At 38.1% G+C, this 72,089-nt stretch overlaps 1 protein-coding gene across 1 annotated transcript; it reads right to left on the reverse strand.

Moving 5' to 3' along the window:
* Window positions 1-260: 260 nt before the first annotated feature.
* Reg-5 (Rhythmically expressed gene 5) lies at window positions 261-50,380 on the reverse strand. The gene is made up of 5 exons (XM_083134321.1): window positions 49,947-50,380; window positions 24,364-24,430; window positions 10,188-10,292; window positions 3,851-3,946; window positions 261-2,408 (listed from the first exon to the last, which is right to left on the reverse strand). The coding sequence occupies exons 1-5, from the start codon at window positions 50,046-50,048 to the stop codon at window positions 2,080-2,082; spliced, it is 699 nt and encodes a 232-aa protein (XP_082990447.1). The 5' UTR covers window positions 50,049-50,380; the 3' UTR covers window positions 261-2,079.
* Between the last annotated feature and the right edge of the window lie 21,709 nt (window positions 50,381-72,089).

A 72,089-nucleotide genomic window follows, 5' to 3' on the forward strand; every position in this document is an offset into this window, starting at 1 on the left:
CTGACTGCGGGGTTATTTCCCTAAGGATATATTACATTTTAATTAAAACCACAGGTTTTGCGAGGGGCTGGATGAGCCCTAGAGATCAACTATTCCAGGAATAGAACCCAGGACTGCTATGTGGCAGCCAGACACCCTACCGATTGAGGTTGAGACAAGTTGTAATTTTCCAATAAAACTTTTATTTATTCAAGATCATTTCGTATTCTTTTTCAATTCTAAGTTTCCCATAACTCATTTCTTGAAGAAAACACACTGAGTGAATTTATTAAAATATTTTTATTACAAGACTTAACACATATCAATTTTATCTATGTACAATATAAATACAACAGCATGTAAAAACACGAGAAAAATATTTCTAAAAACACATAAAAGAATAAGAAAATACGCATTCACTCATGTTTTTCTGTATCATTTTTACGCACTTTTACACAAATATACTCAAGTTTTGCTCCAAAATATGTCAATCATTCAGCCACTAATCGTATACCAATCGAATAACATAGTTGGGTTATTTTGTCTAGCAATTAAACATTATGGCGTTTACGAGATTATTGATAACTTTGTAAAATCTTTAGTTCTAGAAATATGTACCATTTTAATCCAACTTCATACATTTAAAAATATTGTTTCAATATACTTGTGACACAACTAAACAAATTGCAGCAAATCAAACATTCATTCATTCCATGATATTTTCTAGTATTATCACGACCACATACGTCTAATGCACATGAGCTAGGATATGGTCATACTTGAAGCCAAGAATAACTAGTGGAGAGCGAAAGATGGTAGAAACTATTGGTTGAAACCACAGATTACGTCTCTGGTCTTCGTACCTAATATTGTGGCTTCAAGATGCCAGGAAGAAAGCATAGACTTTCCACTCTCATACTAGATGTCTGTGATCATGGCAGAAAAATATGTTGATAATGTAACATTATGAAAAGAAAAAGACAAGGGCTTTATAGTTTCATCTTCATTACTCTGTATCAATCTACATATTCTGTATCATAAATATTGTCCGCAGGAATGACACTTAACATGCGCACAGACACAAATCCTTATGTTGAAAAAATACGATCTAGGCAGAGAAAACTCAGAAAAGAGTACTGGATGTTTTTGTGGTGTCCAAGTTATTTTTTCCTCCTCCCCTAAAAAAGATTTTCTAAGAAATCAATTTAAAAAAAATCAAAGAAAGTGTACAATAGGTTAATTTAATCTGTAGAGCTCTCAATGGCCTGTAGACAAGTCAATTTTATGGCAAGTTTGTGCATCAGCTATTTTTGTGTTTTTTTTTCAAGTTTTTATTTCATTTGCATTATTTAAACATAATTCAATTAATTTTTTTTAAGGTTGTCAATTTTCTCCTTATATGGATTCGATAATTAAATCAACTGGAGCAGTTGTCGATCAAACATACTTGTACTACTAAAATTTTGTGACAATTTCCCCCTAATATACATAATACAGCTATGGGTTTACATTCTCGCCCTTTGTACAGATACAACTTTAATAAATATAAATGAACTTTACGTACACGAACCTTTCCAAACAATCAAATAAACGAAAGCTCGGTAACTATCAACTAAAGTGTAGCATTATAGTGGCGCAATACAAAAATAAACGGAAGCAAAGTTTGAAAGCTGTACATTGTTAATATAAATATACTTGTACTTTTGAGATTTGCGGCTTTAAGTCACGTAAGCTTTCAAAACATATTCATCTTCCTTGTAAAATATCGCACATTCTTCGATTAAGAAACAATTAAAAAAATCGATGCTTATTAGGGAAAACATACTTCACTACTACAGTTATTTTAAAAGCCAAGTATGAAATACATTTACGAATGTATATAGACAATAAATATGGCAGTAAAACTTGTGTCGATTTCGAAAATTCTTTGATCATTGGTTTCAAGTTCGATGAAGACAATCTGTTAAGGATTAAGAGATATTTTGAAGAATCAATCGTAACATAATCGTTCGCGATATCTTTGATGCTTTCACGTTTTTTATTGCCATTTCTCTATTAAACACGTGGAGTTAATGTACTTTTCACCTTGTACTCTCTTGTTTACAATATTCTAAATACGCTGGTCGGTACGTAGGTGCCGTGTCTCCTATTTCTCGCCGCCTGGTTGCTCGCCTGCCGAGCTGGTTGCTGCGGCTGCCGGTAGGTGGCAGGAGGCGCCGCGTACGTCACTGCTGGTTGGCTGCTGCGAAGGAGCCTGTACTCTTCGGCGTCCTCGTCTCTGGGCAGGGGGCGCTGCCTGTCCTCGGGTACAGGGCTGCCGTCGGGCATCACCCTCACGACCATCGGCCCGAATACGTAGCTGTTGGGGCTGACGTAGTCGTTCACGTTGCTAGTGGCTTCCTCTCTGGAGCCTAGCTGGTTTCCAGTTTCTGCAAGGAGAAAAGTAAATTGTTAAAATTCTACAATAGTTTAGCATTTAAACCGCATGAATATGTTAGTTCTGTTACTTCACGTCACTTTTCTGCCGATTTGGATAATCGCAACGATGAGGATGAATGTGATTAGAGGAAACTGATGGAGACACAAAGACACATCATGCCCACGCCAGGAACTGTCAACCTCCGTGGCGGAGGTGTCAGCAGGGCATACTACGACGCCAGGGGTCCGGGTTCAAATCACGGTCTGGATGTTCTATGTGAGGAGTGGCGTGCCTAGGATTTTGAAAAAAGTGGATGGGGTTACATGTACTTTTTCTAGTAGTCAGCCCTCATTTTGCTATCTTTTCCTGCCTTTAAGGTTTTTTTTAGGAATGCTGGGACAAAGGGGGGAGACTTTTAAGATTCCCACAACCGCTCCTTGGGCACGCCCCTGTTTGTGAGTGTCCCTTCATAATTATTTTCATATTATCACTCATCCTCATCGTCTCTAGTAGTCAAAAGTGGCAGAAAAGCGACACCACATAATAAATATCAAATCAATTCCAACCTGGAAACGTCAGTGAGCCGATCGTGATGCAGCAATCAACGCGCTAAGCCACTCAGGCGAAATGTACATAGGTTCTCAAAAAAGGCACAACCATAGACGCACAGAAAGGGTGGTTATGGGGTCAGAACCAACCCTCGTTGGATTTGAATACTGATAGAGTACCATTTAAACCCACAATGTCATTCGAAAGGTATTTCTCAGCAGCTAAAACACCATCCCTTAAAACTGTCTGTGTAAGGATACATTATTATTGTTTGGGGGAAAGTATTGTTTTGCTCTTTGGACATTTTACACGGATTTTCTATTCCTTTCCGTTAATGCAGTGATGTGCCTGGGTGGGAATTCTAAAGTGGCCTATGAAGCTTAATGTTAGTAATCAGCGCTCTATTTTAAAAATCTATTCGCATATCTCAGGTTCTTGTCCCCTTCTGGACATGATACTAATCGTAACGATGATAAATTATAGAGATGAAACACCCATGCCTTCAGAATAGAAGTATCCACTTTAAGTGTAGATAAGTTAATAGAAACTAGATCTACAGTTTATAGTGGAAACCAGCAGGAACACTGGACTCTGATTGCAATGTCATCTCATAGATGACTTAATTTTACTTTCAACTTAATGGTCTGTTCCATTATTTATTGCTTACAGAATATGGTTGGACGGTGAAAACAGAGCTAAATAAGGAACGACAAACAAAAGACAAAGCAATGCACTCTCAATAGAAGATGAGATGAAGGTGAAATGCTGAGAGCAGGAATACTGGAAGAGTAGTAGGTATAGAGTCGTCATCAGAAGATTTGAACCGGAATGAAAGGAGTGCAGGGATAAAAAAAAAATTCTAAACCAAATTTATTGTATTATGTAGAACGGATTACAACTCACCTCCGGAGTCTCCACCTGCAACAAAGTAGTCTTCCTCCTCCTTCTTCTCTCCCGTCGTGGGGGGCTTGAAGCTTCCCTTCATCATGGAGTCCCAGACTGCAAGAGAAACAATGTGGCATTAGTCCATGAATAGCTATACTGACTACATGTAGAATGTGATACATAAGTATTACCAAGCAAATTGTCCATCACTATATTCATTCTCTTCAAGAAATGAAACAAAATGCCAAACAAGCATACTTAAAACCTATTTCTTAAAAACACATAGGATGCAAGATCAAAAATGAAAATAGTCAATCAGTACTTGTGCAATCCATCGTAAGAGGCAGTTTTAAAGCAAGTATTGTAGCGTTGTCAAGCAGACGTTTACAAATTATATTTACGACAGATAGGCTAGAAATACTGTTTGAATAATATCCACAGATATTCTTATAGGATATCTGTTCAATTTAAACTGCATAAATCGTGATCTCCCTCCTTACATGAACGTCACCCAACATGAAATACTGTTCATGAACAGACTGAGAACAGGAAATTTCCGTACAAACATCCTTTATGGAAATTGTAATCGGGACAAGAACGTCGTCATTACACCTAGCAGAGAAAGAAATGTTTATACAAAATATTAAATAAATTGAATGTACAATTTCTGTTGATTTTACTGATATGCAATTTGCCTACTATCATCTTAGCAGTTGACTGTACACTCAGGAGGAAAAGTGCTACTTGTCGGTAACTTTCTGAAAATCTTGATGAAATTCCTGTAGCGTACATGGACGTCCGGAAGGGGGGAGGGCAAGGGGGTGCCACGCCCCCTGGAAAATGAATGTCCTTCTTAAAATGACACAATTTCATTTCAGTCACAGCAATTTACGTTAATTAAAGTACGTTGAAGGAACTTGATAATTCCAGATTGAAACAGTGTTTTTTAGAGGACCTCACCATTATGGACAAAAATATTCCTCCTTTGCCCCCTCCCCCTTGCTTACCCCTCCCTGTAAAAAATCCTGCGGACGTCCATAGTAGCGTACAAATTTACATCTCAACTTTGCATTGTGTATTGTCTCTTAATTCTGATCATTGCCTGGCTTGTCTATGAAAAACGAATATCAATTATAATAATTTTAGGGAGCTTTCAGACCGAAGCGACACGTGTCGCTTGTCGCTCGGACTGGACCGTTTTTTATGGCGTGCATCGTGTCGCCTCGGTCTGTTTGTTCGCGCATGCGCGGTGGATGTTTTGCTTTAGATTGAAGGGGACCGTGTCAATTGTTGCTTCGGTGTGAAATCTAAGTGCATTTCGCCTGGCGCTTGTCCCTTCGGCCTGAAAATTCCTTTAGACTGCGTGTTCTAGTGATTCATTCCATTCCACAGTTTCCTTCTGACCGTCCGTACATAAGGAACGCAGACTTCAGTTAGAAAAATCAGAGAGTTCTAACCACGATATGTGTTGTCCTTGTTTACACAATTCCCATGAGAACGAAAATTTTAAAATGGATTTTACTTGAGTTTCAGAAATAACGTTTGGCCCATGCAGACACACCTGGCGGAAGCACACTTCCTTCCCTCTTTCTTTTATCAAATAGTCTATTTTATACACCAAGTTCACACTAATTTTCCTTTCCTTTCTTTTGTGAGTCATGAGTAGCCTGTGCAGCCTCCCTTAAGATCTTTGATTTGTCGGGATTCATTCTAGAGCGTACACTCGTGTGTGTGGTCGCCTTGCATGTCGTAATCCTTCGCGAAATGATTTCTGGGTAATTTCCTGCGGTTCGCGAGTTCAACTGGGCCAAGGCAACCAAGGTGAGCCTTTGAAGCACACCTGTTATTACAGTCGGCCATTATACGAGCTCAGCCTATTATCTATAAATAGCAGTTCATGTGTTTTTCCTTCGTTATCTAATTACACGCATGATTTATAATGCAATGATGAATGCCAAATGCTCCAACTTGATTGGTTTGTTTATGAGAATATGGAGAGAAAATTTCCACGCCATCGTGTAATTAGTTTTATTGATTTAAGTACCTTTTCTATACATAAATAGGAAACCACTGTACTGAACATAGCAAGATGGCCATTGGTTAACTGCTGCTACAGTCGAGGTCAAATAATACCACAAAACCAACTTTTTCATTTATTTTTATACATTTAGGTTTCATAAGTAATTTTACATTTAGTAATTGCTCGTCATATATTATGCAAACTATTAAAACAAACTTCTAAAACAGAATTTAAGTAAATTATTTAAGTAACTTAAAGACTGATCTATGTACGCCACTGTTGTTCTCCATCGCACCCTTCTGACGACAGTTTCCTCTATGATTGCATGCGCGGAGGGCGAGGGAGCCGAAGCGAGTCTGCGGGCGTCAGTTTCACCGCTCCAAACAGCGTTGGCAGCAGAACACTGCTTTTTCTTTCCTGCTTTCCGTACCGCGCTTGGCAGAGGCAGTAATAAAGGAGATTTTATGAAAAATATAGAACATGCCGGAAAATTTGAAGTTGTCAGACTTCTGTTTTGGCTTTATTTGCATGCCAGCATGGTGTTTTATTTCTATTCCATATAATCAATCTAGAGGTGGTGTACGTACAATGACTATATACAAGAAATAAGAATTGTTGTGATAAACCAAATCAAATTTTCAGAATACGCCACTGTCAAATACGTACACCAAAATTGTCCATCTTATTCATATTGTTTTGGGCAATATGGGCTCTACAGTCAGTTCAGTTGAGGGTAGGGCGAGACTACTTATTTGTAAAAAAATCGACACCAGAACGAAACAGGCCTTTCTAAAATCGAGACGAGTCCGAGACTTGAGTGTCTAAGACTTTGGTATGATACTGGCAGAGGCGGCTCTTGATTCTGGCCATTGCCTGGTTTGTCTTTTTAAACGAATATAATTTATAAGAATTTTCGAGTGCGTGTTTTAATGATTCAAACCACAACAGCAGCAGTTTCCTTCTGACTGTAGCGTGGGATGCATAAGTATTACTAAGCAAATTGTCCATCACCAGGTTTATTCTATTTATTTCACGCAATTAGAGCTTCAAGAACTGGAAAAAAAAAAACGCTAAACAAGTTGCTGACAACCTCTGCATCAGAATACTTAAAGTTATTAAAAACACGTAGTATGCAAGAGAAAATTTAGTGAAAATAGTCATGAACAATTTGCCGAGCAATACTTTTGTATCTCACTGTACTTCTACGTGGGAAATGAGGGCATTCTGGGAACAATGCCTATCTCAAAATTGGCTCGAATTTGCCACCAGATGGCACGTGCGTACGTGCTCGTAGAACGGACCGGGAAATTCCAAATCGTTCCATCCTCGTGGATACCGTGACCTCGAAGCCATATCAGAAACTACCATCAAGTGAACAAAAACTATCACGTTAGTTAAAATTGCTTTTATGATGGTAATTAAGAACAAGATATATTTGTAGATTATTTCTGAGTAAAAATAGCGACCACATCAACTCCAAAATATGTTTCATAACAATGCATAGGACGAAAACAGGCATTAGATTTCGTTACACGAACCCAACAAATGCTGTTTTCAAATAATGCTTACGGGTTCGATACCCGGTGGAGGCACAAGTGGTTCCGATCCCACTTTAAACTGTAGGTCCAGTCCCGATTAGCCTTACTGTGCATAAAGTGGACTTAAAACCCTAAATCAATCCAATCCAATCCAAATAATGCTTATGAATTTCTCTCGCTTTCGTCCATTTCTGCACATATCAATAACATATACAAACAAGGAGACAGGTCGCTCTGCTTGAAGCGAGCATCCTCCGATTGATTGATTTAGTGTTTTAAGTCCACTTTATGCACAGTAAGGCTAATCGGGACTGGACCTACAGTTTAAAGTGAGATCCAAACTATTATATGTGCCCCCCACCGGGTACCGAACCCGGGACCCCTTGATTACAAGGCGACGATGCTACCACTGCACTATCGGGGAGGCCCGAGCATCCTCCGAATATGGTCTTGAAGTCGTTGACTGGAAGTGAAAGTCTTTCGAATTGCACTTCGACTGCAGCGCCAAATACGATTAGTAGATAAAACTGAGGACACGATGTTTTCCCGCGTTTTAAACACTTGTTTTGCACCATAGAAATCACATAGCATTTTCAAATGTTCGTATAGATACATTTCCACACAGAAGAACACCAACCAACAACTTGTTGGCCTAAACCTGTGTTGCTGGCTTTCTACCTCCGTCATTTTAAACAAATGAACAACGAGTGCGAAAATCACGTGACCAAGTCTGCAACGATCCTTGCGTACTTGGCGCTTTCGAACTGTACAAGGTGACGTCACTTCCGTGAAGACCATACTTCAAGTCTGTACTTCGTACCTTTCGGACACAGTCTTAGCCTCAATTCGCAAAAGGTATAAAACCTGGATTCATGGCTGAATTCTACAACTATTTTATCTTTCACTTGGCTTAGCAATATTGCAGAAATTCAGCAGTCACAATGAGTATGCCGGGTGTAATTGCTAAAATTCGTGCAGTTTACAATTTTCGTTCTTCTCCAATCTTGTGTCCAGAGTAGAAGTAGCTTAACAAAACTAATGCGTTATAGACATTACAAGGGTAATTGCAACGGTACTTCCTTACTTTGAGTTACCTTGATGAATTCTGAAGAGGAGTATTTATTTGCCAGACGATACATGATTTGGTGTGTACCTGTGCATGTAAAGTTACACTGGGAAAATATGGAGTACAGATAATACACGTCATACCTGTGTAGTAAACAGTTAAATGTCCTTTTTGTATGACAAACTAACCGTAAAAGCTTTATTTTTCTTAAATAACTTACCCAACTGTACTTATATCCGACGTGGTTTTAAGGAACGAACACTGCCAAGGTTGTCAACTGTTGTTGCTGCTGTTTCAATACTTGAACATCGCATTAAGTAAAACAACGTGAATGAACATCCAGACTGGAAACAACGGAAGGGCGAGCAAAGCGATGGTGATCCAAAGATGGCGGCAGTGAAAATAGCGAATGAATAGAAATCATTGAGGGATTCACTGTAAACCACAGTTTACTTGGAAGAAACTTATTGCCGATTGATGAACTCTTTAACCATGTTAGCCTGAAAATTTTGACTTTAAGTTGCCCCATGGTGGAAAGATAGCAGTTTTTAGTCCGCCACTTGAGGTACGATATCCCAATTCAACCTGTCTGCCCTACATAACCTCACCCTCTTTGTCTATTGTGATTCTGTGATATGTTGATACTTGGCAGAAGCAAAACATACGGTGGAAATTTATTAACTTTGATCACGAAGTCACTGAATGATAGAATTTCACACGATTTCCTCATGCTAACAGCAATCCACCCACGTAAAGACCTATTATGTCCTTGCCTCACCTTTCAAGTGGGGAACTAAAAGTTGAAATGAGTCATTTAGATAATGATACTTGGCTCTTGTACTTGCACATTCTTGACTGTGAACTCAGACACTGCAATGGCTTGAGGGGCGAATCTTGGCGTGCAGACAGATCGTGTCCAGATCCAGACAGCCCCAGCTTCTTCTCTGGAGGTCTTGTTCCCCCGAGACGTTAGTTACCGTCCACCCACGCCAACCTACCCGCTCTTGACGTATTCCTTGTCACACAAAGGGAGGAACCTAGTTTAATAACGTTCATCACAATTTTGTTTTCAAATGTTTTGGTTTGGTATAGAACATTTACAACTACACTCCATTTTCGGTATAATTACAGAATACCGGAAGTATCTCTGATTGCTCTCAAATTTGGTATATTCACTAATTTTGACCTCGAAATCACGAATCTGCAGTTACAAATTGGCGGTCACGTCTACAAAATGCGAAATACCGTGCATACATTACCGCTATTACCGCTATGATTGTCGTTACACTAATATGGTCGCCATGTTTGATGATGTGAACAAGTGAAGTTCGCTATCCGTTCCATGGAGCGTTGCTTTACATGTGACAATATGGCGTCTTCAGTAAATGTGGAAAACATACTTGCCCCACGAATCATTCACGTAAGGTTAGGTTAGGCAAGCATAGTTAAAATTCAGGGTATTCATAAACATAGTTTTTTTTTAACGCTAATCATTGCAAAAAAATGTTCTTTCCTTCATAAATCACCTGTGTTTAGTTCGTTCACAGACCCCCTTATTTCTACTTATTTCGCATTTTCTAGACGTGACCGCCAATTTTTAACTGCAGAGTCGTGATTAGGACGCCAAAATTAGTGAGTATGCCGAATTTGAAAGCAATCGGAGATACTTCCGGTATTCTGTAATTGCTCCCCATTTTCTACAAAATACTCTGGTAGAATAAAAATACTTACTTATATTTCTAGCGTCCCTCTGGTAAGGGTCCATCATGTCCAAGCTGTCGTCTTCCATCTTGGCTAGATTAGTAAGTCCATATACTAGAAGAACTTTGTTGCAGTCTGAAAAGAAACAAGAGAAAAATCTTGATTAAGTCAAAATAAGTGGGGTCAACTATCGTTACAAATTAAAACAATAGTATGTATATGTTACATTAAGCCCGCGATTTCGAGAAGCTCTGCCCAGGGGTCTTCCCAGTTGGTTAATGCCATACTAAGGAATGAATGAACCAATCAAAATTGTTGGGTGCTTCGTCACATATGGCCATTTTGCACCCTTCAATGCATACGAGGAAATATTTAAAATTCTTAGCTCAGAGTTAAAAAGGGAGGGTAAAAAGCCCTCTGGAAAAAGTTAAAAGTGGAAGGATGTAAAGGAACCTGCACAGGACAAACAAAACACAATAAAAAGGTAAGAATACACTAAAAACGTCCTCGCAGACAGTGGAAGAAACCAGGTCTTCTAGGAAAGCTAAAAGCATTTGTTAAAATTCCCCCAACAGGAATGATAAACAACTGGGAATATTAATAGACTGCAAAAGCAAAATCGGCACATTCAAGCAGAATATGCCGAACATTTCAAATGACATGATGCATTGGAGGGTCCAGCCTTGCAACAATTATCCACGTGCGTGTGTCCAATATGCAGCCGAGTTAGACAAGTACGTATCTAGAAATATGTTTGGGGGGGGTCTGAACCAAGTGTCTCAAAATAATAATAATAATAATTAAAAAATATTATAAATTAATTAAATATTCAAATTCATTGATATTATATTTTTATTACATGAAAAGATAAAAGGACGGTATAAGAATAGTGATATAACAGCACATATTCATTATCTAGCTTACGTGTAATTAAGATCGGCAAAATTTGTACAAAAAAACTGCCCTGGAAACAAAAATTAATGTCAAATAGATAATGAATTGAATATTTATTAAATATAAAAAAAGGTTGTTAGATCCAGTTGACGAAAAGTAAAGTTCCTGGTGACATTTATGAATGTTACGTTATAAGTAGTAATAAATCTTGCATAAATCTACTTTGCCACTGTAATTTAAAGTATCATGATTACAATGGTTGATTGGTTGATTTGGTGTTTTAAGTTCACTTTATGCACAGTGAGGCTAATCGGGACTGGATCTACAGTTTAAAGTGGGATTCGAACCACTATGTGCCTTCACCGGGTATCGAACCCGGGACCCCTTGATTACAAGGCGACAACGTTACCACTACGTAATCGGGGAGGTCCTAGTATCATTGCAATATAATTCTTTCCTTCCAATAAATTTCGATTAAAAAACAAGTATATTTTCATTATTTAATTTCAGTTATTATATTATTTCATTATTTAATTTTTGTAATTAGTAAGTTTTTCGGGGGGTTTGGACCCCCTGGACCCTCCCATAAATACGTCCTTGGAGTTAGAATAATTTCTTCTCGACGGGAGGGACTGTACGACGAACGACATGCACCAATGGTTTACTTAATTGACACTTGTATCGGAACCCTCATCCACACGAAATGTATTTGCCGGCCTCCATGGATCAGTGGTTAGCACAGCGTGCTAGGACGTCAGGGATCCGGGTTTCGAATCCCGGCCTGGAAATGGATGTTCTTTGTGAGTGTCCTTTCATCGATTTCATCATTATCATCACTCATCCTCATCTTCGCGATCAGACCAAAGTGGCAGAAAAGCGAAGTAAAATAAAACAAATTAATCAATCAATCAACGAAATATAAGCGTATTTCCAAATACATGCCTTCCTGCCTGTTTGCGATTAGCCTGACGAGGGAAAAAGTGAACTAAAATATGAAAATTACAAAGCATAAATTAACAAAGATGACCACATGTGGCTCCTGGGTCGCGAGTTTCACATGCTTGCTCTGGAGTGACCCGAAAGATTTCTAGAATATTCATGAGATAATACAGCCTCAGCGCCTCCATGAAGAACGAGCTATAATGGTGTCACGTATTGCACTCGTGAGAAATCTGAAAATGCGTTTGTCTTTGGATATCCCTCCCAACATGTCCGGGGGAAAATTGGGCATCGTTATCCGTTTTAACCTAGATCTTTCCACAGTTTTTTTCCCTGCAGTAAAAATACTTTATTTCTCACAACTTTGTCACGAAGCGGATTCGAGGAATGTAAACGTTAATTGGCAGACTGTTGCGAAACAGTTTAAGATGATACTTGTGTCGCTGCTTTGTTCATGTTTGCATGGATCCAGTAGTGCCTTGTTAGGTGATAGACGAGTCTTCCTGTTTCAGAAGATGGGAACAAATTGAAAAGTCTTGTACGTCTGCGATTAGGAATTAGGTAAGCTACTGTCAGTAGTTCTCCAACTGAATTTATGTAATCCTTTTCCCTGTGAAATTACTTCAAGGTATGGTTTCCTATTTTCTTACACTTCTTAAACACATAATCCAAATTTCTGATTGATCTACGACGTCAGGGGTTCCGGGTTTGTTCTTGTGCAGGTTCGTTCATCAATTTTATCATATCATCACTCATATTCGCGATTAGCCAAAAGTGGCAGAAAAGCAAAGTAAAATAAACCAAATCAATCAAATTTCTGATTGGACGGAAACTGAACTGACAGCATACATTTACAAGATAGCGTTATCATTACAATAACCAGACCCATGGCATTTACGTATTGAATTATGCAAAAATCTCACAAGTCAAAAATCGCTGCCTTCGTTTCTTCTTCCTTCTTTATGGATTGCAAATCTCGATTAATACACTGAACATACGAAGATACGAGGAAACAATAAAAAATACTAAATTTCAATATTAATATAATTACATCCAATATCCTTCATTTATCACAAACATTGCTAAATTCTCGAAATCTTATGTATAAATTTTCCCTATTAACGTCGACTGTTTCCTGCTTAGAAATTCGTATTGGTGCATTATGTCTTATCTCACACTGCAGCGTTTTCTTGAAAAGTTTTGATGCAAATTTATACGAACTAATATAAACCAGCATGTTTATTTCAGCAGCGAGATTGAAAAAGAACAAAATTCACTTTAATTTACAAACTATATCATTTAATGCAGTGGTAACTAATCAAGGACAGTTTGCAAAATCTTACTCCAAAATTGCATGTTACAAATATTGCGCCACCGTGTCCCCCACCTCCTAAAAAAGTGTTAAAAACGCCAGCAAAAGAGTTCACAAAAGGTTCTGACAGATGTCGCCTCGAGCGTAACGCAGACCAAGCCATCCTCCGATACGAAGCTTAATTCATTCCCAGCATTAAGCGATGACGCAATCAGTTTTCCTCATTAGCAGATTGTAGGTGGATTGCCACACGTTCCTGTTCCCGCTCCCGACAGTATCAGGTTTGGGCCGTTCCATCTGTCGTCATCTCACTCAAAAGATTCTTGGACGGCCTTTGCTCAGATGCCACAGGTCGGTAATCATGTAACGAAAATTCTACATCTGTCACGAGAGGTTTTGTAGCCACGACTCTCTTCCTCCTTCTCGGTGTTTCGGCAACAATAATTATAGTTCTTAATTATGAATGACGTCACTATTGTGTCACGGTGCGTATCGTTCCTAGAGTGACCTCTAGACATGAAAACTCCACGTGGAGAACGAATTCTTCTTCTTTTCTTCCACATCAATTATTTCCGGAACTAAAATTCTCACATAAGAGCTTAAACAACACGAAAGTCTCCGCAGATTATAACAGCTGGAGTGGTTTGCGTTCGTTCCGCGTTGGTTTCTATGAATGAACAGATGTGCTGCCATCTGCTGGCTGAGTCTAAAGCACGTTTTCTAACATTACAATAAGTAACGTCCACAAGTACTGTGCACTACTCGCATTTAGGAACTACATAATCTACTTCTTGCGTAAAACACAGCCTGGTCCCATATTACCGAATTTTAATCATATCACTTGGTGGATATTAAAATTACCTCATTATCCTACATGTTAGCTTTTTCGCCTTCTTACGAGTTTTTAAAGTAAGATGCATAAGTGCATAAGTATTACCAGACGAAGTGTCACTCATTCATCTCTTATTCTGCTGATGCTAGTGCAGAGATTGTCATCTGTCTTATTGCCGTTTGGTTTCAATTCTTGAACTTTGTACTGTTCAAAACAAAGTGAGTGAACAATTTGTCTCGTAACTATTTTCTCTTCTAAACGAAAACTTGGCAATCAATCACATATGACCAGTCGCCCGCGATATATTGTATCGCGCTGGTTTTCTTCTTGGACGGAGCCAAGGCCTTGTAGGTGACATATTGAAGGATGGTTCCTGTTTCTTCACCCACGAACGAAACTCCTCCATTTCCTCACGGCCAACTTGTTGCTCGAGGAAGAACACGCAACGCTACTAAAACATTTTGCAACCGTAAAATGAAAAAGCCTTCTATGTCTAATAAATAGCAAATTCGTGTTCCAAGTCACCTTCAACGTTCCGCCATGTTATTGAAATCTTGTCCTCGTTTGGGGATTCAATGACAGAGCGATGGGGAGTGGAAGAACGTTTTATTTACTGCGTTCGTTGATAACAGACATTACGTAAGGATGAACAATACTCTCTCGTGCTAATAGCCTTAGTTTTGGAACAAGTAAGGCTTTTAGACAGTTTAGTACTCAGTTATCCATGAATTGCAGGGTTAAATGCACAAGACTCGTGCAATTTGTGTTATCATGAGCAAAGTTTGCACTAAGTTGTATCTTGTTCCTCAGTAGACTTCTCGGCAAAACTAATTTTTGGAACTCACACAGCTAGATCTCATTAAACTGAATTCCACAAATCTGGAGGACGTTAAAAATTAATGCGGCGTAACGTTGGCACAGCAAAGATTAACCAATGTCTCAGTGATATAAAGCAATAGCCCATCTCAATGTATTCCACCTTGCTGCAACAGCGAAATAAATGGACAGGGCGTTTAGAAATAACAGATGTATAATTAAGGTAACAGGCATATTTAATTTCCAAAATAACAGTCCCACAATTGATAAATTTTCAAGGACGAACGCTTATGTTCGTAACATCCACCTTCATGTCATTTGACTCTGATATGTCTGGTGAAAGGTAGCAGTCGCTGCTGTTCACAGGAACAAGAAAAAACACGAAAGCAAATACATGTAAGATCTCATTATCAACTTTTTTCTTCTTTTCATTAAAGCGTGTTGCAAGGACAACGATGCACTTTGCAGAAAACCGGATTTGGACGAATCTTTCCTACGAGAAATTCCATCCTTGACAGATGAGTTCCCTGTGGAAATGCTATATTCATCCTTCCGTCTTGGTTGCTTTTGTGAAGTTTCCTAACCATGCTTCTTCTACTTGGGTTGGGGAAGTGGAAGATTCCACGAGTGCAGGCGGAATTGCCAAAGAAAGGCAGTAATCATGCATAATGCAGAGTGTCTTTGCTCCTTCAACTTCGCATAAGTACATTCAAGCGAGCGGCTTTTATGGCTGGGGAATCCCGAAATTGAAGGCAACGAATGCACGAGCAAAGGATGTAGAATTTCCCAACGCTAGCACAAAGCAGGCTGTGAGGTACTTGTCCGTGTCGCACATGGCGAAAAAATAAGATTACACACGTTTTCAGTCCTCGCAGCGTGGAAGTGGAACATGACGCTTCTTCGGGTTTTCCAGTGCGGCATAAACAGGTCTAATGCATAAACAGAACACGATGCTGCTGGAGAAGACAACATGAACTTAAATTTGGAACATCTGCCTTTCCTATTTCTTATAAACCTTTCGGGAAGTAGGAAGGAAAGTGATTGTCATACTTACTTCCTTTATAGAAAAAACTCGCATTCTAGATTGTTCTTAGTTTTCTTCATTCTGACCTCGTCAGTGATGCATTTCCAATGTTCTAGATACCGACTGTAATTCTAACATTCTTTAAGCCAACTATATCGCAAGACAGACTCTATTCAATTAATTTTAAGCAGTTAACGTAGTGATAGTTGCAAAGTTGATAATACTAATAATACTAATCCCCCCTTTTTCCTTCCGTACAAAATAATGGCTTCATCAAGTCGATATACTCATGTCCAAATACGTAAGGGTGTGCAAATATATACTCGGGACAGAGCCTTTAAACAGAAAATTACGTTTATCCGTGAACGTAAAGTATGTTAGGATGGTGCAATGATGTAGATACACTTTGGTACACATTGTTGATGAAAATGGCAGCGAATGTGATATTGCATTTTTGAAAGGTCTTAGATTAACATGCAATGTTACTTGAACATTACCTATTATCTAGTCCTTCAAACTGTACTTATTCTAACACTACGTTTCGAGAGACCACCTTATCTTCAGGTAAATACATTTATTTTTAACAGTGGTGGGGATGAAACCTACCACAGACCTGTGATTTTACTATAAATCCGGTGCTCTAACCAACTACTCCACGGCGCTCTGTCTTCGGTTTATGTATTCCTAAATTTTATTTTAAGATTCAGGCAATGGTGAAACATAGGCCTACGTCGCTGATTTTCTGGAAACGTCCTGAGATTCGGTTGCTATAACTTTTTGGCTTAGTAGGGCAGAAATCTATTTGAATAACGAACAGAAATAAAAGTTTACGCTCTGTGGCATATGTGGCATAAATTACGTTTTCAAACCAAAGCAGCTTCTGTTAGTCAAATCATAATATCTTGGAGCAGTAGTGAAAGGAATTCGCCAATTGCAGTCAGATCAGACTAAATGAAATGTATATATATTTTAAATACCATTAGAGCACGTTGGGTTAATAGTTAGTAAATAAAAAACACTAATGGAAAATATTGTAGGCTGGCGTGACTGCATTATCCCTAAACTTTGAGGAACAGCTAAGTCGCAGATTATGGTGACTCAAGGGTGAAATTTCACTTAACAGTAAAAGGGGGATGATTACTCATTCCAAACATGCACTACTTGCAAATTACATCCGTCCTTTTAGTCCGCAGTTAACAACACTTAATATTCACCTGCGCCTGCTGAATAGCATCACGTAGCAGTCGCTTGTTAACCTTGTAAATTCCTTTTCGCCCTTTTGCTCTGTTGTGGCGGAATGAGTCTGGAGGAGCAGAGCAAGTATAACTCACACCATACACTAGTGCTTTATTTTCTAACAGGAGCCATTTCAACATACAGCTTCGTAATTGCATTTGAGTTCAACGAGTACGAATGCTTCATGAGAGAAACGCCACACTTGCCTTTCCACGGTACGCGAGTTCACTTGTCTCCCCGAAACCACTTTTCCATGACGTGGGGATTCCCGGTGAGTCTCATAATCTTGCCCCCTTCCCTTCAATACTATTCGTGCTAATGTCATATGTGTATTCGTCAGCTGGTGCAAGGAATTCGCATATCCTCTTTCAAGGGGCATAATTAATGCATTCACCTTAAAGCCTGCTCGTTAGCTTAGGAACGTAGAGAGAGATCAGGTTGTGCGACGCCTGCTTGTCTTTGTGAACTCTCATTGTAGATATCTTTTCTGTCATTGTCCAGACTCCCTGATGTCTTCGAAGTGATTCAGTATTCCCAAGATTGAGTAAGCCTACAGCATAGACCAGAAATGCAAGAAATGACCTGAACGTTTGACAAAGAGAAGAAGAACGAGGAGGGGGGGGAGGGAGTGACGTTCTTAAAAAACAAAACAAAGTAATATGAGACCAGAACTATGATGATTGCAAGTTTACTATACAACACAAATTTGTCGCGATGGTTCGAAACAAGCCTTTATTCCTTTACAAAAATCCAAGAAATCCATACGATTTCTCTGATATAGTCTTTTAAAATTACATTCAGAAGTATAGCTTAGCCCATCAACATATACAAATAACATTGCATCCAACTTCACTACTTAGAGAGAATATGAACCACGGATTATGAACCACGTGAAACCAAAGATTTGAGAAATTCATTGATTGATTGATTTGATATATTTTACTACGCACTTCTGTCACTTTTGGCTAATGGCGAAGATGAGGATGAGTGATGATATGACGAAGGGACACTCACAAAGAACACCATGACCATGCCTGGATTCGAATCTGGGACCTCTGGCGTCATAGCACGCTATGCTTGAGGTGGTATTCATGACTGTATTAGCAACCACTACGACATGATAGACCTTCTACTGGCATTGTGCAATTAGGTTACTATTGCCATGCTATTACATTACACCGTACGAACAAAGGCGAAAGTGCGATTGGGCTAAGGTAACCCGAGTGACCTCACTATAATTCAGATTTTACTTTGGCCTGTCACCCAAGAATGTCTTGTTTCTTTTATTCCACAAGTGGCATTATGTCACCCGAACGCTCTCATCTTGTTATGTAACCAAGAACGCCGGTCGCTTAGCAGCAGCACGAACTAATGACAAGTGTCGCAGGTATGACATCATTGAATTTCAGAAGCTCTAAGGCGGCCTAGATTTCTTTTATTGTGACTGTGCCATGTTTTGTGATGATCAAAGCACTGGGAAGAAGTTGTTCTCTCATTACATACATTCTATACCTACAATATTCTAAGTTGTCCTATAAGTTACATCGCATAATGACCTGACTACCTTGATAGCTGGTAGTACTATCGGAACATATCTGAAATCGGTTCCAGTAACTTCACCTGAACATCATTACTCCTCGAGGAGAAATATCCCACATTTACAGCTATTTGTTTGTGTTGATGTGGTCGAGATTGGAAATCTAACTGTTCTTGGAATTCTGAGAAATCGCCTGTGAGAATCGTTACAAATCCTCCCCCTTGGTTTCAAGCTGTGAGATGCAGTTACTCAGACTAGCCGCCTTGCAAGATCGGCCTAATGACGTCATCAACGCCTTTCATCAGCCTACCTTCGCTCTACCAGCAAGTTGTCCCTCATTCTACAGTTCAAGGCCAGCGAGAAGCATCCCGTCAGGTCTCGAATTCGTGAATTTCGTGCACGAGCCGATCTTCTCTTGTTATTACCGAACGAGTCACGATTCCGCGCCAGAGCAGCATACATCATTGCAGTTCTTCTCCCTTTTCAGATTCTGCTCGTTAAAGTACCTCACGCTCTTGCCCCCCAACTAAAATTTCCGCCATATATCGATAATTGTAGTCTAGCTTCGCTTTGATGCATACAGATGTCTCTGGTGACCTCGCGGCTGAGAGATGCACCAACTTCCGGCAGACACAGACAAATCAAGCGCAGAGCCTTTCCATCAATTAACTGCGGACTTTAATGCTTACCCAGCCTTGACGAGATGTCTTTATGAAGGAAGGGCCTCTTGCTTTATCCGTGAACCCACATCAGTTACCACAAACCAAGGCTGATGCTCCTCAGATGTCCACAGATAAAGTTATTGTCTTTGTGTTTATTATTGTGGTTTGAAGGAAGGTGGAAGTTGGAGCTGATGAAAATATTGAAAGTAACACTGGCATTTGAAAGTAACGAAGCCATGGTGTTGGTAACCTCGAAATAGCGCTATACAGTTTTTCGATAGATCGATAGTTAAATATCAATATCGATGCAACCCGGTAGCTCACTTAGGCTTTGAGGCCTTAGTATTTCCTCTTTCGATTTGTGACTGCACACAATTGAAAACCGGAAAGCTTATGTTCCACACGCCCGTAGCGAGAAGGGCTGAAGCCTAGGGCGCTATTTAAAATAATAAATTTAAAAAAAACTTGAGATCGTCAACGGGGCAGGACAGGTTAAATGATCTTTCAATATTAATTGAAAAATAAATTGCAAACATTATCAATTTTGATAGGATAATTGACGATTTTGCTTCATTGAAAGCAAGAAAAGTTAAATTCTAATGTCAGTCGGGTCTTATTTGTAAACTTTACTTAGAATAATGTGTAATACATAGTTTATAACCATGTTATTTTTTAAAGCAGAGTTGAATAATCTTAAATTACAAATTTTTCTACTGAGAACATACTGCACACTGTACTATTTCTTTTAATTATTATTCTTATCCATTTTTTCTTATTTTACTTGTAGGCTCATGTTCTGGCACCATACTGCTGGAATTTTCTGTTCCCCAAAGTAGGAGTAATAGTACGTTTTTAAAGATGTTCATTAGACACTAAGACACAACTGAAATATTTCTAAATATGCTAAACTTTTAAAAATCAGTAACAAACTACGAATCTTTAAATATAGCCTACATTATTTTTAAATGAGTTTTTCTTGTTTCCTAATTTCAAATTTTGAAGGATGTAAATATCACAAAGAAAATATATTTACTTTGCCCGTTCCATGTGTAAAAGAGGCTATTTAAGTTCTCATCATTAAATATATGTGGACAGGAAGTTTCAGACCTTTGAAATGTTAGGAATGGTTTCGATTACTGACAAAAGTCTTTTCCAAGTATAATCTGCCTTGTCATTTACATTTGAGTGACTGCATATCGGTTCAATTATGATGTTGTCTTTGCCTCGTGTAGCCTTCAAACTCCATATTATGATATAACAATGGTAGCAGGAATTGAAAATGTGGTGTGTGTTCCTTTTGTGCGACCTTCGATCATGTGTTTCTTTCTCCTGCTCTTTGCACTGTGCGATGCCACCTGTTGTTTCTGTTCGGACAGCGGTAGGAAATACAAGCAACACAGTGAATTACTTTGCATTGCTCAACCGACTCTGGTTCTTCCGATCAAGGCCATTAGGTCTACTTTCCTTGTTTTATCGTGTTCTATCTTCGAACTCCTGGAACGGTTCCATTTCCTCTTTAACCTCTGCTCCTGCGAAAGGCTGGTTCGTCCTTCCAATCGAAGTCATATTTAAATTGATTTTCCACACTCGCCACTGCGTGTGCTCAAATATTTTGTGTAATGCTGGCCAAATGTTTAAAGGACAGTCCAAAGAATCCTTCCACAGGCCAAAGAGGTGTTGTACTAATTATTGTTCGTCTTTTCTATGTAATTGGTTTTTTATATGTTCTCTGTTCCAATGCACTTTACGCCTTGTATTCAGTGTGCACGACTTATCACTCGTAAGTTAGAGAACGGGGTGTAAAGGGTGACCCTCTCAAAAACCGCCAAAATGTCAACTTCACTTCCACGTAGTATACTCAGTGGCGTGCCCAGGATTTTCGAAATGGAGGGGTTATGTACATTTTCTCTGGTAGTCAGCCCTAATGTCGCCATCTTTTCCTACCTTTGATGTTCTTTCTTTTATGATTACTGAGCCAAAGAGGGTTATAACCCCCCCAACCCCCCCCCCCCTTTGGGCACGCCACTGACTCTGGACTGCATTATGCAGACATTTGGGCCCTGGCGCCTGGACCTGCGGCCAGGATAATCCTCTGTAGGGATTGTGTTATGTCGTCCATACGCGTTTGTGATTGCCCCTTCATCCATTCATCATATCATCATTCATCCTCATCGTCACGATTAGCTAAATATAGCAGAAAAGCGACGTAATAACCTAATTCAACCAATAAATTAGCAAATACAAAGCTAATTTCTTAAACCAGCTAGTACTATATTTGAACTGTTCCTAAAAGGCGCTATTCTGCAGATCATGTTATAGACGTGAAATAATCTGTTTCTGCACCGTTTCTTTTTTTCTAGACAAAACGACCTCTGTGGCAGAGTGGTTACCACAGCACGATACGACGCTAGGGGTCTTGGGTTTGAATCCCGGACTGAGTATTGCTGTTCTTTGTACCCTTTCATCAAAATCATCTTATCACCACTGATAGTCATCTTCTCGATTAGCCAAAATTGGCACAAAATATAAATGAGTTAAACCCAATCAATCAATCAAAATCTTAGGCAAAGCCAAAGCGGTGAGCCACAGTCAGTTCACTATGTCGTACACTGCACGCATAATTATTACTAGGCAAACTGTCCATCCCTATTTCCTACTATTATCTTGGCACACGACTGTACGTTTATCTTTATGTCTCACCCAATTTTCCTTAATTCATGGAACATCACACGATATCGATACACAAGTTGCGGACAGAATACAAAAAGCATTACGCGCAAGAAAAACTACTTTCTGATACCATACACTGGTCAATTGTTCGGCGACCTTGACATTTTGCGACTCCCACTGGGGTGATCTGCATGCGACCGACTGATCGTCATTCATAACAAGCACGCCCTCCTTGTAATGTGACCTTGAGGTCTTCTTCTGCGAAATGGGACAAGCAGGCAGCGGCATCCGTAAACACTTGGGATTGCGTTGCAAGAATTACAATCTCACCGAGTGAAGTGCAAACACTTGGAATGGGATTCGTGGAAGCCTCCTTGTGACCCGGACGACCCACTCCAAAGCAGCCGTCCCTGGCCAAAGGACACTCGAAGGTGTATTATGCCATTTGTACACGGTCACGAAACTGAAGACAAAGAACGGAATTAACATGCTGTGATTTTTCTGTGGGAAACTACGGACATCAAGGAGAAATTTTACTAATATTTGGATCGTGATTGGATTAAAGAAAGTTGTATTTCTGTTAAAACCATCCCCGGTCCATAACTAATGCGTAGAACTGATTTCTTTCGCGCACGATGTAATAAAGTCCAAGTGAACCCCATAAAATATGGAACAAGGTTGCAATAATATACATTACTCAACAACTGACTGCTTGAAACAGCAGATGTTCAGTAGATTCATTCACATAACGACCAACACGAAAACCAAAAGGCTTTTTTGAGGTTACTTTAATTTTTAAAAAATTAAATTGAAAAATATTGTAGTAACTCTTTTCCAAATTCGTTTTGCTTAAGTTCGAAATTTTTGTTATATACTGTAACACTGTCAGCAGAATTTCGTATCAGTTTTCGTGAATATGATCAGCACCTTCAAAATGTTTTATTTTTTTTTTCGAAGATAAATGCAGTGCAGTGTGTGGAGAAAAACAAGCAACCTCACATCTAATCGGCATATCTTGTAGCCATCTTCAAGTACGATGAATGAAGTAACAGCAGCTAAAATAATTTCACAATTTGTTCTTGTTTTTATGTCAACTTGCAATGTATATTTTAATGTGGTAATATTATCTCTAAATATGTAATTTGGTGTTTCTGGCTGAATTAAATAAACTCTAAATAATCTTTTCAATGTAGCCAGGTGCTGTTTTTGAAATGACGCCATTACATTACGCACAAACTACCATGTTAAGTATGATTTTGTAAATGATCAGCGCAGGGAAAAATGCAAGATAGAAGAACCCAAAACACACATAAATAAACAAATGAATGCCCTGCGGGGCTAGAGAAGACTAACGAACACAGGTGAATGCGTACAGCAAACGTTGGGAGCTACTACGGTGATAAGATCGCAGGCCTGAAAGTGACTTTAACGCATGTCTGCATTCAGAGAGAGAATTCCCGAACGATCCCCTGCAGGTTCTATGACGTCAATGGTGGCATTGGGAGCCTGTGGTTCCCTCGCTGCCCATGGAGCCGTCAAAAAAGGAACGCACGTTACGTGTTGGTTATGTTGATGCTACTGTACTTAATGAAACATTAAGATGCTAATTGAGTTTTGGTTGAGAACATTGATAGAATATCTTTCAACATGGCAATTCATTGCGTCTACTCAGCAAAAACCTATGCGTTTTTTCCTAGACTTAACAATGTTCGAGAGTCTTGTCACCTCTTAGACTTCAGTAAGTTAGAAATGAAAAAGAAACTAAATTAAATAAAACCCGTCATATCAAGATGTGGCTGCCTGATTCCTTTCATAAACAAACAACAAAAAAACTAGGTTTTATTTCATTTAATATGTATTTTTGTAACATTATTGTCCACTTTTTCCCGTGTCACCGCAGTTCACGGTACTTTATTCTTTTGCTTTATTTTACTTCGCTTTCTGTGCCACTTTTGGCTAATTTGCGAAGATGACATAATGCAATTGATGAATGGATACTCACAAACATTTATGGCCAAGCCGGGTTTCGAATCCGGAACCCCTGGCGTCGTAGCGCGATGTGCTAACCACTCCGCCACGAGGGCCAGCAGCACTCGGTACTATCTCTATTAGCTTTTACCAGTGAAGAAAATCCACTCGGAAAAAAAATATTGAAAAATAGGTTCTCACAAACAATTTCTGAGCATATGTGTGCCAACGAAGTTCTGGACTTGATTATTAATCAAATATGATTAATATTTTCTAATTCTTTACAGTTAAATTAGATCGTCATAGATAAACTTACCTGGCATGCTAGACGTTCCGCAATATTCCTGAACCAACTTAATGAACATGTTGAACAGGCGACTCATCTGAAAGTAATAAAAACTGGATTAATATTTGGTGTTCTCCAGGCGAGAGTAATGCATCAGTCATATACAGAAAGAAATGTTTTCATTGAACTTTTGCACAAGCATTCATAAGAAAAGTGTTAAATAAGAAGTTTATTTTTTGCTTCAAGTTCTTACCTTACCGTTAGACGTCGCATCGTATCTCTTTAAAAAAACGACAGTGATTCTTCATCTGCATTGATCTGTGACTAGGTTTTTACGAGATTCGGGAACAAGTTTAGTCTTGTTTCAAAACCTCTTGTATTGCTACTTAAAAGGCATTTTTCACAACGTTTAACAAATAGTTATAAATAAAACGTCAGATAAAAAAAAGACGAAAGAGAGAGAAGAGCAAAACATGACAAATCATCTTTGATCAAGACTGTGACGAAACGTTTGAAAACTAATATCACGGAACCATCCTTCGTCTGACCAAACTTGTTTTTCAAGTCGGGCTGTCTGCTTTTATGCACCTCCTCATTCCTCTGACACTGACATAACGTCATAACACAAGGTTCTTTAGGGATTGTTATCATTTGTGGCTAAGCAATTTTGTTTCTAAGATCGACAACTCATCTTCCATTCATAAAAACTGCAAAATCATTTCGACGGAACGACTTGATGCATATTTCCTCCATTTGTATCGCCAATGTAGGCAGCCATGTACAAATGTGAATTATTTTAACCATAATAGCCGATGACCGCATACCTTTTCTTCAATGCTACCATCACAGTTCAGTTGAAAGATGATGATGTTCAAAACAAAGCAGGGTCATTTTCTCGTCATGGACAGACGAGCACGATTTAAGGGGGATAGATCAAGCAGTGGAGTCAGGTTTATTTATAAACTCTGAGCTCATTGCTCTGGTACATTAGTTTCTCCAGTTAGTTTGTGTAAGCGAGTACTCGCTCCAGTAGTTGGGATAGTCAAGTGGCTCTCCAAGGAAGACAGGCGCTCGATCGAGTACATCCCTCTTCCATCGTGGTTTTTCACTCCCTCATGGACTCTACTACTGTTCAATGACAAATGGAAGCAGCTTCGCGACAGTAGGTAGACTGGATGGCTGGTAACTATACAGCCGTGTAAAGAATTGAATGCATCTTGGAATCTACATCATAAAGTTCATGGGTCTGTAAAGGACACGAGTGTGTGAATTTGGGGCTAGTGTGTCTGGAGACCCCAGACAAGGCATAAGATCAAGTTTTCAGACATCGCTTTCAGAACTGTTCCGTCGATAGTCTTACATTTCGTCAACAATGTTCGATACTGGAGCTTAGATAAAAACGTTGGCGTCTCGACATTTCTAAAGTGTGTAGAGATAATCTGATGCATAGAATGTTAATCAACTATCGAATGAAGAAAAGATTTACCAAACTTCTTCAAGATAAAATAACGGTTGAACTATTAAAGAAACAAATGTAACAACGCACTCACCAGTTCTCTGATAGCCCAAAGACACAAGCTAACTTGTATCACTGTCGTAGCTAAGCATACATATTGTGCCATATTTCTTCATGTAGCCCTTTACACCTTCAACCTGATACTTCCTTTGTAGCTCAAAGCCAACGGTTGATCGTGTCACGTGACATCATACGTATACTCTGTCCCGGGAATCTGTGGAGAAAGACCGCGCATATCGGCAGAGAAGGGGAGACTGCGAGTTGGAGGAGCGAAGCAGTGTGCGCTTCTGAAAATGGCTGGTAGCCACACTTACTTCCCCTCTCACGAGTTCTTTGGCGGAGACCTCTGTCTCGCTCTCGAGCCACTGCTTGCGCAGAGACTAGTTTCCGTTTGCCCGCTCCAGAGATTCCCTGGATAGAGGGAAGCGATTTGCTTTTTCATTCAAGTATTAAGTTGGCTTTTGCACAGCAGGGTACACCACAATCAGATGGCTCTAGATGCTGCATATCAATACAATAGTCACAATTGTCTCGGTAACACAGCAGTTGAGAGGTCGGCTCGGTGTTCCATTGCGGGTGTCCTTTCACTAATTTCATCATTGCGATTAACCACAGTATTTGATGTCAGTGAAAGATTTCTAACAGAACAGAAATACTCGCATGAAAACCACCGGAAATATGATCTCTTTTACTTCAATTTGTGTTACCGACCACGACATAATTCTGTAGCTCTTAATTACGATTTCTCTGTTTTTTTTTACTTCGTCTGCTGTGGTTTGCTTCGAAAGCCATTACAAAACTCTTCGAAGAAACCGTTTCTGCTTCCTCCTCCGATTCTACCTGCGAAGAAGAGGCACAGATGAAAGGTTGACCTAGATAATGCGCTTCGGATGAGACGCAAGATGCCTCGTATGGTTTGTTGTTCCTCGAAGTTCATTTGTATTCGGTGCGGCGTTACGGAAGACAACTTTATTTCCTCTCGGTTCAAGATCATAAGAAAGTTCGAGCAGATCACACCAGTTTACTTCCTGAGTAAAATCTGGTCAATTGGAATAGTAACTCGGCTTTAGGAAATGATGTTCGTGTAGTCTATGTTAGATAGCATGAAAGAAACTGCTGTCGCTCTACGAGGCCAGTGGCTTGTGTGGGGCCTTAACCACCCTTCTTAACTTCCTTAGGAAATAAAGAAAATCAAAGGCAGGAAAAAATGGCAAAATACATTAAAAATACAATAGAAGAATGATGAGGCTCACCATTGTACTTTACTACTACTGTGTGAGGTTACTACGAGTACAAACAAATGTGACGTCACCTCAATTGCGATGCCATTATGGTATATAAAACTTAATACATTATATACTCGTGTGAAAAACAACAACAACAGAAAATTGAAACAAAGCGTCAAGAAAGCAGTTCACAATTTCACAATTTCTGCGCCACTTTTCATACATTTCCATTCCTTAAAACGTGTAGTACGTCACAGAAAAGGAATGAAAATGCAATCGACGATTTGTCGGGTATTATTGATTAATCTAATTGTGCAGTGGGATGCACAAGTATTACTCGACAAATTGTCCATGACTATTTTCATTCATTTTTCTCTCTTATCCTCGTACAGTTTTTAATTAATGAATTTTAGGTATATTGGTGGTGCAGTTTTGTCAACACCTTGCTTGGCATTTTGTTTCAATTCCTGAAACGTTCATTGGGTAAAACAAAGAGAATAAACATGATGATGGATAATTTGCTTGGTTATACTTATGCATCCCACTGTACAGCATCGGACACATCTGCACTGTAGCGATCCCGTCTATTTTTTATGTTTTCGTTACAACGAGAAGTGTCCGTGACTGTACAATTTCATTTCTGAAAAAGCCGGACCCTGTGGCCGAGTGGTTAGGACATCGCGCTGGGACGCCAAGGGTCCCGGGTTCGAATCCCGCTCGGGCTTGGTTTTTTGTGAATGTCCATTCATCAATTTCATAATTTCATCACTCATCCCTATCTTCGCAAATTAGCCAAGAGGCACAAAACGCGAAGTAAAATAAACTAAATCAATCAATCAATCAATCATTTCTGAAAAACAAGTAGATGTAAGATTAGGTAACAAAATTGGTGATGGACAATATTTACGCATTCCACGGTATAATAATGCACGATGTCACTCGAAAGCAAATTGTCTGTTGGTATGAATTAACTAACTTCTCTTTTACATTCTCTATTATCTACTGATTCTGCTTTGCTCACGGTGTGCTTCCCATTCTTGAACCTTCATATCGCACAACCAACTGAAAAAACATGATCATGGGCAATGTATAGATAATGAGTTTCGTGAGACATCTGGTGACAAAGATCAATGGCAATACACAATCTTCTTAACTTGTTGCGGCACAGGCTACTCCATGTAGAACAGCACTTCCTTCTCTTCGCACAAAGTTCACAGTGCATTAGCAACGGTAATTCAACAACGAGGAACTGTTCTCTTGCGAACCGTTATCTCCGAAGTTGAAGCGGCCAAATATGCGGATGTTTAATATTGGTTATTGTTCGTGCATTTACCTTCGCAAACGAAAAAAAAGACTGGTTCATCCTGATACAGTTAGACAGGTCTTGACAGTAAAAAAAAACTCCAGGAAGTGCACAAGAAAAATGCACAAGTGCATCTATCTTCCTATAAGAAGTCCAGGAGAGTACAATGACATGCAGAAGTATCGGGGTCGTAATTTTCCTTTTGCATCCCTACGTGTTTTTAAGCAATGAATTTTTACGTATGCAAGGGTTGTCAGCAGCTTTTTTGACGTTTTCTTTCAGGTCTTGAAGCTCTCACTCCACCTTTCATAGCTACCCGAACAAAAGGTTTGTTAACATGAATAATTGCATGTATAAAATACGGCATTTTCTGTATTTATCATATCAACTGCAATAAATATTTTATCAGATGCATCTGCGATGAAATTACATATTTTCTCCTGGCAAGGCTGTGTTTAAACATGCGTCTAATAGGCTCGTTAGTTGGTTTTTAATGTTATCAGTATTTAAGTATATCATTTCATAATATCGTCTAAGGTTCGGGTAGCTGATATGTTTTTCCAGGGGGGTAAACGGGGCATATTGCCCTCATCATAGTGTTGTCCTCTTAAAACACCACTTGACTTAGAAATTAACACGTTCCTGCATCCCCATCATAATAATTCATTGACAACAAGATTGACAACAATATTTTTTTTACGTAAATATATATATTTCTTGAGGAATTTTGGTGGGGGCAGAATGTGCATTGACTCCCCCCTAAGTCGGCGCCTATGCTTTTGCCCTCCTCCCTAGTTACAAGGTCTGCACAAGCCTATGAAAAGGGTACTCATTGGACCGAATACAATGAATGAATTAATTTGGATTTTATTTACGCAGTTGGCAACACTACTGCTACTTTTTTGTAGCAAGCCAGATCGCAACACGAAACTGTCCTCCTACCTTGTAGAAAAAAAACTTACCTTGTAGAAAGTAGAGCGGTTTGGGCGAGAAAAATCTTGTAGATGAAGTGTGAAGTTACACCCACCATATAATTCCCGTTTCTTGAGAAAACGTGCTGTGTCGTAGTAAGGGCGCACTTGACGTGTGACGTGAGGCGAGCATAAAGTTTAAACTACATGGGTGAGACTGCTTGTGGGTGAGTGTAGGGGCTTATTTAAAAAAACTCTAAGCTGAAATTAACTGTGAGATGAGAGAAAAATATTTTCTTACTACATTTGCAGTTCTACTTGTGAAGAAATTTGAAATTGGACGACGAATCCAAATATTCGGCAAACCCTAACTTCTACTAACCTTATTTGATTAAAATTACATGCAGGGTAAACAAAGTTTAAGTCAACGAATTAAGTAGTAACATGATATTTACAGCACGAATTTGATGGACTCATTTCAATATTTTAAAATGATTAGGAAAGTGTTCACTTTCAGTGAGATGAATTGAAAGACTAAATAATAGAAAATTCAGCTTAAAATCAATCGTATAATGGCGGTCGAACTGCACCTTGGACAGAAATGTTGTATAAAGAAGCGAATTTTGAGTGTACAATACTCACACATGCACTTTAGCGTTTAATAAACATGTTAGCTATAATTTTATCATCACTAAAATAGCAACTGCACGCAATAATAGAAAATACGACTTAAAGCATCCGAATAACTTTAACTTGCTTTTTTCGAATATGGTTCATAGAAGAATAGTCTGCTTAGAAAACAGTAGACCTTGAGATCGACACTAGCGCCACGACAGATGTACAGCAGAAGAAACCGATCCTGTTCGAAACGGGAAGTGCCGACGGCAAAAAACTAGGCACAATGACTTTGGAAAGGAGAAATTTGTTACGCGCCTGTTTTTACAAGTATTGACACACTTACGTTAAACATCGACGTTCGGTTTTACAAATTTTCAGAGAAGATTTTACACCAGGGATTACTTTTACATACTGCACATAGTACGTTTACGTTTCTTTAAAACTACTTGCGTCAAGTAACTATTGTTTCTCCTCTTCAACCATCGCGTTGTTATTTGTACTCGTGGACGTTCGGAATCTATCAGATTAGAACTTAAGCAATAAGTGATTGTGCAAAAAAGTGATGTGAAATGCGCAAATTGTGGATTAAACGCTGTTGATTCTCACTGTGATAATTAATAAACTGCTTAATATGATAGAAGGTTGAAACAATGTTAACTGTAATGCCCGAAGTGAGGCAAATGTAAATATAGCCTACATCTCTTCAATTATATGACCTTATCCCTGACTTATTTAACCCAACACATCTATCGCAATGCATTATTTTTTTTAAAAGTTCTTCCAGCACTTCATGTGAGCTGTTACTCGTAGCCGAAGGATGAAAACAAACTTGTAGCACAAACGTCGGGTTCTATTCAACGGTCCAAGAAACCTTTGCTTGACTACATAATAGCGTTTTCGTTCTGAGCGAGTGGCCATAGAGGTTAAAACTTGCAAGATGCTTCGTGATGTGATGCAAACTGGCTTCCCGAGTGCATCTCTCTCCTTTCTTGCTTCGTCTCAGCTCTAGAAACAAAACACTCGAGTGAAATCTAGGGCAGATGTTTCTTTGAACCTTCTTGCCTCGTAAGATTCTCCTACGTTTGTTCGGCAAACAGGGCGAACAAACACTGCAGGAAACACATTGTTTTTGGTTGCAAGGTTAACAAACCTGAAAATAAAACTCTCTAGTTCTTTGGCATACTTCTTTGCCTCGTGAAGCATTGACCTTCCCAAGAGAAGTAAACGCCGAAGGTTCCTGGAGATTGGAAAAGGGGAGTAAAGTTAGATTTAGTAAGTCGAAGTTTGTTTCAAGCCTATTTTTTTTAACTTCAAATATACTAATCCGGACTAGGCCAATCGCGGAGGTTCGAGATGTTCTTGGCTTTTTAATACATAGATGGGGAAATATGTAAGAATAAGTTTTTCTTGCGTAAAAACCATGGTCCAATGGCCGATTAATCAACTAATTTATCAAAAACGTATTGGTTACTCATCATCACCAGTGAACGAAACAAAATGTATGGTTATTATCACTTGTTAACTTGGAAAATAATCTTTTTGAAGTACTACTCATATTATGAATGTTCCCAAGGCAGAGTGAGGGGTGCATAAATATTAGCAGGCAAATTGTCCATTGTCATGTTCACTCACTTTGCCTACGTGTGTGAGGTTCAAAAACTAAAAATAAAACCACCAACGAAGGAGCTGAAAACCTTTGCGTTCCTTAAAAACACGCAGGATGTAAGACTAAAGCGATTGGAAATAGTGGTGGACAATTTGACTCTTAATATTTATACATTACTGCATGTAAATGTAAGACCTGGAGACAAACAAATTACAACAATAAGAACGAAAAAAAAATATGAAACCCCGAAATGAGTTTGTAAATACGCTAATGGCAATTACAGAGATTATGTGGTCATCAATGCCGCTTATTGAATTTTGCTGACAGGCACGGCACATTAGATGTTTTAATTGTTGCTTTGGATACATACCGTAATATCTATCACATAGAAGGGGAAGAGAGGGTAATTACGGACGATGCATACAAGTGAACCCATCGGGAGTAACAAACAAGTATTGGTTGACGAGAAGTGACGTCAAATGGAAGTCCTTGGTTTTGTGAAAAATATGAGCAAAACTTCGCAGTTTATTTTCGAAGGCTCTTAGCAGCACAGTAATGGAATCTGACAATATGTGAAATTACTGGACGATTCGAAGAATATTGTTGTTATACCCGTAGATAAACAGTACGTTTATTGTTTTGTATTGCATCTCATCTATAGATGAGATATCATTATAAAGATCGATTACTCATGACATTTTGTCACACACAAAATGCGTCCAGACAATAAAATTGCGATATGTGCGCTAAATGACTTTCCGTTATCACTAGAAATTCAGCAATCTGGAAATATCTCTCAATTACGTCATAAAAGAATATCTTGGAAAGTTTCCTAATACGCAAAGTGCCTAATTGAGCAACCTTTATGTATCCGCTTTGCTTAAGGTAAGCTAACACAGTGACCACAACTTTGAAAATTGTTTTACGATCAGCGTTCCTTAAAGCCAAGGGGAAATAATGATTGCAGCAAAAGCATTCCATTGTCTGTCAACAGAACGTTGACTTATTTTGGTAAAATTCCAAACTAGAGAGAGTTCGTTCCCCTTCAAAATAAGTAATGTTTCGAGAGTTGCTTGCAGAATAATACGAAACACCTATCAGAAATCCACACGCGAAGCAGAAATCCAGGGGTCGTTCACTTGACTGGAAGCAATGGGTGCTCAACTTGCATTGCCACAGGACTCGAGCTTTCCGGGTGTTTCGTGCATGACCGCAAATGTTACAGCACGGTTACATAATGTTGTAACAAGTAGTCACAGTCAAAACTTTGTGGCATGGAAACTCGTGCTTCAGGCAATCTGTGCCTGTTGCTGCGGTGTTGGATCATTATACATGGCGAATGCAAACTCCTGGTGTTAAGTCGAAAGAACGTTGCTTTCGATCTTTTTGGTGGGAAAAAAAACGGTTCCTCCCGGCTATCTTTTCGAAGTTAACTAGCAATAATAAAGAAAGAAATAAAAGTATGTATTGCATTAAGGATCAGTGTTGCCAATCGAGCAATTTTACATTCAAGTCTGGTATTATCTGGTATTTGTACTCTGCCATTCGTGAGTAAAGAATATGTAAAGAAAACACTTACGAGAGTAAGTATTGTATTTATGATTTATATTTCAAACCTCCTAACTATTCACAAGGTATAGCTATAGATATTTACTACACGGGCACTTATCGTGATTACCCAGAAACTTTTACTACATCACAATGAACACTGTGAAAGCGAGAATTATCAGATTCCTCTAGAAACAAAATGGCCTCAAGCCAAAAGTTCAAACTGAAGTTTTAATACCACTTCTTTTCTTTGCCTATACCGTTCTCTGGTTCCTAAGTTTGCAAATTTCCACGCACAACTACAAAAATAAAGGTATAAGACACAGACTTAGTTCATCCAATTCAGGCATACAACTCAGCTAGCACAGCGTCTAAGCATGGGATACTCCTTTAGGTTTTGATTGATTTGTTGTTTTAAGTCCACTTTATGCACAGTAAGGCTAATCGGGACTGGACCTACAGTTTAAAGTGGGATCCGAACCACTACGTGCCTCCACTGGGAACCGAACCCTGGACCCCAGATACTCCTTTAGGGAATGCACTGCAGTGTTTATGAATAACGTTACTAACTAAAGGCTTATAGCTTCGGTAAATATGTCAGAATAACATCACCCATTCAATAATTGCAATGATACAGTACAAGAATTTTACATGTTGAATGGTCCCACATACTCACTTAGTTAGTGTGTACTTATGAATTTTCCAGCAGGGTTATGCCTATTTCTAGCAGTCAATGCCATACTTTGAAATGTTTGAAACTATCGGAGAATCTTTTTGTATAGAATAGCTGGTCCAAAAGAATGACGGACATGCGCACGCCAAGTATTTTCAATATTGTATACTATTAAAAAAAAAAACTATTGTTAATTTTTAAATGGTTCTATCCTCAGACATTTGGTGGCACATTAGAAGGGTTTACAATTGAAGCCACTAATCTTGTTTGCGAGACGTGAAGCCACGGATTTCTGGAAGATAATTAGACGTAAGTCCGTAAGTGGTATTTTATGTTTCAAATTGACCACTGGTAAGATTGATTGATTTGCCTTATTTTACTTGGCTTTTGTGCCACTTTTGGCTAATTTGCGAAGATGGGGATGAGTGATGATATAATGAAATTGATGAATGGACACTCACAAACATCCATGCCCAGGCCGGGATTCGAACCCAGGACCCCTGGCGTCGTAGTGCCATGTGCTAACCACTCCGCCACGAGGGCCTGTGCCACCGGTAAGATAATAGTCCTCCGTTGTAGCGTTAGAGATGTCTGTAGTGCAACTGCCAAACACAACTCTTCGTGCCAGCCAACTACAAGTAGAAAGAAGATCTTGTAATCTTGTGAAGTTCAAGAACTTAGATAATACCTTGATGAGTTAGAGTCAATTATCACTTGTAGAGAAGACTCGAACCTCGAAAAATAGAGACGTGGCTGAAAAACATATTTTTGTTACTCGCTGCTATTTTCCACGAAATTCGACCGAATAAATAAAGCTACAGATACAAACTTGCTGCAGTTCAGTGAACCAACCACAGTGGCTGTCCAAAAGGCCTTCTCTACATGCACGTCTCAACTGCAAGGTTCGTGACGTCACGCTCATGGAGATCCAGTGTCGTGAAGGTCACATTGTCACAGAAAGAAGTTTATTGCTCCTTTCCTTTAAAAAGTACAGCATTGTATCTTCTTCACTTAATCTTTTAGCACGACACAACCTCGTCCCTGGAAAAGCAGTATTTTTGCCTGGACTTCGACAGTGGCGCCACGGCTCGGTTCGAAACTGACACCGGCGCTGAAAGGGTCACGAAGGTCTTCTGAAGAGACTTTTGCGTAGTGGTTTGGCGCTAAATCTCAGACAACTAAGCAACACTTACGATAGCATGGAAAAATCGACAATTCAAAAAATAATGTGAAAAACTAGCAGCATATTTGAAACAAGCAAATTAGATTCCATGTAGAATACATACCATAGGAGCATTTCCTCAACTAATATTTTCCACTTCAAGCTCTGACAAAGTGTTATAATTAATTTTTAATGTAATTTACATTCTCTAGGTAGACAATGTGTACTATAAGCCAATGAAATCTACGTGTAGATTACGTGTGGAAAATGCATGTAGACATAGACTAATAGTTGTGTTAATAGTCTACGAGACATCACTGGTTTAACATGAGATGTCTTAATCCGAAGTTGACTGACTGAATTTTCATCCCAATATCACAAACTTCCACATTTGTTCATTGAAGATATCACCAGATCCACTGATAAGTTTACCAGTATTTTATACGACTTTATATACTGTAATCAAATTCTAAAAGTGAAATCGCAATTTAAGTTCAACTGTCTAAACTATAAATTTCTCCACGAAAATCTATGCCATATGTTTCCAAGGGCACCCGAAGGATTTTTTCTCCTGGACGGGAGTCAGAGTAAGATTTCACATCTTGCCCTTCAGTTAAAGAAACTTATATTTTACCTTGCATTATTTTTGTTGTTGGCGTTGTTGTTATTACTATTATTATTATTACCTTACAAATCATAAAATTGAAATTGAACTGAAAATTGTTTGGCTTTGTGGACAAGTTCGGACTTGAGTTCACTATTTACGTAGAAACTGGATTCACCCTGTTTACTTTCCGTAAACATTTATCACTTTGTTGATGAACAGTTCTCTGTCTTTTTGTACTTTTTCACAATGCACAGACATCAAACAGAGACCACTTAATCTTCAAGGTACCATGTTTATACGTGCCGAAAGGTACAGCAAAAAAAATGTCAAGATCACATCCCGACTTCGGGAAATGATTTCCTGACTTATCGCAATCCCGAAAAATCTAAAATTTCTAAACGAACGTATTCAAAAAGGGTTAATTCTTGGTATTGTTTGCACTATAAGTGTCTGAAATTTCTTGAAATTGACAGTTTTTATTCCGATTTTAAAAAAAAACAATCACTTGTTGAGGTGGAAATATTGCTTAGAATTCGATATTTTCACAGCGTCAGGAAATTTCGAAAATTTAACGAATTGTTTGTCTCGAACGTCGGGATTACAAAAAATTCCCTTCACAGTCCTATCCTGACCAAACACTTTTCGTCCCTCAAACCCCTAAAGGCAGTCAACATGATTCTAATGTCTCTGGTGAAAAGTTCTCTCGTTATATTGTTAGCCTGTAAATCACAGGAAACAATATTATTTGTACTAAAATATCGCTACAATTTCACGATTCGAATTACACGGAATTTTCTTTAAATATCTCAAGGGGAAAATACCCCCTCCCCTCTCTATCCCCTGGGGACGCCCTTGTATGTTTCTTATTTCAATGCAGACATACCACTGCAATTCAGGCTTTGCCGATCCTGTTAATTTTATGGAAGAAGGGATTTTTTTTTTTCAAAATGACCCATAATAAAAATTCTAACACCTTATTGACATTGAGAACAACTAACGTCATTATTTATCAAAGGGGAATAACAGCAGCACTATGAGTTGTATTTCCACAATGTGGAGAATTAATCGTAGAAAACTGTTGAAATTATATCAAAGTCAAGGCCTCAAGGGCCTCTTTCCAACTGGCGTCATCTAAGCGTGCTCGATGGGCATTGTAAATTACAGCTTGATTTTAACTTTAAGAGGAAAATAACACTTCCCGAATGAAACAAGATTTTGAATGGCTCGAGGTAATTCCAAATTTGCATTTTGTTTGGCAATTGAATGTCGGATTCGCTAGTTGAACTGCAAAACTCAAGAATCGTGGAGTGTACACATCGCTCCGACTTGCTGCTCAATAATTAATGTAACAAGACGTTACACTACCTAACTGAGGACTACATGGTTTGTTTAAGAATTGGAACTTGTAAATTGTGAACTTTCGCTTGTAGTGTTACAAAGGACAAGAAAAAAGCGATGCGAAAACGTGTAGCGAGGGCTATACGATTGTGTTTTTCGTCTGCTTTGTTTTCAAAATTCGTAACTTTCATTGTACTCAAACAAAGAGATCAGTTGCTACGAGCAGAAACACTTTACTCGAAAGAAAATGGGAAATTGGCTGCCATGTTGTTTGTTTCGCAAGCAAGCCCATATATGTCTCATGGCTACATGGCTCTTTGGTTTGGCCTAGATTCCCTTCCCCTTCTAAGATCCATAAACGAGATCTCCATCAGACCTGGAAATTGGTCTTCAACCTAGGCTATCATTATGCTCAGACTTTGCATTAAGTAAGCCTAAGTGTGTGTTGCTCTTTCCAATCTTAATGTTTTGATTTCATATCTAGGAATGTTCAAACACGTTTCCATTGTGAATTGAAAGAGTTCCCTCGAAACTGTAAACATAATACTTGAGAAAATACATCCACAGCTGTCTTCTCGCGGTTGTAATCTCCCCAAAAGGGAATGAAATCGGTTTTATTATCGCACTGCACTGATTGCACGGGTGTGATTTTATGCCTAGTTCCCACGTATAATTGAAAATTAAAAAGACCGTAGCTGCTACCCTCAAGCGGAAGAATATCCAAACAAGCTAGTATTAAAATTATATATTTGAAAGGTCGTATGTAAGGAGTAGGCAGAGGTGACTCTTTACACACTTCATACGAAAGCATATACACGGCAAGTGAGAATACTTACGATGCAATAAAATATTATGTGACCCAAGGAGGAAAAAATATATTTGGTACCGTTTGGTTCCCATGTAGCTTCATGGTTACATTAAGTTTGCTACACAATTTTCATTCCTGTATCTTTCGCATGTCATTTCCATTAGCGCATGACGTTTTATAGTTACAAGATATACTTACAACAATGGACAACTCTAACAAACAACTTTCCATTTTGGCACCTGACGCATGTTGCTAAGCAAGCATCTGGGTCAACAATAAATGGCCGAGTGCTGTAACGAGAAATGGCAGCCGTGTTCTGGCCAAACATCTCACCTTCAGCGATGCCCTTTGGTAACCCCCAAGACTCACACAGGGCGTCCTCGACCTCTTTCGATACATCGACCTTCCTCTTCTGTTACGCGAGGTCATAAGCGCTTCCGAGAGCGGAAAGATGGCGTTAGTTGCCGGAAAAGAACGCAGGATATATTTTGTACCCTTCCGCACAACACGACATTTCTCGGTCTCACCAAATCGTCTTTCTTTACGAGGAAATTCACTTGGCAATGCCCAATTTTGGCCACAATTTGGAAATAAGGTAAATGCTAGTTCCAACGAATACTTGTGAACACAAGGATAGTGAACACACATAGTTTTGGTTGTACTATTGCATCTAGCAAGAATACTTCTACATGAACAAGTATTAAACTTGTATTAAACTAAATTCCGTTGTAAAACTACCTTTTTATGTTTGAGGTCTGCTAAGTTGACGTGTGGTCAGCACATCGAGCCCCGTCGCCATTGTTTTCTAGCATTCGAGACTGGAACTACGCAATTGTCCTCACGATGCTGAGTCAACACGAAATTTTGAAGCTCCCACCGGGGATCATACCCGGGATAGCTTATACTGTACCAAAGGTGAGAGTGCTAACCATTTAGCTAAGCGACAACTTAAACATTTTCAATACGGACAGACCACCATGAGAAGGGAAAAAATGAGTCTGTGTAACGTCGTCTTGTGGAATTTTGAAATCACATTTTCTTCAAAGGACGCGTTCTTTTTTAAAAAAATGTTAGCATTAGTGTTTTCCCTTCAGATCGTATACTTTCTGTGGAATGGATTTCGAATGAATGCATGGGTTAAATACAGGAATTGTAAGCCGAAAAAAAAATGAAAACGTTCAAAGCAGGGTGGATAAAAATCATGATTTTTATTTTAAGAAAATAGTTTTTGTTGATTTTTTTTTAAATCGGATTTGTTTTAAAAAAAACACGCTTAAAATTGCTTTTATGGCTTTCGGTACCATACATATAGATATGTTTTTTGTAGAAAGTATTTTTCTAGTAAACGGCCATGAGAAATATTTGAACAGTTAGATTAAAGCAATTAAAAATATATGTGAATATACATTTTTCTGTTTCTGACACTGTACCTACTATGGAAATTTTAGTTAAGTGTGTTAAGGAAACTATAATAATTTCAGTAACTTTCCTTCCAGTGGAAATAAAACATTCTGGATGTACTATAAAATTGTAACTTAAATATATTCTTAAATATTTTTATAGTCTTTGTAGCTGAATTTTGGAAATTTTTTAATGGTAGTTCGAAAATTATCAGCTGCCATGTTTATTTGCAGTTTAATGATATTGACACTATTTATGGTTTAACATGATTAGTATTTTGTATATTCGATACCCGGTGGAGGCACATAGTGGTTCGGATCCCACTTTAAACTGTAGGTCCAGTCCCAATTAGCCATACTGTGCATAAAATGGACTTAAAACACCAATTGAATCAATCAAGTATTTTGTATATTTTTCCATACAAAATGTTTGCTATTCTTGCCTATAAAAAATATTGAATTTTAAATCAAAAGATTGATTCTATGTAAGATTTCTATTCCTATTAATTCTCCTTTTAGGATTATATAATGAATGAACCCAAGGGTCATTAGAATGAGCCAGAAATGAGTGTTTACATTTCATTTTGTATGAGCTTCACACCATGAGTACATGTATTTTATTTCCTTCATTTTCCTTTCTTATAGACTAATAAACACCATTCATTGATTACGAGATTCATGTACTTTCACCGAAAGTGATTCTGATATCTACAAAATTTTAATGTACATTATTCTATAAATTATTTATTTAAAGTTATTCAGTGTTGTTTTTTTAAAATAAAATCGCCTGATTTAAATCTTGATTTAAATCGCGATTTAAATCAACCCACCTTGGTTCAAAGGCTAAAACACGTGTTCTAATAAATTAATCTAATTATTCAAACAAGAAAGCATATGTCGTGTTCGAACTTAGGACTAAATACATGCAAACAAATCTATATTAAACTATGGTAGATTTGGAAAAAGAAACATACAATAATATGTTGCAATCTTCCTTAATTTTACTGTTTTCCTTTTAATTATGTCCCCTCCCACCTTTTCTTTAGGATTGCATATTCTTGTTGCGGCGATCGAAATTTGTACGTACGATAACGTACGAGATATAATCAATGCAATCATCCCACATCATATTTTTTTTTATTCCCACTACCATTGTGGCACGATGTGACGTACAGTCTGCTGATAAACCTTATTTTTATGTGTCTGATAGTCGCCAAAAGCATAAGCAAGGGAAACTTCTGACAGATTTTCGCGCGTCTGAGAGAAATTTCAACCTGATTCACAAAGTATTTTTTTGTTTGATATTGTCTGGCTTGTCATGGCCCACGAGTTCTCCCAAGTAATGTACAGAGTTTGATTCTCAACTAAAGTGCAGCACAAAAATTTCGATTGAAGACTTAAAACAGTGCGCGTGTCTTTTTAAATTATCATTGAACATGATCGCTCGAGCTTCAGGTAACTGATAAGGTCGACCCAGTACCAGTGGTCCTTGGATTAGTACGTTGAGGTGCGTAACAAGATGTCTGAAGTATCGATTCAAGCTAAGACATGCCTGTCAGTCAACTTGGTATATTAATATCGCCACTGATAATCATGATCTGTCCATAATCTTATATTGCGAGTCTCACTGAATGACAAGGGGTTGAAAATGAAAGGAATCGAGGAGATAAATATTGAAAATAAAGACTTTGTTGCTGAAACAATAATATTTGCACTTTACTTACTTTGCTTTGTTTTTCTGCCACTCTTTGGCAATACTAATGACGATCACATTAAATTATCATTTTTGAGACCACTTTATGCACAGACAGGCTAATCGGGACTGGATCAGCGCTTTAAAGTAATATCTGAACCATTATGTATTCACCGGCAATACAAATGGGATGCCTAGATCCTGAAATACTCTCTTCCCTGCGAGGCGTTAGGTGTGTTGCCTAACACTACGGCGATGAGCGAACATTAATAGCAAATTTTCAATGGCAACTTCTGCCACCGGCGTAGAGTTAGGCCACACACATAACATAACGCTTTACAGGAAAGCGAATATTTCAGGATCTAGTTGTCCCATATTTACTGCCGGTGACTGTACCTCCAACGGGTATCGAACCTGGAACCTTTTGATTACAAGGCGACGACGATACTACTACGTCATCGGCTGGGAGATTAAATTATGAAAACACACTCACAAAGTAACGCCCATGCTAGGACTCGAACCCTGAATTTTTAGTGACGAGCTCGTAAATATGCCATCGAAACGGTTGTAGTATAGTGAGAAAGGCTCTGGATACTTTTGTGGCGTCCACGAAGATTGATTGATCGAGTTGGTGTTAGTCCACTTTGTGCACAGTAAGGCTAATCGGGACTGGACCTACCGTTTGAAGTGGGATCATAACCACCGTGTGCCTCCACCGGGTATCGAAACCGGGACCCCTTGATTACAAGGCGACGACGTAGTCCACGAAGAGCCGACCGCAATTTCCTTATGGAATGCGGATGTTTTCTTGCACTTGTAAAGCACTACCTTCTTAGCTTGGTATGAAACCTAACAGCAAATATGTATTTTTATTGCTTCCGTATCAGTTACCGCATTGCCAAACTTGAAGTGTGAGGACATTAGCTTTCAATGCCTCGTCTCACTACGTCTTTATGCTCAAGTATGCAGCAAGTTTGCAGTCGCAGTGCAGTGGCGGCTGGCCAAGTGCAACAAGTGCAGATGTTTTCACCTAATTTTCAAATTAATATTGACATTTTTCATTTGCTTATTAAATTAAACTATTTCCCAGCAGAACGCACACGATAATACTCAAATAACACGCCGCTCGGCGCTACGCACGTATTGAGTTCGTCCCAACCCAAGAGCAAACACCGCTAGGTTGCGGAAGACTTAGCCGGTTGTCATGGCAACGGTGACGTCACCTAGCGTTGGCCTTGAACATGGTGTCGCCCTCTACGTGAATCAGTTCTCTCGTCGGAGAAAACATCGCATCCAGTGCTTGTGGCAAAATCTTCGCGTTCTCGCGAGATCTTGTTCCGCGTGTGTGTTTCGCGTTTCCTATCGTGTGTTGTGTTCATGTGTTGAGCTGTGGTTTCTACAATGAACCCAGTAAATGACTTAGTGTGTAATTTGTTGCAGACACCATTTTCCAGATGGACGGATGAAGACAAAAAAGGCGTTTTAAATTGGGGGGGGGGGGGGCACTGGCACTTACTATTTGTTTTCATTGCCTATAAATATACTTCTTCACCTGTTATTTTAGGCACGAGCCGCTACTGTCGCAGTGCACTGAAAGGAGGTATTCACAGTAGTGAGTTTCTTCCCGAGTTAATTTCTCTGATTGTTTGTTGGGAAACGATTTATCACTTTCGTTGTGGTTTTATGTCGTATCGTAAACAATGGCCGACTGATGAGAGAAAGAAGAAAATGGGAAAACTAGAAATCACTCCCATTGAGTGATTTTTTTCCTTCTACTGCTCGACTTTCAAGGCCAGGATTGTAGAAGAATGCGTGGGAAAAGAAGTCAACCCACGCACTCTTTCTTTATGTCTGAACCTGAGCAGCGCCACAGTCTAACTTATACCGTAAGATTTAACCGTATCAACACACCTTGATTGATCTATATACTCACAAATTGAAGAATTTCCTGTGTGCCAGTCCACTCAAGGTAAATATACAGAGGTGGGTCAGTTGACCAACTGAACTATTTGTGATGGAGAATTTTCAAATGGCGAAAGTTGGAAGCCAACACAAATTTACACGAAACAACAGCTCTAGAGTGACTTTTCCCACGTTACTAATTTAGAAAATCAAAGGACTCTTAAGCGATATCACCCAACTGCTGTATACTTAGAATAATCCCACAACAATCTGCATCTAACAATTGCTCACTTACCTAAGGATGTAATAGACAACCTTGCAGACTGAAAGATTAGCAAGAATTCAAACATAGATTACTGGGTGGGATCTGAGTAAGTTCCACCACTGGATTGTAAATATTTCAACTACAGCAGAAGTCAATGTTGCCAAATTAAAATAAAACATTCACTGAAAAAAAAATCTCTTCAAGCTAATAGGATTTTATACATTTTACAACAAATTTGGCTTCATGGATGAACCGTTTCATCAATCGATTATTTTATCGGACAATCCAGGTTTGAATAATCACCGCCACTGTCTGTGAAATACACGCCTCCTTTTACTCAAATTTATATCCATTAAACAAAATTCGAGAATGCTACTTGGCTGGTGTTCATGATCAAGGTTGTCTACTTCTCAAATGAATTCCTTCTCGGAATAGGAATACAGTTGGTCAACAGTGCACGTTCGGCTATTATAAGTTCTTGCACATAATACGTGTTAGATTACAACAGGAACTGCAACGTATTCACTCCTTCTTCTTCATATGCCTTCCAGCAATGCTGCTGTTCTTGCTGATAAAACCTTGCCGTGGACTCAAACTTTCCGAATTAGTAGTCACTATGCAAGACAAGGTGTTAACATTCCCGCCTCGTCATGTATTCGGTGAATGCAGAGGTGAAATTAAAGATGCTAAAGATGAGTTGGAGCCAAGTTTTCCCAACCAACACCCACTCAGAGTCGAGTCATCACGCCAAATCTGGCTCTCTCCGTCTCATAAGTGGTGCCAGATCCTAAACGAGAAATGCGCCTTCGTCACTGCTTATTTAGCACTCGAGTCGAGAACACCTTTTAACCTCAGAGTTCTGGGTATTTTCAAGAAGCTTTGATTGATCACCAGGATGAACTTGTGCATTCATGTTCTGAATTAGGAATTACACGGCGCTGCATTGCCTGTCTGAGATTTCTGCGTCACCAGTCTCCTTGCAAAGGTCGTGTTACAACCGAACAAAAACCATGAAATTTCACGCGTCGATCGGGATAAGAAAACCCATTATTCTTTGAGCTTACGTTGGAATGCTACTTTCCTTGAAGACCTGAATATATTTTCACGTTGTCTTCTGCAGAATATTAATGGCAATTCGTAAGGAAATGCATGCTTTCGTGTATCTACTGAACTGTCATATAACTTATTTAGATTGGTAAATATTTTCTGTTCCTATGTACGTTTCTCTGAACATACGTGATAAATTTGTAATATTTTTTCCGTCTCGTATTTCAAAATTTAGGCTGTCAAATTGCTTTGTATGTTCGACATATAACTTTGATATTTATGATGCATTTTAACTTCGAAAACCGACGACTGATTACTTGAATAAAAAAATATGCATGCTTCAGCACTTACCACATTTACTCGTAAAAATATTCAAGACTATTTATTTCTTCTCAAAATAAATGTCTTGAAATTGTAATTCAACTCGAGATGATGAACTCCTCACGACTAAAATCAATTAAGGTGTTCCAGGATTAATTTTTATAACTCCGATAAACGTTGAAGCTGTAGAGGTGCACCCAGCACATACAAGGGTGAAACACGGGAAGACACACAGAGCCACAGCTGTGGGTCCAGGCTCTATAGCTCCAATATCTTGCAATTCAAGTGAATATGTTACTGTAGTATATTCCGAAAGGGTTCCTAAAGTCAATGAAATTGTTAGACCGTGATCATCAACGCTCTTGATAGTCTAAATAAATAGTCTTGACTTCTTCGAAACTTTAGTAAGCTACAATGTAAAAGAATATGGAAATTTTCCCTGAAACAAAATTGCTCTATCATTACTATGCGGCATATGGAAATGAGGCTAATTATCCGACTGTTACTTACGAAGAGGTTATAATTGTTTAACGTGATTGGAATGAAAAATGGTCAACTGAAATGTTTCGAGACTTGAAACGAGATGATACTGTGCGTAGGTAACAGTATCTGGAAGAAACTTCAACGCACAGTCATGCGCAGTAAAAACGAGACACTTGGATCCTGAAATAACAGCTAAGGGAGCTTTCAGACCGAAGTGACAAGCAACAAACTAAAAGCGACACGGGGGTTTTACCGAATGACAAGCGACACGGGTCCTTCCAGTCTGTAAAAGAAAGCCTTCACTATGCATGTGCGACCACCAGACCAAGGCAACACGATGCACGCTATTGTGAAAACAGCACAGTCCGAGCGACAAGCAACATGCGCAGCTTGTCATGTCCCTCTGGTACAGTATGTAACATTGTTATTCGTACACATAGAATTTCCGAGGAAAAAATGTCATATCTACTAGTAAATATAATCATTTTCATATGTACCTGGAAATTAATGTTAATGAAGGTTTCACCAACAAAAGTCAATAAAAATGTATGTTCAAAGTGTATAAACAGAGCATATAATTTGTGTGAAAAGAGAAAAACACGATATTTCATGCAACATTGTTATTCGTACAGGCAAGAGTTTCAATCTTCCTGGCATACAGCGCCACCGCTATTCGGGCGATTTCGTGCAGTTTGCAACAAGTTTGAACATGCAGGCGCGGTACCCGTCAATCGGAATGCTGGCGTAGGTATTGTTGTAGGCCCATCGTCTATTAGCGTGTTCGAAATGGTCAAGGTGAAGGAACTTAGTTCCGATCTGAAGGATGTTATTATAAATTTGGCCCTTAGAGGTTATTCGTACGAAAAATTGGAAAGAATGTGCCGAGAAAACCAAGAGAGACGGTTGAATAAACGTGATGAACGCTTTATTTTAAAAAGAGTGTGAGAAAACCCCCGACTAAGTGTTCCTCAATTACAACCGTTAGTAGAAAATGTTGCTGGAAAGATGATGTCCGATCAAACTGTCCGACGTGCCTTGCGGAAACATGGATATCATGGCAGAATACCACGAAAGAAGCCGTATGTAAATAAGGTGAATCGCAGGAATAGACTTTCATTCGCGAAAGAGCACATCCACAAGGACCAGGAATTTTGGGGTAGTGTCATATGGTCAGACGAGTCCAAGATTAATATATACGGGTCAGATGGGATAAATAGGGTCTGGAGAAAATCAAATAAAGACAATGATCACATTAACACAATTCCAACAGTTAAACACGGTGGTGGGTCATTAATGATTTGGGGCTGTACGTAGTCCAAAGGTGTTGGTACCGTCCAGTTTATTGATGGTATCGTGGATTCATATGTCTATTTGGACATATTGAACAACAATGTAAAGCAGAGTGCCCAAAAAATGGACATGCCGCCTATCTACAGATTCCAACAAGACAATGACAATAAGCATAAGGCGCGAGTTAACATGAATTGGCTAATATGGAATGTACCCAAACTACTACAAACACCAGCTCAAAGTCCAGACTTAAATCCCATTGAGCATTTATGGGCAATTTTGAAGAGGGGAATGCATAAAGCAGGCGTCAAGTCCGAACAAGAGTTGAAAACTATTGTACAAGCCGAGTGGAATAAAATAAGCTCTGAAACATGTCGGAAACTGGTTAATTCTATGAAGAACAGGTGTGAAGCAGTAATTAAAGCCAAAGGATACGCATCACAGTATTAGAACTGTCAGTCAATTTGCTCTGAATATACTTTTCTCTTTTATATTATTAAGTGTACGAATAGAAAAGTTGTACAAAAAATGGCATGTTTCTCCTTCAGTTTCATTTAATTTATTATTGTCATTGGTTATACAGAATGTGAGTAAGATTTTATGTTCCTAATGATATTAGTTATTGAATTGTAAAGAAACAATTTCAAAAGAGTGCATTTCCTTTCAGATATTAAAGCATTTTCTTTGAAAATCCGGGTGTACGAATAAGAATGTTACATACTGTACGAAAGGTTGCATCTATTTCTGTAGGTTCGCTTTCAAATTACAAGTGGTGCTTATTACTTCAGTCTGAAAACTCCGTATCTCTTCGGCGATTAGCAAACTTAATTGCAAGTTCGGCCCCTGTTGTATAATTAGGAAACACACATAATACACTGCATATAAGAGAGTATTTGCGGATGACTGTACAATGGAAAGCTAGTGCCAACGCCGAACCTACTCACGTCAAAATGAAAATGTGTTGAAAGCCATTTCACCTTATTTGTCAACTACAAGAAAGTTTCTAAACCAAGTTCGCGCACAGGGAGGGTTCTCGTAATGAAGTATTCTCAACCTTCAAAACGTGAACAACCCACAAAAGCAAATTTCACCATTATTTAAATGAACTTTCATTGTTATGCTCTTTTCATTATATATACTCTCAATTTCACAGTCTCGCTTAGCTAATTGCTGGAAAGACAATTACCTGCTATTGTCCGCATGGAAAAGCACAGACAATTTAAAAGCCATGCAATATTTACTTGCCTGCAAAATGTACTGTCTGAACTTTAGTAATGTATTATTAACCTTTATTATCTCGAATACTTGTTTTCAATTCCGTAACAAAATTCTTCGTGCCGAATACAGCCACTACTACAAAATGACCATGATCATCTTGAAGGTGCATATCCATTAGCTGTGAAACTTTTATCTCTGCCTTGATCTAGACCTACATGTATTAGTAAGAGACCTTCCCACGATCTTTATTTTGTGTAAAGCAGTGTGAATGAAGTTGACACTAGTTATCCACGAGGAGGAGAGTTTTGAAGTAACATAACCTCCGCATAATCACATATCATAAAACTACTTTCACGCTATTTGGCAATTTAATATTTTTCTGTCCATTCATATCTCAAGTTCACTTACCTAAGCAGTTTTAAGAATTGAATTATTAATTTTAAAAAATATTTTCGAATTCACGCAAAATCCTAACATCATGAAGTATAACCTACGAGAAGAGGGAAATTATATTTGAACTTCAAACAATGTTAGAAAATTTCACTGAGAATAAACACCATTGCGTTACCGGTTCACGTTGTAGTACAAGGTGTATAATCAAGGAATATTCTAAAAATCAAAACGTTCGAATTTGGAAGGTCTCGAACATTACAAAAGTAAATAGTGCGCTTTCTATATCACTATCAATATTGTTACGACCCTGATATTGTGGCAGGAGGGGAAAATACGAGTAAAAACGTGGAGAAAGTGCTGGAAAACAAAAGTATAAAGAAACAGACAGATGATAACAAGAAAAAATACAAAAGGTAGATACTGAAACTGAATACTCATTACACGATCCTTACGTATTTTCCATTACATATTGCGAAATTCATTCAACTTAATTATGTTTCGAATTAAAAAACAAAAACAAAAAACTTTGTGTTATACTCTACATACACAAGTACACACAACATTTTTTTTTTTGCATCCATATAAATTTGGTAGTTCAAAATACATAAGAATAACAAACAATAGCCTGTTGCATGACATTAAAGGGATCTCTCTCTCTCTCTCTCTCTGTTTCTGTTTTTTTACGTCGCTCTTCTACTTGTTCGGTTAATCGCAACGATGAGGATACATGATAAAATGGATGATTTGACATACAAGCATCCATGGTTTTACCAGGGTTCGAACCTGTGAACTGGCCACTTCGCCTCAAAGGTCGGCAGAAGGAGAAATGCCGGTACATATTGATGTGTATTGGATATATGAGATTATACTCGTATATACAGAATGTTGCTTCGGATATAGTTAAATAAGCTCCATATGATATAAAGAATAAAGACACTGGGCACACTACAAAAATGAGTCATCAATTCCCCTCATCAAATTCTTCTGCGCGCCAATGAGAAATAAGTATAGAAGACTTATCTTATTTTTAAACGTTGACGAGCGAAATGACGTTTTGATTGATTGAGTTGGTATTTTAAGTCCACTTTATGCACAGTACGGCTAATTGGGACTGGACCTACAGTTTAAAATGGGATCCTAACCACTGTGAGCCTCCACGACGCTACCACTGCGCCATCGGGAAGGCCTGAGCGAAAGGACGTATCACGTGTAACAATTTTGAGTTTTGTAGTGTGTATTTTGTTTATTTGACGTAGTATTTCAACTTTCAATCGCAGCGATGACAGTGAACGTCAAAATAGATGACAGAATGAACACAAAAAATATTTATGCCTTGTCCGGGATTCAAAGCTTGGCCAACTAGAGTCGCAAAGAAACTCCAAAGAAGGCGCATTTCGCCTCTTTGAATTATCCTCTACGATAGGGATGAATGCTTATTATATATAGATGAAAACCAAACACAATAGATAATTCATGTCCTGTCCAGGGGTCGAACCAAGAAGTATCAATGGCAAGATCAAATTCTTGGCCAACAAGGTGGCATACCTACATTTTTTAGAGATATATCGTTTCGATTTCGTAGTTTTGTTTAAAATTTACAGTTATTAAAATGTACTGTGCACAAACAAATTCGAGTTGACCTTCGCGTAAGGAGCTACGAAGTCAAAGGTCTCAGGTTCGAATGCTGGTCAGGCATGGATGTATCATTGTGCTTGTCGTATTGCCCTTGCATCAATTCATTATTCATCCTCGTCATTGCGATTAACCTAATACGCAGAAAAGCGACGTATATATCGAAGATGTAAATTGAAACAGCTCATGGATATGCACGGATACATCTACACTGGTGACTACAGATCAGGAGTTAGGCTAATTCAGTTCTCCTTAGGGGTGAGGTCATTCTTAGAGGCTGCAAGGGTACACTACAGCTAAACTGATCATAAATTAGATCTCCGTGTCCGGTTCGATTCCCGGTCTTGGTATGGCTGTTCTTTGTGAGTGTCCTTTCATCAATTTCATCATATTATCACTCATCCTCATCCTCTCTATTGGCTAAAAGTGGCAGAAAATCGACGAAAAATAACCTAATTCAATCAAAATTAGAATTTCGTGAATTTATACGATAAAAGTGTAAGCACATGCTTGTCGATATTTACGAAGCTGTTCGCCCTTCTACGCTAACAGATTACTTTTTGATTTGACGTTCCAAAGCGTGCAAAGAGCAAAAACACACACACAGACTCCTGACAGAAATATTCAGGTAGAATTTAAAATAATGAACTCACCTTCTCCCCTCGGCTTAAAAACTCCCACATAGGAATCGCTGAACCTTCGGCGCCCGTACATAGCGCAGCGACGATCACAACACCAAGGAAAATGTACTTCATTTTGGCCACAGACAAAATCTCTATGTAAAACAGCGTATCACAGCCACACGACACTCACTGGTCCGGATAAACTGAGCACGGCTCTCGCCTTTCTCCTGAGGCGAAGTGTATCCCCGAAATACGAGAGAACAGGTTCTCAGAAGGATATTTAGGGCACACAAACACACACACATGCACACACCGTCGATATGTCGTTCTCTGTAAGGCGTCTGCTATGCTCCAACCTCCAGCGAGATGTGTAGCCTTCGCTCTGCTCGCGCGCCAGTTATACCTTCCCGAAGTCCCGCTAGGCGTCGTTGCTGCATGCAAGCCAAGGCTATGGGGCTACAGAGATTTCAACGCTCAATTTGGAAGTATCCTCTTGCTCTTTCTATGAACATATTGGGTGGCCAGCGAACCTAGAACAATATATTCATGACGTACATTGAAGATGATTGATTAGGGCATATATACACTAAAGTTGAACATAAATTAAGTTTCTGATAATAAAAGCCTTAGAAAAAAAAATGGATAAGAAAAATGAAGGAACAGGCGCAAAACAAAAAAATCCATTGACTTAGTAAGTACAATTTGTTCTCTCCCTTATCTATGTCCAAAACAATTCCAATCTCGCACCGTTAAATCTATGCATTTTACATTTTCGTACTGTTCATCTCTGCTCTCGAAAAACTTTTTAAAGGCGGCACAAAACTGTTCATTTTTTAAATGTGGTTGTAAGCCCATTTATGTACAGAAAGGCTAATCTGGACTGGACCTACAGTTTAAAGTGAGATCAGAAACACTCCTCCACCGTGTGTCTAACCCGAGACCCCTTGATTACGTTACCACGACGACATCGAGGAAGCCTGTTCAAAATTAACCTAAGACGAAGGAATGAGATAAAGAATGGTATGAGAAGTTAAGATTGCAATGTAGTACATAAGTAGGCACACAATGTAAAGAAGTTAGTGATAAAATATGGTGACATAAAACTGTTTCAAGACCTTAATTAGTAGTGTTGCCAACGGGACGAGACGGGACAGGCTTTTAAAAATTCGAGACGAGACGAGATTGATCATGTTTCCCGAGACAATCGAATATTTTCGAGACTAGACAGCATTTCACAGCATTTCCACGAGACGAGAAAGGCCAAAGTCTCGTCTCGTGGGCAACACTATTAATTAGCCCAAATTCTTTTGAACATTACAGAAACTGAATACTTACAACGTCAAACAAAACCCATATTCTTTTCAATTCAAGGCAAATCCTCAAAATTTCAGTTTTTTAAGTCACTCGCTTCCCTTGCAAGGCGTTAGGGGGGATTGCATAACTCTACGGCGATAAGTAGATTTAATAGCAAATTTTCAATTGAAAGTTCTGCCACCGCCGTAGAGTTAGACAACACACATAACGCCCTGCGGGGAAGAGAGTATTTCAGTATATAGGTGTCCCATTTTTGTTGACGGTGACTGTAAAAGAAGTTTCAGGAAATCACGTTAACTTAAGAACCAATGAATCTGAGATCATTTGGCATAAAAAATTGGAAATCACAGGAAAGAAGGAAATGTGCTTTCATATACATAGCGTACATGATTCCATTTCTTCCTCTGATGCGTAAATACGAATAAGTTTCCTGAAAGTGTCACAATTATTACCAGATAATCCTTTTGCACACATTTGTCTACCGACGCATCCCTAGTATTCAGGCACGTATCCAGGGGAAGGGGCTTAGGGGACTCTAGCCCCTGCCCGAAAGTTTTCGGTTTACACTAGATAAAAAAAAAAGGTTTTTGGTGTCTTGTGGTGTGAAATAAAATAATGTGACGATAATTTAAGGAGATAAATAATTATCGAGGCAAGACGGAGAATGTTCTATAACCTTGATATTGTTAATAGCACGTATCTAAGGTGGGAATGAGGGAGCTCGAGCCCCTCTTCAGGAAATTTCTGTTTACGCTAGATAAAATTAGGTTATTGGTTCTTGAATAATATTATGATAATTTGAGAGAAATAATTATAGAGTCAAGACGGAGAATGTTCTATAACCCTGTAATTGTTATTAACACGTATCCAAGGTGGGGATCAGGAGCCTGGAACCCCCCTCCCAGGATTTTTTTCAGTTTACACTACATAAAATTATGTTTTTGTCTCCTTGAAAAATGTGATGATGATTTAAGGAAAGAAATAATTATAAAGACAAGATGGAGCTTATTTATAACCCTATTCTTGATAATATTGCACGTAAACTTTTCTTGCGCTTTCGGTGTTGTCGCAGCGAACTTGAGCAATATGTAAAGACTTGTCAGCATTTGAAAACTGTACAACAAAAGTAGCACCACAAGTACGTAGGAGGATTCGTTGTAATTTTTAATCTCTTGAAAGCGCGAGAGGGAACATTCTTGAATAAGAGAAGAAGTCGAACTACTGGCAATATTTACGAATCGTCTTATCTGCGGAACGTTCTATAATTCGTATAATGAGGATATACATTCGCGGCTTCAATTTCCCGGTTGATCTGTATACAACAGAATGGGTTAATGAGACTTCAGAGGTAAGTGTGATAGTTAATACAGTAGATTAGTGATCAGTCAGTGTCCATTGGTAGCTTTATAAGATCTAGTGATTCGAAAATTAAAAAAGACTAAATACCGTAAAGTAACGAAGTCTACTACTAGTTCCAGTTCTGGTCCAAAGCTGAAAACATTAACGACTGCGGAACTTCCGGAGCCTCAGTGTAGTGCTAGTTCGGGTCGAGGGCCGAAGAAATCGAAGGCCTCTCTCTCTAAAGTGAATATTTCAGCAGTACCGGGTATTGGAGCGGTTTATTAAAAAATAAATAAGCTGCACAGATAAACTGAAAAACACAAAGTTTTAAGTGATGTTTTAGTTGTGCCAGGACCAAATTTCGTGTATGCAATCCGAGAATTTCATGGCATAATAGAATACTTTTGTTTAAGCCTACTGGGTTCGATACACACTCAAATACTTAATTACCATAAAGGGACAGCCGAAAATTTTATGAATGTCGAGAAGAGAAAGCAAGATGTTGCATATGTAGTTATTTTAGCGGAATTCGCAGGGTCTACCAGGACCCGAATCAGGTCTCTGGCATATCGTGCCACTGCTCTACCAACTGAACCACCGAACCACACTTGACTTCGACTGATTTTTCGCTAAAATGTCTACATAGTACATGCCCTGTGTATGTTAAATCGTAAGATGTTTCCTGTATAACGAACAAGCACAAATATTAAAGGAGAAAGAAGAAAATTGAGGGGCATTCCCACCGGATGAGGAGACATTTTACTTCTGTAGTCAACACGAGCTGCCGCTTCGAGGTGACGATGACAGTGGCCTACAATAAGGAAGATTTCACACCGAGTCGCCTGAGGATTTCACAAGTCGAAAGTAGGTTTCTGCGGCCTTTTGTGTCGCTACGGTGTGAAACGTTGCTGTTGATTGGCTAGTTACAAAGGACATGTATCGCGTGTCCCTTCGGTCTGAAATCTTCCTGAGTCTTGAAGATCCAAGACACAAGAATGGAAAATTAGGGCTTTTTTACGGTTAGGTGCGAAGGTAAGCGACAACACCCTAAACGAGTCTCCAATACGAAATGATAAAAACTTCTGGTGAGTTGATTTTAAAAATTGTGTCAGAGATTAAGAGTGGCGTGCCCAGGATTTTCGGAAGGGAGAGGTGTTACGCATACTATTTTTGGTGGTCAGTCCTCATTTTGCCATCTTTGGCGTTCATGTTTTAAGGAATACTGGGTCAAATTGGGTTATGACCCACAAACCCTTCCTGGGGCACGTCAATGGAGATAAATGAGTAACAATTTGATTATATTGGAAGACGAAACATTAGATGTGTTGGGAACGGAAGGGTTTTCACTGTGCATTAATTGTTTCGCGATCCAGCTGTATTTGAGAAGACTTGCTTTGTTTCGTGCCGGTATACGAGTATGACAAGACTGCGCAAGCTGTGACAGACAATTTTGAGCACTTGCTAGTGCTTAGGCATGAATATGAACAATTTGGTGGGTTTCAGCTTTTATAAGAGCTGCAAACATGGGAGGACAAAAGGCATTAGTCGTGTTCAGGCTCGAATCAGATAAATATTCGACAACTCTCTGCGTCCACTTCGCAGCCCACAGTTTGAATCTCGCGTTGTCGATTGGATTGTCCATCCCGTGCATGTGTAACAGCTTCATAAAAACACTCAAATACACCATAGATGTTTTGATGCCTGGTGAGAAGAAATGGACAAACACACATATTCAGATCGTTCCGGCACACAATGTTAATGCATGGAAACAAGGGAGTCTAGTGGTAAAAAAAAACGTTCCGATTAAAATGGCAGCCTTGAACAGTGGCAACGACTTAGGGAAGAGTTGCTCCCCCTTTTCTTGCCTCCACACTATGGCCTCTTAATCCTACGCCTTGTCTACCAAGAGAAAGTAAACTTTCCTTGCCCCCCCCCCCCCACCAGTTTTGGAACCCAATCACCACCACTGGCCTTAAACACACAATTGTGAGGTTCTATCTATACCACTTAAAAAGATGGTGTTCCCCCCCCCCCTCCCAACGCAAGGAATTCCTGGATACGTGCTTGCTAGTATTCACTTATACCCTCAGTGACCGAACTCTTTGAACGGTCGAATAACGATTTCGCCACTGAAGATTGCAGGTTCAAGTCCTGCCCTGTGCACGGGGATTTATTTGTGATCGCTGCTTTATCAATTTAAAAAATTGACATTCATCTTCAACGTCACGATTAGCAAGAAATAGAAGAAAAGCGAAAAAATCATTACTCCATGCAGTCCTATCCTCCTCTACCATTTCTGCATGCGGTCATATGTTACGCTCATGACCTCACGTAGGATTTTTTTCAAGGCCCTCGCATAAAGCTGCTTTAGGCTCACCTAACCTCTAGTGGAGGATAAAGGCGGTCGGAGCGTGGTGCTCATCACAAAGCCTCCACTATGACCAAGATTAAGAACGTGTGGGCGATAGGTTTACCTCTTTGTATGCCACTCTTGCTAATTATCCATTCTAATACCCTTGCTGGAATTTGAAACCGGGCTACGTCCCGAGAGCCGTAAATCTAATTATGTTATACAATCGCATGCATCAGCACGCTCGTTGAAATTTCTGGCTAATTATCCAACAATTGTGTCGCCATCTTCACAATTGCACAGTTCCAATCTTTTTTTTTTCCCTGAGAGAGTGAAACGTTACTCGGAACTAGGAAAGGGAATCTACAGCCATCTTGTCCTTCACCCCGGGGTAACTTTCTCGAGTGGGGTGAGCTGAGGCTGCACTGCCTCGCTTACATAACACGGACGCCTGGAAACAAGACCGATTCCTGTGGAACAAACGCCTGTCGTTCTCACACCTCTTACATCACGCGGTCTGGAATGCTGACCCTTGCAACAACGTTCCCCGTTGCCGTGGGGCAGAAGTTTGCAATTTGCAAAGGAAGGTGAATGAATGAAAATACCAATGCTTTGTCAATCTGTCTCTGATGCTTTTCACGAAAGATAATTAACCGAACATTCTTACAAATTTCAAACGGCAAAACCGCACTCATTTGCCCCAGACATGTAGTACGAGAACGGAAAATTTATTCCTTCACCAGTGGTAAAAATGGTTTTTCGGCCTCGCAATGGAAAAATCAAGAAATGAACAAAATATCAACGAAGTAGTTGACAACCTCTCCACCAATGGCACTCCTTAGGTGTAAGAGGAAAAAATACAATTTGCCTGGTATTTTTTCTGCAGCTGACTGTATGGAAAACAATGTATAACAACTACCAGTCAAATGCTTGTGTTCGATAATGTTAGTCTCTCATTGTTATTCTCTCATTGCTTTGCTCTTTCATTAGTGTTTTTCCCCCTCTGAAAGAGTATTGCATTTCTTACTTTGCACTACACTGCTTCTTAGTTGTCACCATATGCTGAGTGGGCAGAGAGAATCTGCGTTACTATCGAAGATCGAATTCAGGACCTTTCAGAAAAATGAGAACTCTAATGGTCAGATTACCTGGCCAGGGAGATAGCATACCAATGAGGGTGATGGTTATCATAAACAAATTAGTGTTCTGTACGAACAACAAAATTAATTGACAAGAATATTGACAAGTTGGTAAGGACATTGCAAACGTTATTTTACAGCCGATTGCAGCGCTTCGTTCAAAACTCATTGGCAGAGCTTCTAAAAGTCGGTGGCCATAGAGCTCTAATGAAAACTGCGGCCACTGAGCAAGACCATCTTGAGGTTCAGGCCACAGCGCTCAGTCAAGACGTCATCATCTGGAGGCGATCGTCTTAACGCTGTAAGCCTCATGTCGTAATTTTACCGTAGATAATTAAGGTATATTTATTTCTTTTGTGAAGTTAAATTTTGACATTTACCCTCCCGACGAATATAGAAGAAAAATGTATAATATTGAATATTTACACCACAATTTTCATTCAGGCCACCACAAAAATTCCTACCATAGCACAAAGAAAGAGTTGATAACCGTCGGAAACTTCCTGGCGGAACAATTTAAACATTATATATCTTTGAAAAATATTATCGGGAATATTTGTAAGCTACAGTAAAACTCGTAACTGCTTTTGTATGATCTTTTGTATGTAAAAATCAACTGACTAAATAATAAAAAAAACATGTTAGGTTGACCGTAAACTTTCCAAGTTACCTAATTAATTAAACAGTCTTTAACTCTACCCAAAATTAATCAACCAGATAATGCAGATATTCTGCTTAGCTATACAATCTCAATACAAAAGCTTAATTTATATATCCTTGCAGCAAAAGCGAAACAAATTGGTACAAGGGCAATGTTGCATTTCTGTGAATAAAGACTAAACCTAAATCATTTATTATATTGTAATTTCGATCCTATTGACTTTATTGAACGAAAGATAATATACAAATTGAATCTTTTCATTGTCGTCAGTAAGATCTGTGACAATAACTTAAGAGTTTAATTAAAAAAAAAGCAAATTAATATTTCGATCTTAACGTTCACTTGGAATATAACCATTTCTAATATTTCCTTGCACTTTTTTTTACATTCTGTTAATAACATCGTGAAGAATGTTAATAAATTATGAAACAATAAACATTATCACTGATTTAATAATCAAAGTTACGAACATTGAAGCTTCACAAAGACAAAAAATAAAAAGCAGTTCATATGAAACAGTTTTATAAAATTTAATACATTTGTAGTTCATATTAACATAGCTAGGTAACAAAATGCTTTCTGTGTAAAAACATTTGTATTTGAAATATAAGTAATATATTCTTGGATAGTTTTTCACACGAATATTTCATCGAAGTTCTTGTTACACATCGCACCCTTGTATTCGAATGTACAACATATCTTCCGATTAGCATAAAGAACCATAAAGCGGGATAAAATAAGAATGTAAATGTACACATGTATCAACTTTACCCCGTTGTATAGCTTTCTTTCATTAAGCACATTTTGAAACTGAAAATTTGTGTAAATAGTATGACAATTTTATCGAATACTTGCATAAAATTTTCACTAAAAAATTGCTTTACTAGACACGAACGTAATATTTTAAACGTTGGCTAAATCTTGAAACAAATTAATTTGCAATCATAAACAATAGCCTAATCTTAACGTTAACCAACGTTTGTAATTCAGGGTAAATTATTTGATATTTCTAAAAAAAATGTTGACAAGAGATAAAACATGACCACATTTAAGATTATATTAGATGCCTATTCCGTACACATGAAATGTTTACATCATGAACTATTGCTCTTATTTATTTATGAGTATAAAACCTTTGTTACTTAACTTGTATCTTTTCGTAGGGACCGACCGAATCACATGGAATTGCCCTAAACATTTCTCGTTTTCAGCAACATGTTGAAGAAATGTGTACGTTACTCTTACCTTTTTCATCATAATTGCCCCTGATTGAGCACACAACACTTATACACCATACCTCTTGCCCATTTAAGCATATTTACAAGTCATGTAAACTCGATTACAGTTCCTAAATTTGCATTACAATTCCATATTCACTAAAAAGGTCCAGCATTGATTCCGAAGAAGCAAATCAGACATGGCGGTTATCTCGCCTCCAGTTGATGACGATTAGTCACGTGACCGGAGCAAGCCATGAGGCTTTCAGATTGAGAAGGTAATGCACTGAGTCGGGTATCTATCTATAGCCATACCATACAACAGTCAATAATGAAAATAAACATTAAACACCATCTGAACACGCCGGAAATGAGGATGTTAATACTCTCCAGTAATGCTTCTGCTGCCATCTGCTGTAAAGTGATCGGAACTCACGAACATTAAAGAATAAGGATATTAATGTTCCTCAGTTTGCTGTTTTTAGCAGCAACCCTCATACTATGGGAGATCAAGGATATAAATGGCAAAGCTTCTTGTGTGTAGAAAATGGTAATGAAATATAAAGGAAGGATAGTAAAGCTAATGAAGGAAAGAAATTTATTACTCAAAATTACCATCCTTAACAGCTCACGAGCAGTTGGTATGGTGATGATAGAGTTTTATGCCAGTATAAAACGATAAAGCTACCAAATCAAGGATGATTTACATCAGAGCTTGGATTGAAAGTTTTCCTGTCTTCCTGGAGTTGTGTTATTCAAGCGTTGTTATGTCTGCCACTAACTGTTCAACTTGTATTTGCAGCAAAAAACATCCATATATTTACCCTCTCTTTTGTTTCTAAAAATCTTCGTACATACTTATTGTCTAAACATTTACGTCAAACGTGAACAGTGTCGGCAACCGAGAATTCAAGAAAACTTATACAGAAAATGATACCAAGGCTCACTATTCTCAAGGAAACTTTTTGTGACCTTCAATACTTTACAAGGTCTATCTAAGCCAATGTTATTTTCGGTTTTAAATGGGAAACTTATGTTCGTGCAACAGTTACACAGTCGAGAGATGAGTGCAGCGGTTTACTCGGTAACGGCGTCTGACTACCATATGATAAATTTGGGTAGTTATTTCAGACAGGAACTTACTATAAAAATGCCCCGCATAAACGACTCTAGAGCTCATCCAGCCTCTCACTAATGAGTAATTGTGGGAAACCCTGGAAAGGTAAAGGCCGCAAAAGCATGGTACTCGCCTCCACGATTATCGAGACAGAATGTGTGAAGTTCTCTTTTCATACCCTTTGCTATGTACCTTTCCTAAAAATGGAAATATTTCTCGTGGGGTTTAATACAGTGTAAAAACATTAAACAGTAGCATATAAAGGAAATTTTGGTTTCCAGCTCCAGAAACATCCCAGAAATCCCTGAAATTGTAGATTCCTAAAGTTGTCGAGTTAAAAATCCTACTTTCTAAGGGCACTGTGCCTACAATATGAATGCCCTGAGGCATCACACACGGTGAAATCAGGGGCTGGCACAGATAAAGAAAAAATCACCCCTCCTCAATTGCCACTTTATTAAAGATAGACATCAAGACAAAAATACTTTTCTTAGTAGCCTATGGTTTTACCCGTTAAGGCCTCGTTTCGACGCTACGAGCCCTCCAAAAACAGCATTTTCTATCCTGTACGTATGCAGCCACGCGATACAGATTCAGGGTTACTGCATGACCCATCAACGCAAGAGGCGTCCTCTAGAGGGTAAATACTTCTGAAGAAAACTTACAAGGCCGTACTTTAACGCAAGAAGCTAAAATAGGATATGCAACATCTCTTTTGATGGTGGTGATACGCGAATGATTTAAGAGAAAGAGGTATAACACTGTGACTTAACCCCACCGGTGTGTCTGTTGACAAGATAATGCTTCCCAGGGTGGCAACCGTGAACGTGTGTCGCTTGGTTGTATACATTCAGGATATAAACTGGCGTTTTTGAGGATTCGTAGCGTCGAAACGAGGCCGCAACTAGCGAAACGATGCAAGAGAAGGTTTTTCGCTCTTATACCCTCTACACATGTCGGTGTCGCAGGGGGACTAGACTACTATGTTAAATGTATATTAAAATATCCAGTGCAACATCTGGTAAGGCTGCTGTAAAAGGTAATGAAATGGGAATGTGTTGTAAGAAGAAAGAGAACAGCCGACTCCGTTCACAGATGAGGAAACTCTCAGTTTTCCACGGGTAAGAGAAAGTGGACATCTTCCTTCCCGTCATATATTCAAATGATCAAAGAAGCAGCCCTAATGAACGAAGCTGATTATCGAACTAATTAGCCGGCGTGAGAGGCCCGCGAGTTGCATCACGGGACCTTGACCCTTGCGGGAACAGAATCGTGAACTCTTGTCCAGGCGCTGTTGCATAATCTTTCTTTCCCCACGTGAGGAGCAATTATGCGGCACGTGGCACTTCACTTAAATCTGTATTCTTACGCTTGTTAATGTAACTGAAATAACAAATTGCACCTTGCATAATGAGTGCAGGATACTGATGTTGGAATGCATTGACTCGGACGAAAAGGTATATTCAATTACTCATGTAAACACATAAACAAACGGTTCTGAATCCATTGAACAGACAATTTTAACTGACGTGAACGGATCGAAACAAACTTACAGCTTATACTAAGTCAAGAGGACTCGACCAATGAACTCGTGAGAGAAGAAACGAGTGCAGTTACCAACCAGTCGCTTGAAGCATCGCGCACTGTTTTGCTCCGCCCACTCATATTCTCTCTCTCCTTCTCTTCCATTATGCGCGGCCGTGCTCCATAGATTCCCGCGACAGAGTATAGTAAAAGTTTGGAGGGAAATGTCCTAACACTATACATCACATCAGTGTTGGAAAATAAAATATAGACACTCGAGTGAGGAAGAAGATTGAACGTAATTGGCTAAAGTGAGCATTCGACACATACTGTATGTTTGAATGTAAATAGAATACAATATAATGCAAATATATATATATATATATATATATATATATATATATATATATATATATATCGTTATATTGCTGATGCATGGTACGTGAGAGCACATTAGTCTGTGGAAATCCAGGAGCGATAGTATTCTGTGTGAGCAAAGTGAGTTTCTTTAGGATGTTTCATTAGAAATTGCGAGTTTAGAATGTACATGAACACTAGCAGGGAGTAGATGATTGAGCTACAGCCCCCTGTGAAATTTTTAGGAAATCAAAAGTTTCAAATAAAAGCAGTAAATCAGGAATAAACCACAAACCTCCTTAAAATGAAAGGACCCCTTGGATAGGGATTGTCAATCTAGAATTATATATTTCACACATGCACCTTCATTTCAGTAGCGCTACTGTGCGTTAATAGGGACTGAAGGGAATCCACATGACACTACCAGAGGCTTCTTGCAAGAATTCTATCACTTCAAATTCAAAAACTGTTTCAGCGAGGCAATTCTCTATTGGGACGAACGCCGAGTCTGTGCTTAAAACAACCAAAATTGGTCTTACGGAACTTCCAAAGGTTACTTCTGGAAGAATTACAATCTAGTAATGAAAATGTTTTCTTATCCATATTATCTCCAAAAGCTTTCAATAGAATGCTAAAACATCTAGCACAATCCGAACCAATTCACAAGATTGACCTCACTGCTCCAATGTTTACTAAATGTGCAGAATTTGTATTCACATTTTCCCCCAAGTTTCACTGGACCTTACATTCAAAATAGTGATATTTGTGAAAGTATTTTCTAAAATTGATAAAGCTTCCGAACGAGTGAAAGGCCAAGAAACGTAAAGGCAGATAGGAAAGGCCAAAAGAGCCAATCACATCTTCTCAAGCTTGATTCGTCACGAAGTTATATCGAAATTGAAAAAATCGCGAGTTGCAAATTACTAAAAACTCTTGCACAAATTCACAGTAAAGAATTGCGAGTTACCCAACACATGGGGTAACGCAAAAATAAAGCAAAACAAATTCAGCGTTGGATGTTTTTGAAAATTTAACGTACATAATACTGGTCGCACAATCCGATTTACACTTAAAATAGTGAACTTGAATTTAAGATGGCTTCTTCCTGCAAGAAGACAGGAGGTATGCCGACATACGTCAATGATGCAGTATTTGGTGGAATATACGATTCGTATATAATGATAATGTCTTGATCATTCTCATTCTACGCGTTTTAAAGACACTTTGGTAGTTCTCGACTTTTGTACTCATCCTGTATACAAGTTTAACATGCAGTTTTATTTTTAATGTATTTTTAAAACTAAAACTACAAAGTTAAATGTATTAAATTATTCTTTTCCAAGTGCGCACATGATTTATTTTGTATTGTCAAGAGGCTAATTTAAATTTAAGGAGCAAATTGAGAATACCGGAAGTATCTTCAATTGCTTTCAAATTCGGTATACTTACTAATTTTGGCCTCGTAATCACGAATCTGCAGTTAAAATTTGGCGGTTACATTAACATTACCTTATGTATCTTACCTTGCCAATGTATTTGACTACTTCTTCTTCTTCTTCTTTTTCTGACCCTATCAACTGGCAGTCGATTTTAGTCATCTTCCTGAGGTTTTTTTTTTTTTTTATGTATTTAGTTCGCTATTCACTTATATTTCACAAGAATGAAAAAAAAACATCTATTGATAGTTATTTATACTGTTTGTTAGATCGTCAAATTACATCTTCTTGCATATCCATAAAGAAGCCATATGGTAGGAGGAGTAGGGTCCGTGAGCAGGGCAGTAAGAGATGTAGGGAATGGAATTCTATTTCGACGTAAACCACTATATAATTTATCTCGTTCTCTGTCAAAATTGGGACATTGTAAAAAGAGATGTGTAGCATCTTGATTATCTTCTCCACATGCGCAGGCTTGTTTTGTTGTAATATGTATTCGTGATAAATGATCATTAGTGCGAACATGACCTGTACGTAGACGTATTATAAAAGTAATAACTGATCTTGGAAAATTATATGGGTAGTACCAAGGTTTGTTTTGTGAATGTTCTGCAAACCATTTATATGTGTTGCCCGTGGAATGAAATTGTTCTATGCACCACTGTTTCCATTTTTCTTGAAGTTTATATTTAACTCTTGGAAGAAGGTCCGTGTATGGAAGTCTCGCAAGTGAGGTAGTTTCCGATGATCGAGCGGCTTTGGCATATGTGTCCACACGTTCATTTCCCGTGTTTACTTGGTGAGCCTTTACGTAACTAAACTGGACGTTGATATTTCTTCCATTAGCATACTGAGTTTGTTGGATTATAAGTATGATGAATAAAGGATGTTTACAAATCTGAGGATATGAGGAACTCAGCGCCATTAATACGCTTAAAGCATCTGTTATGATGAGAATTTTTGTGTAATTATTATGGATAGCGTAAGTGAGAGCTTTATATATTGCATAACTTTCTGCAGTGAAAATAGAAGTGTCAGGTGGTAAACGGAATTGTTTGTTTATATTTTGATCTGGAATGAAATAAGCACAACCCACACCTAGGCGGTCTTTGGATCCATCAGTATAAATGATTAGGTGTGTTGGCCATCTCTCTTTATACATGATATGTCTTCCTAAATCCCTGAAATGGATATTGCATTGGGTATATAAGGGTATGTCTAATTCATAAATTAAAGGATGTTGGAAGGTAAAAGACTTTGCACGTGATTCCAGGTCTATGTATTGGCAATATACAAAATAAAAGAATGTGTGTTTAGGATCTATGGCTTTATTTTCTGTCCATTGTTTTTGTATTTCAAATAATTTATTGAATGGGTGCGTATGATTTTCCCAGGTTTTGAGCAGAAATTTTATTGTTAATTGGATCCGTCTATGTGTCAAACTAGTTTCTCTGCTTTTCATATATACACTGACATTAGGACAGGACTGCATGAGACCTAAGCAGGTCCTCAAAGCTTTTCTCTGTAGTATGTCTATTTTGTCTAAAAGACTTAATTTTGCACCCCCATAACTAAAGGCTGCATACTCAAAGTTTGATCGAAAACAATTCCTATAAAATAGCAGTAAGATTTTGGGGTGGCCACCCCATTTAATTGTTGTGATACTACGGAGTATATTTATTATTTTACGGCCTTTATTGATTAAATGCGTGATGTGTGTATTCCATGTGAATCGCCTGTCAAAATGTATACCTAAATATTTATGTGTTTCTATTACTGGGATATTAGAAATGTGTGGTATATTGTTAGGATGAGTATCCAATCGTTTATTATTAAAACAAATAATTTTTGATTTTGTTTCACTGATGGATAATCCTTCTTTGAAAAACCACGCTCTTATGATGGCGATTAAATTCTGCATTGCTATTATACCTTGAGTAGCATCATCTGTAATGTTATAGAAACAGAAATCATCTGCATACTGAAGGGGATGAAATGGTAGAATTGGTAATGCATGTATCTCATTCGTATAGATATTAAATAAGAGAGGGCCCAGAGGTGAGCCTTAAGGTATGCCGATTGAAGTGGAACGAGGATCGCTTAGTTTGTCGGCGAACCATCCGAATATAATCCTGTTGGAATATAGATTCCACACAATTGTTGAAAGTTTTGGGTGTATATGAAGATTCTCTAATTTATGACAAAGATTATTTAAATTTATAGAATCATAAGCTTTTTCAATATCTATAAACAAACTGAAACAGTAGGAACGTGTAATTTTACTATTTTGAATTGCTGCTGTTAGAGTGGCTATAGCATCTTGACTACTAAGATTAGTTCGAAATCCAAATTGTGTGTAATGAAAAAAATTTTCACGTTCTAATAACCAGGATAGTCTATTTTTCATTGTGCGCTCAAATATTTTTTCCAAAACTGAAATTAGTACTATTGGTCTGTATGAGGATGCATGGTCCGGAGATTTGTTTGCTTTTAAAATTGGAACAACTACATGATTTTTCCATTCTAATGGAACTATGCCGGTTAGATATATATTGTTGTAATGTGAAACAAGAATATCTGTTCCGGTATTCGGTAAATGTGTTATGGCCTGGTACGGAATACCATCAAGACCTGGTGCTGTGTTTTTCACATTTTTAAGAATTGTTGTTAATTCCTCTCGGGTTACAGGTGGAAAATCTTTTGTAAATTTTGAAGGGAGATTCTCGTTATTATCATAATGTAGGTGAACAGATGGTGGAGTTAATTGGGAGAGAAATTGATGTTGCCAACTGTCATCTATCGGTCTTTTTTGAGGAGAACGTGGTTTGCGTAAAGAATTGAATTTATGCCAAATATTTCGGGATGATTCCTGCATATCTATCGAATTGCAGTAGTTAATCCATGCTTGTCGTTTGGTTTGTAAGTATATTTTTCGTGCTTGAGCTACGGACTTTTTCCATGATATGAGGTTTTCAGGATTGGGACATGAGGCATATTGTTTTTCTCTGATTTTTCTATTTGATTTTGCCTCTTCACATTCTGTCGTCCACCAATGTATCTTTGGAAACATTGTTTCACAATGAGTATTTTTACGCGAGGTTAGTATATCTAAAGCTTTAGTAATATATTGAAGTAGCAGTGAATAAGATATAGGCTGGGATGAAGTAAGATGTTTTCTTAAAATAAAGGAATCTATTAATATTTTATATAATTCCCATTTTACATTGTTAGTTTTCCAGCGGAGAATTGGTAATTGGACGGGGGGAAAAAGTTGGCTTGGTAAAAATTGGGCACGAATATATATGGGAAAATGATCGCTACCATGGAGTTCATCCTCTATGAACCACTGAAATTGAGGGAATAATGAGTCCGATGTTATAGTTAGATCAATTGATGTTGGATTACTTCCATTTCGAGGTATATGTGTTGGTGATCCATCATTTAAAACGATGAAAGAGTTGTCGTCCATCCAATCCACTATACTAGTGCCAAGTCTATCTGCTGTATGCATACCCCAAGCATCGTGATGCCCATTAAAGTCCCCGACAATTAAATAAGGACTGGGTATGTTGAATGTTAAAGCTTGTAAATCAGTTTGTTTTATATTTTGAGAATTGTAATTGGAAGGAATATACACATTGATTATCGTAATTTTATATCCTGCTATGTAAATTTGGATTGCTCTTGCTTCTACTTTATAATTCTGGAATAGTTTTTTATGTTTATGTAATTGTATTTCCTGGTAGGCTACCTTTTCATGGACATATATACCAATTCCCCGTTCCGTATCTTTGTATGGAGGTCCTATACAATGATAATGGGAAATTCTATATATTTCTTGCTGACGACCCTTAGTTTCTTGTAAACATAGTATTAAAGGGTGTCTTTCCGTCACTAGTTTTAGTAGATCTGGTTTACGTGCAGAGAAACTATTGACATTCCATTGAAGTAATAATGTCATATTAGTCAACTTTTATATAATTGATTTATTATGAGGTGAGATTCTGTAAAACGGCCAGCAGGTTTGTAGATAGGGTATTAATATGTTGTAAAAGAAGTTTCTGTTGCTGTAATTCTTTTATTTGCACAAGAGTAGACCATAGAAGCGGTATTGTCTTTAATAATGAGGTGTAAACCTCTTGAATATTTTCAGATGGGAGATAAGAGGATGGTTGTTCTAAGTTTTTATCTATTGAATTAGCATGCTGTACCCTTGAGGAACTAGAATTAGAATAAGCATTTTGTGCTATATTTAAAGAGGTCTTGGGTTCTGATTCAGCAGAAGAAGTATCTGTAATTGATGTTGTGGAAGGGTTGGAATGAGTATGTATCCTTGGTTTCCTACGATGTTTCCTTTTTTCTTTTGGTGTCACTCTGATATTTTTATGTACTTCTATCGTCTTCCCTGATGTATGTGGAATAGGATGATGAAACGTTAAAGCAACTGGAGTTAAATTTGATCCAACAGAATGATTTTGCCATTTATTAATGTTGGGGCTGTGATTTGCAATTAAGGTAGGTTTAGATGTAAGGGTAGGTTGTGCATTATGATTTGGAATTTTTGAGCCTCTAGGTGAAGTATTTAGTCGGGCACGAAACTGAATAGGAGGAAAATCTGTTTTGTTTACAATGGGATTCAGAATTTCCTCTATAGATGGTGGTTGTATATATGTGCCTTCAGTGATTTCTCTAACCTCACGATAAGAGAGATTATCGTTCGCCATTCGCTCCTGTATTTGTTGTTCTCTTTGCCACATTGGACAATTTTTATCAAGAGCTGAATGAGCTCCTTGGCAATTAGAGCATTTTACTGTTAGGTTACAGGAGGAACCATGCTTAATGTCTCCGCAGGTTGCGCATTTTGGTTGGGAACGGCACTGAGTTGCCGTGTGTGCATATCTGAAACATTGTCTGCACTGAAGAACAGCTTTTTGCCTTGGATTAACTTCATATATCATGCTATTTATGATTATTTTTTGGGGAATTATACGCCCCAAAAATGTCAGACATATAAGTTTTGTATCTCGTAGCAAAAATGTTCCATCATTTTTCCACAACTTCTTTTTCATGCGTTTGACGTCAATGACTGGGATAGGCGATTGAACGCCATCAAGTACATCCTGCTCGCTAACATCATATTCTATCCCGTAAACTAGTCCTTCTCGTTGAAGTAAAGATTGCGGTATACGAGATTTGATCGAGAGCTCAGCTTGAAATTTTGTATTTTTGACGAATTTGTTTGCCTCCAGAGCAGATTTAAACGTAATTCTAACTCTATTACGACCACATTGATCAATATGTTTCACTGGTATTTCTGCCTTCCTAAATTTATTTCCTAGGCTTCCCCCAGCTAGATTTCCAATATTTTCCCCTATACCCTCTATCAAGACAATGTATGAGCCACAGCTGTCGAGTTCATATAAATTCTGATAGGAGATCCTTCTGTTCTGAGATTTGATACAATTTTCTGTGTTTTGAGACATTGATCCTTCTTGTGAATTATTACATTGATACTCCTCACTATTGATGTTATCCACTTCGATATATTGCGCCGGAGAAGGAGGAACATCGGGATCCACATAACTAACTTGAACACTAGCATTTTCATGCATTAATGCAGCATTATGACAATCGTTTGAGTCTTCTTCCATTTGGACTCTGTTTGTAGACCTTAAACGGCCTTTTACTTTACTTCTTACTTATATTCTTATATATCTTCTCGAAGATCACACATGCTTAATTGACACAAATTAAACACCAAATCAATACAAATTCTCTTTTAACACGAGCGAAACCACAAGCCGATGTTTTTACATCATATGTTTAAAGTTCAAATCACCAACTCTGAGACCTTCTGTAAACAAAACCACGTGCATGCAGAAAGCATTGCAAACTCACAGAAGTAAAATAGTCCACAAGAAAATCTAGCGTTGTTACAGGATTCATTACGTAAGGTAAATCAACGACCAATTTGTAGTATGGGATACGCTGCCGCAAATTACGTCTCACTTTAAACCCAATGCTCTATCTTTTGTACTTATTGCTTCACCTTTATGGTTAACTCTTTACACCAGTAATCTTTCCCGTAAATTTGGCTTCTTTCTTGCATGCGAATTGAATATATTTTACTTGCGTTTTTTTTAGACAAAATGATATAACATGGTAATGTATATTTCTAAGGTTTGATATAGATAGAAATGTATTTGAAATTTGTAGATTTTATGTAAATAAAATATATAATGGGCATAAACAGCCATATGCAATGCTGTAAGTCCAATAAATATATTGATGATGATCAAAACAAGACAAAGAAAGTTCGTAAATTTATTGCGGTTGGAAACTTTGACAAGCATCCTTATAACGATTTTTGTTCCGCCAAATATAGTGCACTTCGTAAAATAACTGGTGACATGGCAAGGCAAGATAAGTGTGAACATTTGTAGGAATATGCATTGTAACTTTCAATGAGCTTAGAGATTTGTGTACATAATGATATTTTATAACATTAGTTATTTTCTAAAAATAATCATGTGAACAGCAAGGAAGTAGTGCCACTTTCAACATGGCGAGTTCTATTCGTGCGGGAAGGTCTCAGGGTTGGTGACTAACACTTTAGTATGGAACTGACAATATACCAGTTATTAGAATTACTATCATAAAATTCTTGGCAATGTTTGTATATTTGATGTATTGACTAAAAAAAGTAGTAATACATTTAATGTACGAAGATCATAGGACGGTAACTACAGCTTTCTTCTTGTTATTCCCACATTAAATCTTTGCACCAGAAGACATTGTTGATACTTTCGCGCTTAGCACCTATCTATATCATGAGGATAACAAAACGACACCTAGAGGCCATCTGGTGGTTACATTGAATTTCAAAATCTTTAGGGAGGGTTGAAGCAAGCCTTTTACTTGAACTTCAACGAAGCATCCTAGTATTCACTTTACGAAATAGCAATTAGGATTTTGATAACTTCAATGAAACTCGGAGGTCACTATTTAGAATGTCCATATATTTTTTTTTCACTTATTAATCTACTGTGTTTTATTTCTTTATCGTTGCTATGGTCAAAAATGTGTATAGAAATGTATACATCGTAATTTTACATTATCAAGAATGTGATAATAATTAATTATACATCATACAAACAAACAAAACATAATAAATTAAATAAATGTGAATCATTGGGTCAGTCACAATACGCACTCCTTCCGGGTGAAAATTTTCGACTTATTTCAAATCTGTAAATATCGAAAATTTTACCAGATTTAATTACAAACTTTATGAACATTCCATTTTCAAGTTACAACTTGTAATCAACTCTTCATTTTATTAAACAATATTATTTCAGTTCATTATGAACTCCGTGAATCAAAATTGACTGACACATTTTGTATCGCACTTCGTTGTACTTCCATTCATTCAGTACACTAAACTAAAAATAATATTCTTGAATGGAAACAATCATTAACATAAATTATTACATCTCAAATTGTATTTATAGCTCCTCATTGTCCGATGTAATTTTCAAAATCTTCAAACCTTCTTACTTCACTTTTTTACTAAATCTTGAATAATTTCTTCAGCAATAGTAATTTATAGATGTAACTAATACACGACAATCAAGAAATGCAAGACATGCACTTAGTTCATTCCTTATTCTATATCATCTAAATCACTATCTCAGTTCGAAACTCCGTAATTGTTTCAAATATGGCTGGCTACCTGATTACAAATTTCCTTGAACAAATACTTCAACGTTGTCAATTGAGTTGCAAGTAATAAATTAATGCTGCGACTGTTTCTTCAAATATCATACTTATTTGCGCGCACATAAACTTGTTAGACGATGATAATCATCACATCGTCCAGGCATCCATGGCCTTTCATGAAAGCAATGTCTACATTTCTCATACAACTCGTAGATGCATCACTTCTCAAATAAAATAATAACCATATGTTTAATCTAGTGGACAATTCTATTTTTATGTCCTACTAGACACAATACATTGGCATAAATCCATCATTTACGTATATTCAGAGTATATTATTCTCTGAACAAATTCTTAAACAATATCGCGCAGAAACAGAATGTGCATTCACATTCTTACTTGCATGCAGCAACAATTCTCGTATTTTAGCACATCAGTAGCAATAGGAAGAAGTTCCAACATCATCAGTTACATTGAATATGCATAGATTAAAATATTCCACCTTTCTTTGAATTAAAGTACAAATAATTAATAAATACATTTCTTGATGTCGTTTTAAGCAAAACTTTGCCCTTGTACAAAAAAACTTGCTTGAAGTAAATCATCTCAACCTTTTAATTTAACATCTCACGGGAACTTGTGTTAAAGATAAAGAACCTTGTACTTGATTTATTTGCAAAGTATTTTGTTCACGATTTGCCATTCTTGTAGAATCAGAATTAGTTTGTGATACTAAACCTGCTGCTTCAGGTTGAGAATTTAATGGAATTGGAAATGGAAATTTAATGGAAACGCATTGTATTATTATTAGCACTGCGATTTTCATTCATGTAATAGAATCTCGATTGATTGAGCAAATTTTCATCATTAAATTGTCCTGTAGGTGAACGAGAATTATTTTGCCTGTAATTATTTCGGAATTGTCCTGCGTTTCTAGATCTGAAACTATTATAATTGTTTCGTGCAGTAAAATTTCCATGATGTCCATAATTATTAGAGGTTCGCCTAAAATTGTTGAAATATCGACCTCGAAGATTGTTTCCCTGCCGATTTTCGTAACCTTGATTGATAACAGCATTGGCATCTACCTCACTACTAGTTGGAGTCTGAGTATAAACACTAGTGGTCTTCGAGCGTCGAACATTAACTTGTCGCACATTTAACTTGCTTCTATTTTGTTCCGAGTTCTTAAAAACCTTTGGAATATTTTCACGTTCGTTGTCTTCATTAGGAAGAACAACAAGCCTCTTTCTACTAAATTTTATTACATCTAATCTTCTTAACATGCTAGTTAGTTGATCTACTGAACGAATTTCGTGACAAGTAATGTGATTGGCAATATTATCAGGTAATTGGCTAAGTATTAACTGCACAACATCTATATCTTGAGGATTTTCAACCAAATTGCAATAACTAGAGTGAGTTTTTAAAGCAAAAGTCTCTAAACTGCCATGTACACTGGGATCGTATTTGCGATTCCTCAATACGGAGAGTTGTGATTGGATAACTTCCGAAGAAGCAAACTGATTAATGTACAAACTGATCGTAAGAATTAAAGTAATATTTATGAGTCCGAAACCAATAACCAGCTCTCCCAATGAAGCATTGTTGAATACTTTGCAGTTTCATTTCTGTTGGAACTCCTACAACATTTAATATGTTATCCAGCTGCTCAATATATTCTCTCGCTGATTGTTGGTCTATCTTTCCCGAGAACTTAGGCAATTGAGATAATTCACTTAATTTTAAACGTCCACTTCTTGCATTTCCTTCTCCATTGCATGTATTTCTAGTTATAGGATGATCACTTCTTCCTCTCGAACTATACGGTTGATTATAACAAATATGATTTGCTCCGTTTAACCCTGTGTTACCATAATCATGCAATCTAGAACCATTTACAGACGACTGATGATCATCGTGATTGTTCGAAACTGAACATGGTACACTTGCATCACGATAAATATTACTAACACAATCATTTTGTGGGTTAGGTTC

The sequence above is a fragment of the Lepisma saccharinum genome, chromosome 13 (assembly GCF_977018435.1).
Source record: "Lepisma saccharinum chromosome 13, izLepSacc3.1, whole genome shotgun sequence".
Lineage (NCBI taxonomy): Eukaryota > Metazoa > Arthropoda > Insecta > Zygentoma > Lepismatidae > Lepisma > Lepisma saccharinum.

Coding starts and splice junctions, on each gene's coding strand:
- Reg-5 (XM_083134321.1), bottom strand. CDS start 50,048: ATGAAGTACATTTTCCTTGGTGTTGTGATCGTCGCTGCGCTATGTACG. Junction 24,431..49,946: donor TTTTAAGCCGAGGGGAGAAG/GTGAGTTCATTA, acceptor TATTACTTTCAG/ATGAGTCGCCTGTTCAACAT. Junction 2,409..3,850: donor TGCAGGTGGAGACTCCGGAG/GTGAGTTGTAAT, acceptor TTCTCCTTGCAG/AAACTGGAAACCAGCTAGGC.